This window comes from Hemiscyllium ocellatum, chromosome 15 (assembly GCF_020745735.1).
Source record: "Hemiscyllium ocellatum isolate sHemOce1 chromosome 15, sHemOce1.pat.X.cur, whole genome shotgun sequence".
Lineage (NCBI taxonomy): Eukaryota > Metazoa > Chordata > Chondrichthyes > Orectolobiformes > Hemiscylliidae > Hemiscyllium > Hemiscyllium ocellatum.
In genome coordinates this window covers 33,100,389-33,172,477 of record NC_083415.1, presented here as the reverse complement: position 1 = coordinate 33,172,477, position 72,089 = coordinate 33,100,389, and the positions used below count along the sequence as shown (strand labels likewise).

At 41.1% G+C, this 72,089-nt stretch overlaps 1 protein-coding gene across 1 annotated transcript; it reads right to left on the bottom strand.

Moving 5' to 3' along the window:
* Positions 1-23,809: 23,809 nt before the first annotated feature.
* On the bottom strand, positions 23,810-46,994 carry wu:fa11c10 (protein FAM110B). Its single transcript, XM_060836036.1, has 2 exons — positions 46,800-46,994; positions 23,810-25,828 (listed from the first exon to the last, which is right to left on the bottom strand). The coding sequence occupies exon 2, from the start codon at positions 25,627-25,629 to the stop codon at positions 24,637-24,639; it is 993 nt and encodes a 330-aa protein (XP_060692019.1). The 5' UTR covers positions 25,630-25,828; positions 46,800-46,994; the 3' UTR covers positions 23,810-24,636.
* Positions 46,995-72,089: the final 25,095 nt, after the last annotated feature.

Sequence of the window (72,089 nt, the reverse complement as noted above, 5' to 3'; positions counted from 1 at the left end):
GAACCAATTTGTCATTCTCTTATCAAAACCCTTCAAGATTGTCAACACTTTGGTCAAATTTCTTCTCAATCTTCTCTAGTGTAAGGAAAAGAATTGTATTCTTTGGTCTCTCCACATAGTTGAAGTGCCTCAGCATGGTAAAACTGCAAAGCTTTTGTCCACTCTCTTTAAGGCTTTGACATTTTATTTAATATGCTGCCCAGAAATGAATGAAATAATCCAATTAGAAACTGATCTGTGTAATCAGTGTTTTGAAAAGGTTTAAAAACATAGTATCATTGCTTTTACATTCTATGTCTCTACTGATAAAGTCAAGGATCCCAGATTTTTCAGTAGACCTTCTCAACTTGTCCTCCACCTTAAAGATTTGTATCTAGACATTAGTAGCTCTCTCTGTTCCTGCATCCCTTTAACATCATACATCATAATGTTTCATTATTTCTTGTTTTCATTGTTTCTCCCAAAATGTTTGACTCCTCATTTCTCTAATTTAAATTTAATCTAACATCTTTTTGGTCATTTCAGCAACCTGAAACTGTAACTGAAAACTGTTACTAACATTTATGTGTTTTCCAACTTTTGTGACTTCTGTAAATTCTGAATTTATTTCCTATGTAACCAGGTAGAGGTCATAGATTTATCTCAGAAACAGTTGTGGTTCTAACACAGACCTCTGGGCTTTACACTCCCTTCATTCTGAAAACAACTGCAAATTGTTATTTTGTGCATTTTGCTCCTTAATAAATTATATACTAAAAACACTTTAATGCCATGGCCTTCAATTTTGTGAACAAATCTATTAAACAGTGATTTATCAAACACCTTCTGGAAGTCCATATGTCCATGTTCATTATACTAGCCTCTTCAATTATCAATAAGTACATAACCATCAGTGGTTTTGCTGTACATATAAACTGGAAAAACCATATTTACAGTAACAACCCTGAGAAACAAGTTAGCTTGATGGCTGTCATGGTGGAAATGTTAAAATCAACCACACATTATCCCACATTCCATTCCATCTGTCATGATCATGTTCGTTCGTAAGCCTATTAAAATTCTCCAGAAGCCACTTTACATCTTCTTCACAACACACAATCCCACCTAGTTATGTATCATCTGCAAATTTGGAAATATAGCCTGCCAACATGAGAATGGCACACTTATTCCTACTCTTTGTTTTGGATTGTTAGCCAATTTTGAATCCATGCCAGTACATTACCTCTTTTCCCATGTGCTTGAAATTTCTAACCATAGAGTCATAGAGTCATGAAAACAAACCTAAAAGGATGATTTAAAGCTAAGCTAAGCTCTGTTGCATTATTAATTAAAGAAAAGACTATCAAACACTGAAGACCAGGAATTAAAACAAACAGTCAAGTCAACCTATAAGTGTGATGGAGAATAAAGTATTTGGTATTTATTGAGATAGATTGGATTTTATCTTACTGGATGTTTTGAAATTTTTCAAATTGTGTTATATGTGAGTAGCTTGGTTTGTTCTGTTGTATAATTTTTAAAAAAGAACTGCATATACTAGAAATCATAAACAAAAACAGAAATTGCTGGAAAACCTATCTGTGAAGTGAAAGCAAGGTTAACATTTTAGGTTCAATGACCCACCTTCGGAACAGAAGTCTGTCTTTCCAAAGCGGTGGTAGATAGAGTTATAGAGTCATGAAGCACAGAAACAGACCCTTCTGTCCAACTCATCTATGCTGACCTAGTTTTGCAAACTAAACTGGTTCTATTTGACTGCATTTGGCCTATATCCTTCTAAATATTTCTTATTCATGTACTTATCCAAATGTCTTTCAAATGTTGTAACTGTACCTGCATTTACCACTTCTTCTGGTGGTTCATTCCACACACAAACCACCCTCTGTATGAAAACGTTGCCCCTCGGGTCCATTTTAAATCTTTCTCCTCTCAACTTAAAGTTATGCCCTCTTATTTTGAACTCTCCTACTCAAGAGAAAAGACCTTTGCTATTCACCTTATCTATGCCCCTCATGATTTTGTAAACCTCTATAAGGTCACCCGTCAACCCCCTAAGCTCAAATGAAAAAAATGTGGGACGAGACAATGAGGTCTGCAGATGCTGGAGAACAGAGTTGAGAGTGTGTTGCTGGAAAAGCACAGCAGTTCAGGCAGCATCTGAGGAGCAGGAAAATCGATGTTTCGGGCTGGAGCCCTTCATCAGAAATTAGGCTGGGAGCCTCGGGGGTTGAGAGATAAATGGGAGGTGGTGGGGCTGGGGAGAAGGTAGCTGAGAGTGCAATAGGTGGATGGAGGTGGGGGTAAAGATAGTAGATCAGAGAGGAAGGCGGAGCAGATAGGTGGGAAGGAAGTTGGACAGGTAGGACAGATCATGAGGGCGGTGCTGAGCTAAGCTACAAGGTTGGAACTGGGGTATGGTGCAGGAGGGGAAATGAGGAAACTGGTGAAGTCCACATTGATGCTCTGGGGTTGAAGGGTCCCAAGGTGGAAGCTGAGGCGTTCTTCCTCCAGGCATCGAGTAGTGAGGGAGCGGCGATGAAGGAGGCTCAGGACCTGCACGTCCTCGGCAGAGTGGGAGGGGAAATTAAAATGTTCGGCCACGGGGCAGTTGATTGGTGTGAGTGTCCCAGAGATGTTCTCTAAAGTGCTCTGCAAGAAGGCGTCAAGTCACCCCAATGTAGTGGTGACTGCTTTGGGAGCAACAGATATAATAAATGACATGTGTGGGAGTGCAAGTGAAACTTTGATGGATGTCGAAGGCCCCTTTGGGGCCTTGGACGGAGGTGAGGGAGGAGGTGTGGGCGCGGGTTTTGCAATTCCTGCGGTGGCAGGGGAAGGTTGCAGGAGGGGAAGGAGGTTTGTTAGGGGCGTGCACCTGACCAGGTAGTCGCAGAGGGAACAGTCTTTGCGGAAAGCGATAGGCATGGGGAGGGAAATATATCCCTGATGGTGAGGTTCATTTGTAGCTGGCAAAAATATCAGCGGATTATTTAATTTATGCGGAGGTTGGTGGGGTGGAAGGTGAGGACTGGGATGTTCTATCTTTGTTGCATTTGGAGCGGTCAAGTTCGAGGGCGGAGGTGCAGGACGTGGATGAGATGCATTGGAGGACATCTTCAACCACGTGGAAGGGGAAATTTTGGTCTTTAAAGAAGACCATCTGTTCTGTGGTGGAACTGGTCCTCCTGGGAGCAGATGCAGTGGAGACAGAGGAATTGGGAATACGGGATAGAATCTTTGTAGTATGTGGGGTGGAAGGAGGTGTAATCCAGGTAGCTGTGGGAGTTGGTGGCTTTGTAAAAAGTGTCAGTGTTGATTCAGTTCTCCTGGATGAAGATGGAGAGGTCTAGGAAGGGGAGGGAGGTGTCAGAGATGGTCCAGGTGTATTAAAGGTCAGGGTGGATTGTGCTGGTGAAGTTGATGAACTGTTCAACCTCCTCCTGGGAGCACGAGATAGTTCCAATGCAGTCATCAATGTACCGGAGGAAGAGGTGGAGAGTGGTGCCGGTGTAACTCCGGAAGATGGACTGTTCTACGTAGCCGACAAAGAGACAGGCATAGCTGGGGCCCATACAGATGGCCATGGCTACCCCTTTCAATTGGAGGAAGTGGGAGGATAGGAAGGAGAAATTGTTGAGGGTGAGGACCAGTTCAGCCAAACGAATAGGAGTGTCAGTGGAAGGGTACTGATGGGGATGCCAGGAGAGGAAGATACGGAGGGATTGGAGGCCCTGGTCATGGTGGATGGAGATGTAGAGGGATTGGATATCCATGGTGAAGATGAGGCATTGGGGGCTGAGGAAACAGAAGTCTTGGAGGAGGTGAAGGACATGGGTGGTGTCTTGAACTTAAGTGAGGAGTTCCTGAACTGGGAGGATAGGACAGTATCGAGGTAAGTGAGATGAATTCGGTATGGCAGGCACAGGCTGAGAAAATGGGTCAGCTGGGGTAGTCAGGCTTGTGGATCTTGGGTAAGAGGTAAAATCGGGTGGTGCAGGGTTCCCAAACTATGAGGTTGGAAGCTGTGGGTGGGAGATCCCCTGAGGTGATGAGGTTGTTTATGGTCTGGGAAATGATGGTTTGGTGATGGGGGGTGGGGTCATGATGGAGGGGGCAGTAGGAGGAGGTGTCTTTGAGTTGGCACCTGGCTTCAGAGGTGTAGAGGTCCATGCGCCAAACTACCACTGCACCCCCTTTATCCGCAGGTTTAATGGAGAGGTTGGGATTGGAGCGGAGGGAGTGGGTGGCTGCGCATTGTGACAGCGAGAGGTTGGAGTGGGTGAGGCGGTTGGACAGGTTGAGGCAGTTGATGTCCCGGCAGCAATTTCAAATGAAGAGGTCAACAGCAGGTAACAGGCCAGCACGGATTGTCCAGGGGGATGAGGTGTATTGGAGTTGGGAGAAGGGGTCCTTGGTGGGAAAACGGGTGTAATCTGGGATCGTAGAGGGATAAAGGTAAGGCCTTTACTGAGGACTAAATGATCATCGACAGTGAGGGGGAGGTCTGGGAGTGGTTAGCACTGCTGCCTCACAGCACCAGCGACCCAGGTTCCATTCCAGCCTTGGGTGACTGTGTGGAGTTTGCACATTCTCCCCGTGTCTGCGTGGGTTTCCTCCGGGTGCTCCAGTTTCCTCCCACAGTCCAAAGGTGTGCTGGTCAGGTGAATTGGCCATGTTAAATTGCCCAGAGTGTTAGGTGCATTTGTCAGAGGGAATTGGGTCTGGGTGGGTTTCTCTTCAGAGGGTTGGTATGGACTTGTTGGGCCGAAGGGCCTGTTTCCACACTGTAGGTAATCTAATCAAATTTAAAAATCTAATCTGAAAAAATTGCAGGGATGGGATCTAGAATCCGGAATGGGGTGGGAATTCGAGGTAGGATTGGAGCTAGGATAATCTGGGACCATAGAGGGATAAAGGGATAAAGCCTATCCAGCTTCTCCTTATAACTCAAACCCTCCAGTTCTGGTAACATCCTTGTAAATCTTTTCTGCACCCTCTCCAATTTAATAATATCTTTTTTATAGCAAGATGACCAGAAATCGACTCAGTACGCCAAAAATGGCCTCACAACCAGAACATGACAATGATTTGAGCAATGAAGGCAAGCATGGCAAATGCCTTCTTTACCACCCTGTATTCACCTGAACTCCTAAATCCCTCTGTTTGATAACACTTTGCAGGGCCCTACAAGTCCTTATTTGTCTTACTGAAATGTAGCACCTCGACTTATCCAAATTAAACTCCATCTGCCACTCCTTGGCTTATTATCCCAATTGAACAATATCCCTTTGTAATCTTGGATAACCTTCTTCACTGTCCCCTATATCTCCAATTTTGGTGTCATCAGCCTGGCAGCTAATATCTGTATTATTCCTGATGGCGGGCTCCGGCCCGAAACATTGATTTTCCTGCTCCTCCGATGTTGCCTGACCTGCTGTGTTTTTCCAGCAACACACTCTCAACTCTAACCTCCAGCATCTGCAGACCTCACTGTCTTCTAATATCTCTAAATTCTCCATTTTAGCAGGCAAGAGCTGTAAATAAATGAAGCTCGACTGGGGAGCAATTGCTTGCTTTACCTGATGAAATATTTAATTACTGTCGATAAGAGTCAGCTTGATACAAGTTGAAAAAAGCTTTTGTTTCAGTCCATTGAAAAATAATTGCTCTAAAACTAAACTAAATCATCTGCTATCATGTCTGTTTTGATTACAAAATTAATCAGAAGGGAAATCATGTTAGCAGAGCTCACATATATGATTTGATCCTTCTGCACTATATGGAAAGTCATGGACACTTCCAGCATCCCTGGTACCCTGTATGCAGGAAATGTTTCCTAATGCTACTGCTGATCAACTACATTTCAGAGTTAGAGCGATGGTTGGACTTACTATAGAGCATCTGTAATGTTAAGATTGTTCCATACAGCATGTTCAATGAAGTGGTCACACTGCAGGTAAAGACTTAACAGTGAGAAAGACGACAGTTCCCCACCTGGCAGAGTAGAGAAATTCAGGTAATGCAGGAGTTCCCTGTGGTCATCCTCCGCTCTAACAGATGTACCATTGTGGATGTAAGTTTGCTTGCTGAGCTGGAAGGTTTGTTTTAGAGTCATAGAGTCATAGAGATGTACAGCATGGAAACAGACCTTTCGGTCCAACCTGTCTATGCCGACCAGATATCCTAACCCAATCTCGTCCCACCTGCAAGCACCCGGCCCATATCCCTCCAAACCCTTCCTATTCATATACTCATCCAAATGCCTCTTAAATGTTGCAGTTTGTACCAGCCTCCACCACATCCTCTGGCAGCTTATTCCATATACGTACCACCCTCTGCGTGAAAACGTTGCCCCTTATGTCTTTTTTTTATCTTTCCCCTCTCACCCTAAACCTATACCCACTAGTTCAGGACTCCCCGATCCCAGGGAAAAGACTATGTCTATTTATCCTATCCATGCCCCTCATAATTTTGTAAACCTCTAAAAGATCACCCCTCAGCCTCCAACGCTCCAGGGAAAACAGCCCCAACCTGTTCATCCTCTCCCTATAGCTCAAATCCTCCAACCATGGCAACATCCTTGACACGCTTTTCTGAACCCTTTCAAGTTTCACAACATCTTTCCGATAGGAAGGAGACCAGAATTGCACACAATATTCTAACAGTTGCCTAACTAATGTCCTGTACAGCCGCAACATGACCTCCCAACTCCTGTACTCAGTACTCTAACCAATAAGGGAAAACATACCAAACACCTTCTTCTCTATCCTATCTACCTGCGACTCCACTTTCAAGGAGCTATGAACTTGCACTCCAAGGTCTCTTTGTTCAGCAACACTCCCTAGGACCTTACCATGAAGTGTATAAGTCCTGCTAAGATTTGCTTTCTCAAAATGCAGCACCTCACATTTATCTGGACTAAACTCCATCTGCCATTTCTCAGCGCATTGGCCCATCTGGTAAAGATCCTGTTGTAATCTCAGGTAACCCTCTTCACTGTCCACTACACCTCCAATTTAGGTGTCATCTGCAAACTTACTAACTGTACCTCTTATGCTCGCATCCAAATCATTTCTGCAAAAGACAAAAAGTAGAGGACCCAGCACTAGTCCTTATGGCACTCCACTGGTCACAGGCCTCCAGTCTGAAAAAGAAACCCTCCACCACCACCCTCTGTCTTCTACCTTTGAGCCAGTTCTGTATCCAAATGGCTAGTTCTCCCTGTATTCCATGAGATCTAACCTTGCTAATCAGGCTCCCATGGGAATCTTGTCGAATGCCTTACTGAAGTCCATATGGATCACATCTACTGCTCTGCCCTCATCAATCTTCTTTGTTACTTCTTCAAAAAACTCAATCAAGTTTGTGAGACATGTTTTGCCACGCAAAAAGCCATGTTGACTATCCCGAATCAGTCCTTGCCTTTCCAAATACATGTACATCCTGTCCCTCAGGATTCCTTCCAACAACTTGCCCACCACTAAGGTCAGACTCACTGATCTAGAGTTCCCTGGCTTGTCTTTACCGCCCTTCTTAAACAATGGCACCACGTTTGCCAACCTCCAGTCTTCCGGCACCTCACTGTGACTATCGGTTATCCAAATATCTCAGCAAGAGGGCCAGCAATCACTTCTCTAGCTTCCCACAGAGTTCTCGGGTACACCTGATCAGGTCCTGGGGATTTATCCACCTTTAACCATTTCATGACATCCAGCACTTCCTCCTCTGTAATCTGCTATCACCATACTAGGTGACATCATCAGCGAGCTTCCAGTGAAGCACTGGTGGTATGTTCCGTTTTCTATTTATGTGTTTAGGTTTCCTTAGGTGGGTGATCTCACTCCTGTTCTTTTTCTCAGGGGATTGTAAATGGGGTCTAACTTGACGTGTTTATTAATAGAGTTCTGGTTGGAATGCCATCTTCAAGGAATTCTCGTGCATGTCTCTGTTTGACTTGTTCTAGGATGGATGTGTTGTCCCAGTCAAAGTGTTGTCCTTCCTTATCTGTATGTAAAGAAACTAGTGAGATTGGCTCATGTCTTTTTGTGGCTAGTTGATGTTTATGAATCCTGGTGGCTAGTTTTCTGCCTGTTTGTCCAATGTTCTATTTCCAGAGAAGGAATTTATGAAATGTTACATGGATTGACTACCCTCATTGATTGCCTTATTTTGGAAGTAGAACCAGTCTGACTCAAGGTTGGGATACAGACAGACTCTAACCTCACACCTTTAATGCATTGACTGAGCTGAGATGTTACTTTTTTTTATAAAACCTTAAGTTATCTCAAGAATGTGATTTGAAAGAAGTTCTGTGATTTACATATTAATGAACCAAAACCTGCAACCCATTCTAAATTGATGAAAGACTTAACTGCAATCTAGGTTGTTCAATATACCGTATCAATTGCATGCATGACTCTGGAATCTTTTGCTATAAATTTTGTGTCTTATGGTCCTGTTGGACTGTAACCTTGTGTGATTTTTAACTTTGTCCACCCCAGTCCAACACCCGTACCTTCACATCATTTTTAAGAGATAGCAGCCAAAGTCTATAGTATCCTGGGTCATGAGAGGGGTGGAAGAAGAATAGCAGTGGTATCGTGATAGGGGATTCAATAGTAAAGGAAACAGACTGACTCTGTTATAGTGTGTTGCCTCCCTGGAATTGTGGCATTCTGAAGTTTGAGGGTGAATAGCTAATGATACATATCAGTAGCGACAATATGGATTAAAAAAAGTTTAAATCCTACAATCAGAATATAGGGAGTTAGGACATAAATGATGCATGCAAAAATGCTACAAATGTAACCGTCAGTGAGTTTAATTTACATATTGATTAAACAACCAAACTAACAATGGTCTTATGGAGCAGGATTTCCTGCAGTGTGCATAGGAGTTTTTTAGACCAATACTTTGAAGAAACAGCCAGAGACCAGGCTATTCTAGATTGTACTGAGCAATGAGAAATGATTAATTAACAATCTTGTTGTGTGGGGTCCCTTACAGTAGACCAACCGTGGTACGACATTTTTTTTTCATTTAGATGGAGAGTGAGGTAGTTAAATCTGAAACTAGGGTCTTGAATCTAAATAAATGGAATTAGGAAGGTATGAGGCATGACTGGCAAGGATGGGTTGGGGATGGGTTGGGAACAACGATTCATATTTAAAGCATATGTGTGTGTGTGAATAATGACAATTATTTGTTTCTGGCTGGTGCAAAATAAAGGAGGAAAGTTTACTCAACCATGGTTAACAAAATAAATTAGATAGGAGACACTTAAAACTGCCCAGTAAAGCTGTATTTCGGATTCATAAACAGAAATTGCTGGAGAAACTCAGCAGGTCTGGCAGTATGTGTGGGGAGAAAACACAAGTTAACATTTCCAGTCCGGTGACTCTTTATCAGAACAGTGGATTGGGAACATTTCAAAATTCAGTAAAAGAGGAAAATGTATTTGATCAAGAGGGGAAAAATAGAGTTTGAAAGTAAAATTGCAGGGAAGATAGAAATTGACTGTAAAAGCTTCTATATTAATGGTCATCTTCCAAAGTTCTGTAGTCTCTGGAGCAGATCCTGTAAATTGGACAATGATAAATATAGCCTCACTATTAAAAAGGGAGAGACATGAAAAAAAACAGACTATTTAGCCTAACACCAACAATGAGGAAAATATTAGCATCTACCCCAGGTTATTGAGGGGGGCAAGGGAGGCGATTGCTGGGGCCTTGACCAAGATCCTCATTAGCCACTGGAAAGATCCCACAGGACTGGCTATATCCACCAAACTATAGTTTTCTGGATTACCCTTATTTCCCTTCTTGAATAGATGAAGAACATTAGTTTGGTGAGTCATTACATCAGTGGTTGGGAATCTATTGGAGAGAATTCTTCAGGATAAAATTAACACACATTTGGAAAATTGGCCTAATTAGGGGCAGTCAGCATGGCTTTGTGTGGGGCAGGTCATGTCTTATTAACTTGATTGAATTTTTCAAGGAGGTGACAAAGATGATCAATGAGAGTAGAGCAGCGGATGTTATCTACATGGATTTTAGTAAGGCTTTCGACAAGGTCCCTCATGCTAGGCTCATCCAAAAGATTAAGATGTAAAGGATCCACTGTGACTTGGCTGTGTGAATTCAGAATTAGCTTGCTATAGGAGATAGTGGTGGAAGAATGTTTTTCAGGCAAGAGGTCTGTGACTGGTGGTGTTCCACAAGGACTCCAGAGGTGGCACGGTGGCTTAGTGGTTAGCACTGCTATTTCTCAGTGCCAGGGACCCAGGTTGAATTCCCGCCTCGGGCAACTGTTTGTGTGGAGTTTGCACATTCTCCCCTTGTCTGCGTGGGTTTCCTCCGGATACTTCAGTTTCCTCCCACACTCCAAAGATGTGCAGGTTAGGTGAATTGGCCATGCTAAATTGCCTGTAGTGTCAGGTGCATTAGTCAGGGGTAAATATAGGGTAGCAGAATGGGTCCGGGTGGATTACGCTTTGGAGGGTTGGTGTGGAGTTGTTGGGCCGAAGGGCGTGTTTCCATACTGTAATCTGATTTAATGATATAAATGGCTTGAATGAAAATGTAGATTGATAGGTTAATATGGGTTTGCAGACGAAACAGAGATTAGTGGAATTGTGGATAGTGTAGAAGATTGTCAAAGAATACAGTGGGATGTATAATCAGTTACAGATATGAGTGGAGAAATGTAAGGTGCTGCACTTTGGGAGATGAAATATTAAGTAAAAGTATACCATTAATGGCAGGATGTGCAGAGGTATCTTGGGGTTCAAGTCCATTATTCCCTGAAAGTGGCCACACAACTAGATAGGGTGCCTTTATTGGTCAGGAGATTTTGTACAAGAGTCAGCAAGTAATGTTGCAACTTTATAAGACTTTGGTTAGGCCAAACCTAAATGCATTCAATTCAGGACGCCACATTGCAGGAAGGATGTGGAGGCCTCGGAGAAGATGCAGAAGACGTTTACCAAGATGTGCTTAGATTAGAGGATACGAGCAATAAGGAGAGGCTAAAAAAACTCAGGTTATTTTCTCTGGAGTGGGGGAGGATGAGGGGAGACCTGATAGCAATTTATAAAATTATGAGATGCAAATAAAGGGTTGAAGATTAGAATCATTTTCCCAGAGTTGTCTAAAACTAGGGTGCATGCATTTAAAGTGAAGGGGGGTAAGTTCAAAGAAGATGTGTGGGGCAAATCTTTTACACAGAGAGTGGTAGGTGTCTGGAACACACTGCCAGCAGTGGTGGTAGAGGCATTTATGCGACTTTTAGATAAGCACATGAGTATGCAAGGAATGGAGGGATATGAACCAAGGGCAGGCAGGATGGATTGGTTTAATTTGGCATCATGTTTGGCACAACATCTTGGGTCGAAGGGCTGAACAGTTCTATGTTCTATATTCTATTGTAATCAATATGATAACAGAATATTTGAAAAGTATCAATAAAATTGGGCAAAGCCAATACAGATTTATCAAAGGTCAGTGTTGGGCATCATATGCCTGAAACTTTTCTGCTTCCTTGGGAGCTGAAGGATTCCAACTCAAACCTTAAGAGATCATCCTGCAGCCAATCCATCCCAGATACAGATGCTGTTGCATGTAAGGAAAAGGCAACAGAGTGAGGAAACTAGCTAAGCTCTGTTGTTAGTTTACAAACAAAAGAAATACAGATCCATGTAGAACTGAAGGTCGCATTGCTGTTAGACACAATGACATAGAAGCTGAAAGATGGAAACTTCACAGTGGGAATGAGAAGTAGGATTGAAACATTGAGTCTCTTGTGATTTGGTTCTTGCTAACAAAGTAGAGATGTTTGTCAAAGCAATCATGTAAGTTAAGCATATATAGAGCCATAGAGTGGCATAGATTACAGCAATCTAGATTGGAGGATGGATGCATAAAATACAGTTGAAGGTTATAGCTCATGATGATGATTATACAGTAATATCTGCTAGGGATGTGCATGAAAACATCAAGTGAACTGCACTGCATAGCAGACACGATTAGGAAAGATTTCATTGGATGAACTGATTTTGTAAGAGGCAGAAATAGCAAAATCTGATCTACACACAATTGCTAGCAGGTTGTAAGATGAAGGCAGTGGGACCTTGTTTTTTTGTGAGAAGAAGGAGAAGGAGAAAGGTCGGCAAGGTTCCTCGTGGAGAATAACTGGTGTTCCTCATGGCCGAAATGAAAATTAAAATTAACACAACATGCCTGCGCCTCTTCTGACCCATAATGTAGCTGCTAGATGTGTGAACAAAGAACAAAGAAAATTTACAGCCCAGGAACAGGGCCTTCGGCCCTCTAAGCCTGAGCCGATCCAAATCTAATGTCTAAACCTGTAGCCCAATTCCTAAGCATCTGTATCCCTCTGCTCCCCAACTACTCATGCATCTGTCCAGACACATCTTAAATGAATCTACCGTGCCTGCCTCTGCTATCTCTGCTGGCAACACATTCCAGACACCTCACACCCTCTGTGTAAAGTACTTGCCATTTGTATCCCCTTTAAACTTTTCATCCCTCATCTTGAAAGCGTGACCCCTTGTTATTGAATCCTTCACCCCAGGAAAAAGCTTATCTCTATCCACCATGTCTATACCTTTCATGATTTTGTAGACCACAATTAGGTACCCCCTCATTCTCATTTTTTCTAATGAAAACAAACCTAACCTACTCAACCTCTCTTCATTGCTAGCACCTTCCATACCAGGCAATATCCTCATAAACCTTCTCTACACCCTCTCCAAAGTGTCCACATCCTTTTGGTAATGTGGCGACCAGTACTGTATACTATTATAAATGTGGCCAAACCAATGTTGTGTACAATTTTAATATGACTTGCCAGCTCTTTTACTCAATACCCTGTCCAATAAAGGCAAACATACTATATGCCTTCTTGACCACTCTATTGCTGTGCAGCAACCTTCAGGGTACAATGGACCTGCACTCCCAGGTTTCTCTGCCCATCAACATTTCCCAAGCTCTTCCGTTTACAGTATAATTTGCTCTAGAATTAGACTTCCCAAAATGAATCACCTCACATTTCTCTTCCCTCTTCCACTTTTCCGCCCAAATCTCCAGTCTATCTATATTCTCCTGTATTCTTTGACAGTCCCTTATGCTTTCTGCTACTCCACCAATCTTCGTGTCATCTGCAAACTTGCTGATCATACCAACAGTGTCCTCTTCCAAATCATTTATGTATATCACAAACAACAGTGGCCCCAGCTCTGATCCCTGTGGAACACCACTGGTCACCTTTCTCCATTTTGAGAAACTCCCTTCAACTACTACTCTTTGTCTCCTGTTGTTCAACCAGTTCTTTATCCACCTAGCTAGAACACCTGAGCACCATGTGACTTCACTTTCTCTATAAGTTTACCATGGGGAACCTTGTCAAACACCACTAAAGTCCATGTATATGACACCTACAGCCCTTCCTTCATCTATCAACTCGGTCACTTCCTCAAAGAACTCTATTAAGTTGGTAAGGCACAATCTCCCCCGCACAAAGCCATGTTGCCTATCACTGATAAGCCCATTCTTTTCTAAATATAAATAGATTTTATCCCTCAGTACCTTCTCCAGAAACTTTCCCACCACCAACGTCAGGCTCACTGGTCTGTAGGAATATCTTTTTAACCCTTCTTGTACAGGGGGACAACATGAGAACCCTCCAGTCCTCGGACACCTCACCTGTATTTAAGGATGCCACAAAGATATCTGTCAGGACCCCAGCTATTTCCTCTCTCGCTTCCTTCAGCAACCTGGGATAGATCCCATCTGGTCCTGGGGATTTGTCCACCTTAATAACCATTAGCCTACTCAACACATCTTCCCTACTTATGTCAATGTGATCCAGACTAATCAAACTCTACTTTTAATCTCAACATTCATCATGTCCCTCTCCTCAGTGAACACGATGTGTGGTCTGATGATGAAGGCAACACACCTCCTCAATTTAAACCTCCAACTAGATTTGAATTTATAGGATAGATATGCATGTTTAAGAAGAGTTTCACTGCTTCCTTGTGGGTGATTTTTGTTATATATTCATTTCTGGGATCTGGGCATTGCTGGTTGGCAGCATTTATTGCCTGTCCCTAGTTGCCTTTGAAAAGGTGGTGACCAGCAGATTCTTGAACCACTGCAGTCTACCTGTTGTGGGTTGACCCATAATACCAGTAGGAACAGAATTCCAGGATTTTGACCCAGTGAGGGTAAAGGAATGGCAATATATTTCCAAGTTAGGATACTGAGTGGCTTGGAGGGGAATGAGAAAATGGTGGTGTTCCCATGTATCTGCTGCCCTTGTCCTATATGGAAGTGATCGCGGATTTGGAAGGTGCTGTCTGAGGATATGATTATATTCCCTACAGTATGGAAACAGGCCCTTTGGCCCAACAAGTCTACACTGAACCTCTGAAGCAAAACCCACCCAGACCCATTCCCCTACCCCATATTTACCCCTGACTAATGCATCTAACACTATTGGCAATTTAGCATGACCAATTTACCTGTCTCTTACTGGAGGTGGCTATAGTCTGGTACTTCTGTGGCACAAATGTTACTTGCTACTTGTCAGCCCAAGCCTGGATATTGCTCAGACTTTGTTGCATTTGGACATGGACTGCTTCAGTATCTGAGGAGTATCTGGTGTCCTGATTGCTTGCTAAAAGGAGCAGGTTAAGATCAGAACAGACCAGGGAGGCACCCTCCTCAGATGGGGTAAATACCTTGCCTTACTGTAATTGATCCCCAGTCCAATTTGCACCAGGCAGAAGGAGTTAAACTTGAGGCTAAAGGTCACTGTTGTGTAGCTGCCTTCAGGAGGATTTTGATATGAGCTCAGCAATGTTGCAAACTGTGGAAAGATTTTAAATCAATGAGATTACAGCAGTTGAGTTTCCAGATGAAAAGGGGACTGGGTAATTCAAAAGAAAAATTCAGAAAGAGATGATTTAGGGACATTATGATTGAATGTCAAAAAGCTTGACTCCATCCAGGACAAAGCAGTTGACTTGATTGGCATCACTTTTGACATCACTGGTATAAGTCAATTTAATGACAAATGTTGGGGTTGAAAATGAGAGAATAAGACCAGAGAGAGAGAGAGAGATTATAATAAAAGGCATGGGGAGTCTAAAAATAGTTGATACTGCAATTGTGGTTTTAAATAAAAAGATTAAAAGGAGACAAGTTACTAGGGGAAAAGATATAGAAGTTGGTCCAAGTTTTGTTCAATAGGGATATTTTCTCATTCAAAGTTGATGGAAGCAAATGCCAAAAATGCTGATATGCATATAAATCTGAAATGAAAATATACTTAAAAGCACTCAGCAGGGCTGAATGTTAGTCATTTGGATTAACAAACTCCAACAGACTTGGAAGAGGTTTGAAATTTAGCAGTTTATAAGCAAGTAAGAAGTGAGATAGGAGTAGGTAGAAAAGGGGGAACAGGAACATTTTTAACAAGATGGAGAACAGGGGTGATTTATGTCCAAAAGCAATTGATTGTGTAATGAAAAATCAAGCAATAGTGGAAAGGGTCAAAACAAATTGTAAATCCAAGAGCAGCATTTGCTGTCTAAGAGAGCACAATGGTTATGATCTAAAGTTGTTGAATTTTGTGCTTCAGCCTGAAGGTTGCGATGTACCTCATTGAAAGATGAGCTGCTATTCCCTAAGGCAAAAATGATGGAAGTGTATCATGTGTTTGGAGTTGCTTCTGAGGGACTAAAGGATGAAATTCGGCCTTTGGTGTTGTCAGACCTTTCAGTCCGAAAAGTGTAAACTCTAAGAATGGTTAAAAAAAGAAATTGCCAAATGGTGTTTCTTGATGAGGTAGCTAGAATTTAGAGATAGAGTGAGCAGATGGTGGCCAGTTAAGATCTAGGAATTATTTAGAGATTCTGGTTCTTGCTATCTAAATGAAAGAAAGTTTGCCCTTCATTAAATTGATTGGTGAGACAAAGGTGATGTTGAATTGAGGACTATAATAGTTGCAGTATAAAGGTTGAATACAAGCAGCTGAAGAGGTACAAGAGGTGATATTTTAAATACAATCTGCTACAGTATCATGAAAGCATGCTTTATGGATAATTGAAACTGAGGAGCAGATTAGCTCACAGGGCCAAAGGGCATTTGTCTCGTCAAATATAGGACCTCAAACTTTAGAGGAAACCTGCAAATATGTGACTACTGATAACAACCACCTTCATGCATCCAAACAACAGATCAAAATAGTCTATTGTTTAAAAATCCAGTCAGAAAGATGCAAAATAGGGTGGATATATTTAGTTTGCAAAGACACATTTTTTGTGTTGCATTTGTGTTTGTATTTTTGATTATACAATTAAGACAAAAGTTCATTATAAATAAGCTATGGATAATTTTTGTTGCATTTTACTGTACATTTGGGCTTTAATGAATCAAATGTATTATGGTGTGAATGGTCTCTGAATGTTCTCGCTGCTGAGAACCCCAAGAATTCTTTATCACACTTGGAGTAGTGTGTTCAGTTATGGTTACCTTACTTAAGGAAGGTATGCTTCCATAGAGGAAGTGGAGTGATAGTTTTAATTCCTGACATGGCAGAATCCTATGAAGAGAGATAGAGGAGACTGGGACTGTCTTTACTGAAGTTTAAAATAAATGAATGATAATCTCTTTGATTTTTTTGGAAGGGCAAGATAGGTTGGATGCAGAAAGGATTTTTCCTCAAGCTGGGGTATCTCAAACTAGGGGACACAATCTCAGCTCTGTTAGACTGAGTTGAGGAGAAATGTGTTACTGAGAGGATGGTTAATCTTTTGAATTCCCTGTCCCCAACTGCACGTGGAAGTTCAATCTTTGAATATTTTCAAGACTTAGGCATTACTTTAGCTCTGCTGTTCTTATCTGCCTCGTCCCATTTTCCAGATATTATTTCAGACTGGGCAATAACTGTCCTACTCATCGTCTCAGCTGTTGGCACATCAGCAATAACTTGTTTCACACAGCACCTTTCAAACCAACATTTACCAGTGAACCGCAAAAGGAAGGATAATAGCAAATAATCAAAAACATAGTCAGAGTGTGAGGTTTTAACGAGCCTATTAAACAAGAAAAGAGGGGTAGAGAGAGAAAAGCTAAAAGGAAGGAACCTCAGAAATCAGAACTCAGGCAGTTGAAGGCATAGTCAGCAATGGGTTGAGTGGCTAAAATTGCACGTATGCAAGAGACTAAAATCAGAAGAGTATTGATAATACAAAGGGTTGTAGAGTTGGAGGTTATTAGAGACAGATGAGGCCATTGAAGAATTTGAAAATGAGGATCAGAATTTTGGAGTAAGGATATTGTTAACTAAAAGTCATTGCAGATCATAAAGCAAAGAGATGATGGAGGAACAGGATTTGCTCATTAGCTAAAGTTTACAGTAGATAGAACATGGGAGGCTGCCAAAGAAGATATTGCAAACCTAGAAGCAACAATGCTGTGGATGAGGGTTATAACAGGAGATGAGTTGACACAGTTTAAAATTGCTCAGTATTACTGAGGTGGAAATAAGTGGTCTTAATGATAGCGGGGCCTCCTGATGAAGGACTTTTGCCCGAAACGTCGATTTTACTGCTCCTCGGATGCTGACTGAACTGCTGTGTTCTTCCAGCACCACTAATCCAGAACCTGTGATCAATAAGTTATCCTGAGGTCAAATATGACTTTAGGTTAGTGAAGTTTCTTCTGATTCAGCCTCAGACAGTTGTCTGTGAGAAGGTTGGGCACCGGGGAATAGAACTTGTGACAGGAATCAAAGAGGGTCAATTCAATCTTTCCATTACTTAGTTGGAGAATGTTTCTTTTGTTCTAGTTCTAAGTATTAGACAAGTAGTCTAACAGTATAGAGACAATGGAAGCTTTTACAGAAATGATTGTGATGTGTAGCTGGGTATCATCAGCATATTAAGGAAACTGAAACTATTCAGATGATCTTACTAAGAGAAAAAAATTTAAGTAAACACATTTAAAATATATAATTCAGTGATTCTATTTTCTTCTGGTTGTTAATATCCAGAGTTGTTAAACTGTGAGCAAACTACACTAGTTACCTACTTGCTTTACTTTTCTAGCCTTATTGACAATCTGAAACACATAGGAGTAATGAGGAATACTTAAGTAATCATAGTGAACAAAACATCTTCATTAGGGCAGTTATGTATCTTTGATTAACAAGGCTAATAAAAGAAAATTGGATATTTTACTGCTAATCATATATTAAAGAAAGAAATTTCTATTCTGAAGCTAAAAGTAAAATCAGAATAAACACAACCAGCAGTTACTTTCAACAGTAATAATTGTTGAATAATTGCTAGTTATGTCCAGCTATGGGGATGCACATTAGTTATTCAGTGTGAGGACAGTGAAAGTTAAACAATTAAACAATAAGACAAAGGAGCATGATTAGACTAGGTTACTTAGTGTGGAAACAGGCCCTTCAGCCCAACAAGTCCACATCAACCCTCTGAAGAGCAACCCACCCAGACCCATTCCCCTACATTTACCCCTTCACCTAACACTACAGGCAATTTAGCATGAGCAATTCACCTAACCTGCACATTTTTGGACTGTGGGAGGAAACCAGAGCACCCAGAGGAAACCCACACAGACATAGGTAGAATGTGCAAACTCCACACAGATAGATGCCTGAGATGAGAATCGAACCCAGATCTCTGGCGCTGAGAGGCAGCAGTGCTAACCATTGTGCCAACGTGCTGTATGTGAAAAAATGATATTATTGTACTTGTATTAGTTTTCCTGACTCTCACAATCTGTTACAAACTGCAGTGAATGACATTGGTTGAAGCTTGAATTGTCAGGATTTTCTTTCTTGTTGAACAGTCATAGACTCATAGAGATGCACAGCATGGAAACAAACCTTTTAATCCGACTTGTCCATGCCAACCAGATATCCTAAATTAATCTAGTCCCATTTGCCAGCATTTGGCCCATATTCCCCTGAATGCTGCCTTTTCATACACCCATCCAGATGCCTTTTAAATGTTGTAATTGTACCAGCCTCCATTACTTCTCTGGCTGCTTATTCCATACACGCACCACCCTCTGTGAAAAAGTTGCCCCTTTGGTCACTTGTAAATCTTCCCCCTCTCACATTAAACCTATGCCATCTAATTTTGGACTCTGCTACCCTGGGGGAAAGAACTTGGCTATTCAAATTATCTATATCCCTCATGGCTTTATAAACTTCTATGCAATCACCTTCAGCCTCCAATGCTCTCGGGGAAATAGCTCCAGCCTGTCAGCCTCTCCCTATAGCTCAAACCCTCCAATCCTGGCAGCATCCTTGCAAATCTTTTTGGAGCCCTGTCAAGTTATACAGCATCCTTACTTCCACTCCTATTTCTTACGGTCTTGTCCTTCATTTAGCAGGGAGACCAGAATTGAATACAATATTCCAAAAGTCCTGTAAAGTCTCATCATGACCTCTCAACTCCTATGGGCCAAATGCTGACAAATGGGAGTAGATTAGGTTGGGATGTTGGTGTGGACAAGTTCCATCAAAGGTTCTGTTTCTGTGCTGTGTAACTCTATGACCCTGTCAGTGTGTGTGTCATGAGTTAGAAGGTTGTGGATTTAACAACCAGAGACTTGTATACATGATCCAGCCTGAAACTTCAGTGCAATACTGAGAAATTGCTGCATGGATAAAAGTACTTTATTTTGGAGGAGGCACTAGACGTATTAGCGCAAGTGTTTAAAAAAAAAGACCTAGGCACTATTTAAAATGTTGGGTGTTCTCCTGGTCTCCTAGCACTTATTGTGTTGTTGCTATTGTTAATATTGCTGGATATATACTTGTTATTGGATCTTCTGATAATTGCAACAATGTTTGCACTTCTAAAGCGCTTAGTCAGTTGTGAAGCACTTTGAAACATCTTGATGTTATGGAACCTGCTATATAAACATTTGTTCTTTTTGTAACCTCATTCTCAGGCAGGTGAATAGAATTAAGCAAACAGTTGCCAGAACTAGGTTAAATCTTATATACCTATCTATATGCAATTCATCTTTGCATTACCCTGATTTGGGCATTACTGGAAAGGGCACTATCTATTGACAATCCCTAGTTGCCTAGAGAAGGTAGTGATAAACCTTTTTCAATAACTGAGTGCTTGGTGGGCAATTGAAGGACAGTCATGGAACAAACATGTCAGTGTCAAACTGAAAAACAATTAATTATATTTGAATCATATTTTCCATGACTATCAGACATCCCCAAAGAGTCTTACAGCCACTGAAGTACTTCTGAAGTGTGGTCACTGTTGTAACAAAGGAAATGCAGCCGCCAATTTGCATACAGCAAACTTCCACAAACAGCAATGTGGTAATAACCACACAATCTGATTTTGTGATGTTTATTGATAGATAAATATTAGTCAGGATACCAGGGTTAACTCCTGTATTTTCTCTTTAAAATAGTGACTTAAGTCATTTATATCCAGTTCAACAAGTAGACACAAGTCTCACTCTCTTGTTTCATTTGAAAGACAATAGTTCTGATTGTGTAGTACACCCTCAGTCTTGCAATGGAATGCCAGTCTGGATTTTGTGCTCAAACCCTGGATGGAAGCTTTAACCCAGAACCTTCTAATTTCAAGGCATGGATGCTACCAATTGACCCACAGCTCCTACTCCCTGGATTCACTGACAGGCCAGACTGGGTAAGAACAAGTTTGCTAAACTAAAAAGACATTAATGAACTGGCTTGGTTTCAACAACAGTCCAACTGCTTCATGCCATTTTTGCTGACACCAGATTTTCAATTCCAGATTTTGCAAACAGAATTCAAATTTGCAAATTGTCACTGTAGGGTGCACAATTCTTGTACTCTGGATTATTAATCCTGTTCTTTTTGCACATCAAAACAGATACTTAGGGTATAATTTTTATGACCAAGGAAGGTGGTTTGATTGGATAATTTCCAACTTGGCAGACCACTTTCACTTAAATGATCCTGTTAGTCACAAATTTTGTGGGTCAGGTTTGAATTAAACTTGCCAAGCCTGGGAGCGGACCTTGAGTGGCCACAAGGGTGCATGCATGCCATGATAGGCTGGTTAGAAGGCTTGCCTCAGTTACCTAGAAATTAGTCCATATTTTAAAAGCTTATAGGCCCTACCCCTTGCCTTTCCACTCTCTCTCCAAGGTACCCCCTTGCCTGCCACCCAGCCCAAGGACATTGGTAAGGCCTCTTTTGGAGTACTGTGCGCATTTCTAATCACTTTGCTATAGGTAAGATATTATTAAATTGGAGAGGGTTCAGAAAATGTTGCTGGGAATATACAGTTTGAGTTATATAAATAAGACAGATGGGCTGGGACTTCTTTCACTGGAATGTTGGAGGTTCACGGGTGACTTTATAGAGATTTGATAAAATCATGAGATGAATAGCAATGGTCTTTTCCCTAGGGTGAGGGGGTTCAAAACTCAGGGGCATATTTTTAAGATGGTGGGGAAAGCTTTAAAAAGGATGAGGGGCAACATTTTTTTTAAACCAGAGAGTGCGGAATAAACTGCCAGATGAAGTGGTGGATGCAGGTACAGTTACAACATTTAAAACACATTTGGATAAGTATATGAATAGGAAAGGTTTGGATGGATATGGGCCAAATACAGATAATGAGAGTAGAGGCTAGTTTGGGAAAATGGTCTGCATGGACTAGAGTAATAGAGACAGACAGCATGGAAACACAGACTCTTGGACCAAAGTATGTGTTTCCACGTTATATGACTCTATTACTCTATTGCTTATGCTCTCTATTTAAGTTGTTATTCTTTCTACACCAACTCAACCTCCAAACTAACTCCAATTTCTGTCCACACCCCACCTTTATCATGCTCCCTCCCACACCACTGCCACATGCACTCAGCCAGTATCCACCACTGGCAGATCTCAGAAGACATGTGGAAATTGAAAAAAATTAAACAGTCTAATACAGCTCTCAATCATTAAGATTCAACAGTCAGAAAAACACCCATTTGGGAAACCAATTTAAAGTTTAAAAAAAATTCAAGTAGTTACTATCTTAGATAAACAAATTTCTAGTAATACTTCACATGAATGACAACTAATCTTTAAATTTCCAATCAGTAAGAATTCAGAAACTTCTGCAGGGATAATTGTACACTTTGAAACTTAGCCAAATATTCATAATATTATTATGAAATTTCAGGAGTTTACTGTACCTTTGAGAGAGAGAAAATACTGCTCTGAACTGAGAGATTATAAGAACCTGCATATACAACTGGATGGCAGTTTTGAGTGTACTGAAAAATTGAAAATAAGTAACATTTGGTTGTGAAATGGATACCTGAGTTTTGGTTGCTGAATTGACAACAATTCAAATTTAACCAAACAGTTTAAATTATGCCTTGGATACTAAAACCCAATTGTTCTGCCAACATCGAACCAATGAGACCATTGATGTTGAGGGGTATAAAATGCGGTCATTTTGAAAATTGATCAGACAGCAACTGCCACATAGAAAGAAACTACTGGAGAGCTAATTGTCCATCTAACATCTTGCTCTCAAAGAAACTAGAAAACACTATCTATCAAAAGGTACCTTTTCATGTGAAACATACAGCAAAAAGAAAGAAGATGACCCAGGGGATCAGTAGCAGGAGAAATGAAGACAGCAGAGAAGACTGACACTGTGTGATGTTGAGTTTAAGCTAACGTAATTTTAAAAAGTGTCTTATTGGAACAGCATGTAGTTATAGAGTTGGAGTCAGAGAGTAGGCAGTTAAGAGAAGGGGGGGCTTAGATCTGTGAATATTTTTTGTTTATTGTTCACTTTTAGAATAAGAAAATAGATTGATGATTATTTTCTTTATAGAATGGAACTTAGGTGTTCTCTGTTACTCATATTTTAACAGATTATGAGGTGAGGTGAGGTGAGCTTTTCTGGGTGTTTGGTTTAATTAACAGAAAAGGTTTGCTTCCATATCATTATAATACCCTTGGGAAATGTCAAGAAAGACTATCGTCTTTGAGACTTCAGGATTTCTTTTCCCCCTCACTATGTCAAACAGCCTCTCAATCAAAGCAGTCCAACTAAGTTCTGAAGAAGGGTCACTGGATCTGAAATGTTAACTACAATTTCTCTCCACAGATGTTGCCAGACCTGCTGAGTTTTTCTAGCAACTTCTGTTTTTTTTCCAACTAAGTATTTTATTGATTCTCACTGATCGCTTGATTTTCATGATTAAAAAGCAGGGAATTAAAAATTCAGACCATGACATTTAAATAGGTATCATCCACATTTCAAAAACATTTAAATCTACTCCATCAATTAATGACTTTCATATTCCAATTTAAGTCCCTTGGACTGGCCAAAATGGAGTCTGTTTGGACTCAATTATTTTAAATGGGTCCGCTCACACAGACAGAAAATTTGTGTGTAATCACACCCTGCTTCTTCCTGATAAAAATTGGATCTGTCAGAAATGGCATTGGGACTTCCACATTTAGGTTTACCTGACCTGTTTTAAAAGATCCAAACAGTCTTTCTTACTCTGCCAAGATCCAGCCCTTTGAAATCAGACAGTTTATTAAGCATTAATAAATACACTGTATTTACTTACTGCTCAGTATAAAATTGCCTTGATTTGGAAGGCTGAATTTAGACAAAGTGTTTAAAATGGAAACACCCAATTTCCTTTGCAAGAAATTCAAATATACTCAAAAATGAAACTGAAAATATTGAACACTGAAACCCACATTTATTGACAGTTAATTTAAAACAGTAGCAAAATATCAAATTGCAGTCTTTAAATATATACAAAATTCACAAAGATACAGAAATAACAAAACCAACCTCTCACGTGGGATGTATGTACATAGCAGATTGTTACCAGTAAGGTATCTGTAGTGTAGCCTTTATTCTTGATAACATACTACAGAAAGGAAAATAACATTCCACTGCCTGGAAACTGAAGTTCAGCAAAGTCTGTCTGAAAAAAGGATGATGTAACATTTGGGGTAGACAATTTCATTTGAATTAAGACTTTGTACCCAAGGCTTAAACTAAAATGCACCTGCTACATATTTCAAACATGTGCTATTTTACTTACTACTCTTAAGCTTTTTTTAAAAAACTTACCAAATAGAAGTAGATATGAACATATTCTTTGAGTAATTTTGCCTAGCTTAACTAGTTAAAAAAAGCTGGTGCAAAAAAACGTGGTCCTCGTTTTTGGTTTAGTGGTAGATTCAGTCACATATTTAATGGAAGATCTCCTGTGTGTTTTTGAACTAAATTACATCAATTGTCCATTTCTATTCAGTTAATATTCAGCAAGCTGCAACATACTGTATTACAATTTGAAGTTTTCAATGTGTTGAGTCTTTATTTTCACAGTTTAAACTCTCCAAATAAAACTGGCCAGCCCTTTACAATATATTATACCACTAAATACAGTAGGTGGCAGTAATAAGTAGTTTAAATTTCAATGTCTCCATGAAATTATTGAGTTGAGTTCATCATCAAAGGCAAGATCGTGGAATTTTAGGCTCTGTTCCTTCTCTGTTGTCCCAGGACCTCCTCCGTTATACCGGTGACACTCTCTGAGATTCCTTGGCTTCCTTGCAACTGTACAACCACTTAATGACCCTGGCATTGCGTTCAATGATGGAGATGCCATATGGGGTGCGCTCGTTCGCCCTCTCCTCAATCACATTGCTGTATTGGGAACGGTTGTACTCAGAGCTGAGGTTGCTGGCGCTGTACAACTTCAGGGATACGATATCAGAGCTGGCTCGGGCCAAGCACTCCCCTATCTCCATCCTCTCCAGTTCCTCTGGGTCCAGGCCGCAGTAGTTGAAGAATCGCTCCAAGTTGGCACTAACCCGGGAATAGCGGTCGCTCAGGTCCGACTTGGAACGGTGCAGGGAGAGCTGTGACCAAGCAGCCGCTTCGGGGTAGGCTTTCCTCGGCGAGCCCCTGGAGCTGGTGGTGGAGGAAAGCCTGGACCTGACCGCGGAGGGACACGGTGCCCTGCAGCCGGCCCTGCTGACACTGGGGCGGACGTCCACCCTCCTGACGGCGGCATTGTGAGGCGGCACCAACACGCCGCTGGAGTGCAGCTCAGCCGCCAGCCTCTCCCCGGGCTCGGCGGCTCCGCACCGCTGCAGCTTACCGGGGCTACACTCGCTGGGCCGTTCCGCCGGATCGGGCTGGCTCCCTGGCGCGTTTGGACTCTCATAAATGAGGTTTCTCAGAGTCTCTAAATTGAGGGCTCCCCTCCAATCTGCGTTCTCGGTCCTGCGGAGTCCAGCACTCGGAGCTTTCCTGGGACTGTGAAGGTTCCTCCTCATGGCAGGAGACAGCACCGGTTCACTCGCTTTCACTGGCTCCTGGCGAGTACTCGCGACCTTTTGGCTCTTCACGTATTTTAATTTATCAGCCTCCAGCCGCTCTACCGCACTCGGCTTCTTGCTGCTGCTCTCCATCTGCTTCCGAAAATAATCCGGTCCCTTGTTCAGGATGCGGAAAGGCATCGCCGAGGTGAAGGTGGGAGGTCCAGACACTTGTTTCAGCATTCTCACTGTCGGTCACCAGAGACTGGGGCTCAGTATTCACAATGTGTTCAGGGTTTATTGGAGTTTATCAGGGTCGGGCTCCCATGCACTACGGGCAGTGAAAAATCCCAATGTAATTTCACCAGGTCGAATCCCTGGCAGAATTCCCCAGGTTTATCTTGCTTCCTGTTTACACAGTCTTGTGAACGTCTCCACTATTCTGAAAGACAATGAAAAATAAGATGAACTTTAAATTTCCGAACCACCCCCAACCATTGGCTGAACCAAACCCGTTTTAACTTTACACTAACTCCAAAGAACCTGCGCCTTTTGATCACGTTATCCTGGTGTCACCTAGTCAATGTCACAGATTTCTCGATAAGTATACTTCATGTAATAACCTGTTCCACGACTTAAAGTGTTAAATATCTAAACGTGTCGGCAGTTGCAGAGGACCTCTAACTGATTCAGTGCAGCTTAAACTTGCCCGAGGCTGCTTTTCCCCCAAGTAGATCCCCCAGGAAGTTGGCCAATACTCACCAGGCACACGGAGTGACTGAAAATAAGCAAGAGCAGGGAGGTCAGTGAGCAGCCCTTTGTAACACTGACAGGGCAGTTACTTTGGCAATACAAGCCCCGATGGAAAATTGGCAGAACGAAGTAACGAGGTGGCAAAAGTGCTCATACATTATCCACGCAGACCCCGTTTCTGATGCGAAAACAAATTCTGACTGCAATACTTTCCACTGAAAACCTTCACCCGACACAGCTGATGAAATCTCCGGGGGTTTCCCAGTGAAAGACAGAGGCGAGAAAATAAAAACGTTTGCAGGCCAATTAACGCAAAAGAAAGAGCTTATATTGTTAAAGAGCTCACAACCTCAGAATGTTCTAAAACACTTTACGACCAATGAAATAGTTATTTTTGAAGTACAGAGTCTGTGGTAATGTAGGAAGCACCTCACTGAATTTGCACCAAGACAAATTACCATCGGTAAATTAATTATCTGGTTATGGAGTAGCAGATACCGGGCAGGTTAACTCGCCAAACCATCCTGTAGTTTTTCCAAAATTGGAAAATTTAACAGATATCCAGGAGGATAGATAGGGCCTTAGTTTACCGTGTTATCCAACAGATGGCATCTTTGACTATGTCCTGTTTCTTACAGAGAGTGGGTTAAAAAAAACTGTGGGGTGAGGCTGCCATCATTAATCTTGAGAAGGCATTTTGTCTGAATCAAAAGAATCCATGTCATCAACGTTTAAGCATTGGAGATATTGGGTCAATGAAGGATTCAAAACATTGCACTGTTCACTTCTTCTCGAAACATAAATCAGTTGGATTCTCCTCCGCAGAGAAGAATCAATTTATCAAGGATCAAGTGTACCATCATAATCGGGTGTTGTTCATGCCCTACCTCCACATGACTATTGTGCTTTTTCTTTCTGCTGTGTACAAGTGAGGGGCATGGGATTGGGCAGGGCGGAGGCAGTGGCTCTGCCCCTGTTTTTTTTTCCACCTGTTAGTTTGCTAGTTGCATCCCAGGACACTGTGTGGTTGATGAAAGCTGGCCCCAAGTTCTCTCAATGTAAGCTGAGGGCCTTATTGCTCTTTGATTACAGAATTTGTGCCTTTTACAGATTAACTTTGCTACAATTTTTTTTACAAAAACATAATTGTTATAAGTCAGTATGCATTTTTAACTGAGCTGAAACTGTACTCACTGTATTGAGGTCAGCCTGGTGGACCTTAGAATATGAATTGCCTGATTGCGGCTGTGAATCTGATAGAGATAAACAGGAGTGTCAGAGGTTCTGTTCACTGAGAGATGGCTCTGAGGGAGTTGGATCAGTGTCAAGGACACTCCTGTTGTGTCAGGGAGGGGGCTGACTCTGTGCTGGCTGGGTTACAGTCAGTGTGTTACTGTTGCTGTTGGTTTCTGCTTTTTTTGGGGGGGGAACCTGATTCTTGAACTGGCTGAATTATTTGGCCAGCGCAGCAGGTCAGGCAGCATCCAAGGAACAGGAGATTCGACATTTCGGGCATAAGCCCCTCTTCAGGAATGAGGAAAGTGTGTCCAGCCGGCTAAGATAAATGGTAGGGAGGAGGGACTTGGGAGAGGGGCGTTGGAGATGCCATGGGTGGAAAGAGGTCAAGATGAGGGTGATAGGCCGGAGTGGGGTGGGGGCAGAGAGGTCAGGAAGAAGATTGCAGGTTAGGAAGGCGGTGCTGAGTTTGAGGGATTTGACTGAGACAAGGGGGGGAGGGGAAATGAGGAAACTGGAGAAATCTGAGTTCAGATCCCTCTAAATCCCTCGAACTCAGCACCACTTCCTAACCTGCAATCTTCTTCCTGACCTCTCTGCCCCCACCCCACTCCGGCCTATCACCCTCACCTTGACCTCCTTCCACCTATCGCATCTCCAACGCCCCTCCCTCAAGTCCCTCCTCCCTACCTTTCATCTTAACCTGCTGGACACACTTTCCTCATTCCTGAAGAAGGGCTTATGCCCGAAATGTCGAATCTCCTGTTCCTTGGATGCTGTCTGACCTGCTGTGCTCTTCTAGCAACACATTTTCAACTCTGATCTCCAGCATCTGCAGACCTCACTTTCTCCCTGAATTATTTGGCCAGTTTGTTAACTGGTATTTCTTTAATAAGAGCTGACTTCTAAACTCCTGATCCACACAATGTGTTTCAGGTGTGACTTGGTTCTCATTAGAGGATTATTGTTTCACTGGCTGGTTACAGCCTGTGTGTTACTCTTTTTTATTTTTACTTTTGAGAAAAGGACAATGTTAATTTTGTGGTAGGGTTTAGCCCTTGGACTCTAGTTTCCTTTGTTTTTTGTATGTGTCTTCACTGTTTTTGGTGTTTGGACTGAGCCCTTATGAAAGACATACATTTTACCAGAGGAACTGCTCCTGTGGGGAGGCCTAGACCTGGGACCAGGCCTCTGAAGATTGAACACCTGTGCATGTGCTGGGAAGTGAGCACTTGCTGTATCCTGTGTTTGGGAGAAGACCTTTCTTTCAGGAGTGGACCAAACCCCTGGGAGTTAACTGCATCTGTACAATGTACTGTGTTCCTGTGAGTGGGCCTGGTTTTCCAAGGCTGGGCCAGGATTCTATGGAGACTGAATGCCTGTATGCTGTGCATTTGCTGCCTTTGGGAATGGACTCTGCAATTTGGAGCGGACTCCACTTCTGACAATGCATACTGTAAACTGGAGTGGACTTTGTTCCTGCGAATGGACTCTATATTTTTGAAAACACTATATCTGGACTCTGTGTGTACCAGAAAGGACTCTGTGTTTTTTGATAATTAACTGATGTTTGTTGGGTCTATCACTTGCACTGTCTTGTTTGTCCCTGGGTCTGGCAGGCCTTACTGTGAGCTGGGGAGCTCATGGGTTGTCCTAAAAGCTGTCATTCCAAGAGCTGGAGGGTGAGCAGGCCATCCTGTGAACCTGAAGGTTGGTAGGCTATCACGAAAGCCAGATGGTGGGTAGGCCGTTCTGAGCGCTGTCGTCTCAAGAAAGGGTGATCGGGATGGGCTGTCCTAGAGGTGGTCAGAAGGCGTGTCAGAAAAGCCAAGAGCTAGAAGGCGCGTAGTGGCAGGCTGACATCTGGAAGGCTTGTGGGCTACCCTACACGCTGTCTTCCCAGGGGAAAGGAACGGGCTGTCCTAGAGGTGGCTGGAAGGTGTGTTTGGGTAGCCCACTGGCTGGATGGCGCATCGGGGTGGGTGAGAGCCCAATGGGTACGAAGGAGCAGACAGAGAGCTAGAAGGCGGGTAGCCGACCTCAGCGCTGTTACCCCGGGCAGGTACCGGGGCGGGCTGCCCCAGGGGTGGTCGAAAGGTGCTGAGGGTGGTTAGTGAAGCCGGAAGGTGGATAGGCCATCCTGACCGCTGTCACCCCGGGCGGGTACCGGGGCAGGTTGCCCCAGAGGTGGTTGAAAGGTGTCAGGGCGGACTGAGAACCGGAAGGGGCATGGGGTGGACCGAGTGGTCAGAAGGTGAGAGGGTCAGAGGCTTGCTGGGTCTGTATTGTCTGCATTTTCCGATGTAACTGGATTGTTTCATGTACAAATGTCATTGATGTCTTTTCATGTTTGAAACTGGGATTTGAGGTTTGTCCTCATTTCCCGGAAAACTGGTTAAATGGTATGGAATGGGGCATGGCTTTGCTGCTCCTTTCCCTTGTAAAATTGCTGTTGTGTACAGCTGTAAATGTTAACTGTTTTTCTGTAAACTCTTTTGTAGTTATTTGATAAAATAAATAAAAAACAGGAGTGTCAGAGGTTCTGCTCACTCTGAGACATGTCTCTGAGGGAGTTGGATCAGTGTCAAGGACACTCCTGTTGTGTCAGGGAGGGGGCTGACTCTGTGCTGGCTGGGTTACAGTCAGTGTGTTACTGTTGCTGTTGGTTTCTGCTTATTTTTTTTTGGGGGGGGGGGGTACCTGATTCCTGAACTGGCTGAATTATTAAACTGTATTGTTTAATAAAATAATAAAAAAAAGGAGTGTCAGAGGTTTTTTGTGAGATGGTTCTGAGGGAGCTGGATCAGTATCAGGGACTTTCCGTTAGTGTCAGGGAGGGGACTGACTCTGAGTGGGCTGCCCACATTCAATGCGTACTGAAGCTGTTGGTTTGTGTTTTTGGGGAATCTGATTCCTAAACTGTCTGAACCATATAGCCAGTTTGTTAACTTTAAAAAATTACCTTCTTTCTCTTTTCCCCCCACACTATCGCTGAACAGCAGTAGTGCTGGTATTCCTTTTTATTGAGGACTGACTTCTAAACTGGCTGATTTGAACTGTCAATGTGTTACAGGTGTAATTCAGCTCTCATTAAGTAACTGTTATTTCAGTCATAGAGGCATATAGTACAGAAACCCACCTTCAGCCCGCGTTATCCATACCAATGAGGTTTCCAAAACTGAACTGATCCTATATGCTTGCATTTGGCCTGTATCCTTCTAAATCTTTCCCATCTATATACCTGTCCAAATGCCTTTAAAATGCTGTAATTGTACTAACCTCTAACAATTCATCTGGCAGTTTGTTCCATATGCACACCCAACCTGTGTGAAAAGGCTCCCCCTCGGATACCTTTTAAATTTTTCCCTCTCATCTGAAACCTATGACCTCTAATTCCCCTACCCTGAAAAGACATTTGCTGTTCACGTTATCTCTGTCCTTATGATTTTATAAACCTGTATCACCCCTTTGCCTCTACTTACAACTCAAGCCCTCCAGTCTTGGAAACATGCTTGTAAATTTGTTTTGCACCCTCTCCAATTTGATAACATTCTTTCTGTAGCATGGCAACAAGAATTGTACACACCACTCTAAATGTGGGCTTACCAATGCCTTGTACAGTTGTAATGTGACCTCCCAACTCCTGTACTCCATTTCGCTGGCTGGTTACAGTTTGTGTGTTACTCTTTCACTAGGAGAAAAGAACGATGTTGATTTTGTGGCAAGGCATAGCCCTTGCATTCTGGTTTTTGTTGTTTTTCTGCATGTTTTCTCTTTTTTGGTGTTTAGACTGGAGTCCCTGTGAGAAAAAAATACATCTTTCCAGATGAGCTGGCCCTATATGGGTACGCCTGGTCCTTTATGGGTGACTAGGCTTCTGTAAAGACTGAACACCTGTGTGTGTGCCGGGTAGGTGAGCAACTGCTGCTTTCAGACAGGGACTCTGCCTTCGTACTGGAAACCAAATGGTGAGGATTGTCAATTGTTAATGTATGTGGATTTTGTAACCATGTTTGAGTGCAGGCTAGAGTGGGCTAGTCAGTAAGTGGGCTGGTCAGGAACTGGAGGATCGGTGACTGGCCTGGAGTGAAACCAGGCTGGGGAGGCATCTGTTACTCCACAGGGTGGCTGGGGGCGAGGCAGCCGATAGCGTGCTCATAGGAAAACTGGTCAGGGGAGGGTCAGCTAGTACGCGGGCTGGCTGGGGGGCCAGAGGATCAATGACCAGCCTGGAGGAAAGCAGGCCGAGAGGAGCCTGTCAGTATGTATGGCAGGGGGTACCAGGAAGCCGATAGCGGCCCATCAGTAGGCCGACTGGGAGACGACCGGTCAGTCTACAGGGAGACTGGGAGCCAGACAGCTGGTGGCTGGTCCATCAGAATGCTGGCCAGGGGAAAGGATCTGTCATTATGTGGGCAGCTGGATGCTAGAAGGAAAGCAGGTCAGGTTTGGTTGGTTATATGTGGGGTGACTAGGAGCCAGTGGCAGGCGATTGTGCCTGAAAAAAGTGGGCTGGGGAAGGTCAGTCAGTACGTAGGGTGGCTGGAGACTGGAAGGCCAATAACCAGCTTGTAAGGAAGCGGCCTGGGGTAGTCCGGTCAGTACACGATGTGACTGGGAGCTGGGTGGTCGACGACCAGCCTGGAGGAAAGCAAACCTGAGGAGGGTCGGTCAGTACACAGGGCAGCCAGGGACCAGAAGGCCAATCACTGTTCTCCAGGAAGGCTAGCCAAGGATGGTCTCATTTAGTATGTTGTGTGAGCTGGTGTTAGTTGTCTTTTCTTTAAGCTGTATTGGGTCTGTGTTCTATGCGCACTCTCATTTGATTATACTGTCTTGTCTGTGTTTGTTAGTTATCTTTGACTGAAAGTGGAACTTGAGGGTTGTCCTCATCTCCCTGAAAACTGTTTGAACGATGGGGTTTGGCTTTGCTGCTTTTTCCCCTGTATATAGTATTTTTTTTTGCGAACTGCTACTTTGTTTATTAACTGTTTAATAAAATAAGCAGGAGGATCTGTCACTCAGCTGGCTCTGAGGGAACTGCGTCAGCGTCAAGGACTCTCCATTTGTCAGAGAGGAGACTGACTCTGAGCAGGCTGGTCACACAGCAATGTGTACTGCTGCTGTTGGTTTGTTTTTTGGGGACAACCTGATTCCTGAACTGGCTGATCTACACAGTCGGTTTGTTAACTGGCATTCCTTTTTAACTGAGGACTGATTTCTAAACTGCCTGATGTACAGTTGTGTATTTCAGTTCTCATTAGGGAACTGTTTCACTAGCTGGTTACAGCCTGTGTGTTCACTCTTTTCTTTTGAGAAAAGGATTGTGCTGATTTTTGTGGCAGGGCTTAGCCCTTGCACTTTGGTTTTTTTTTCCTCATGTTTTCACTTTTGGTGTTTAGGCTGGACCCCTGTGAGAAAGTGCACCTTTCCAGATGAGCTGTTCTTGTGGATATGCCTGGCCCTTTCAGTTGACAAGGCCTCAGTAAAGACTGAACACCTGTGTGTGTGCGTGTGCTGGGAGGTGAGCATTTGCTGCATCCTGGACTTTGCCTGTGGGAGTTGACTCTGCCTTTGGGAGTGGACCAAACCCCTATGAATTAACTACACCTTTACAATGTACTGAATTCCTGTGAGTGAGCCCGGTTCTGTTGATAAACCAGGTCTCTATGGTGACTGAACACCTGTGTGTGTGCTGTGGGGGTGTGTATTTGCTGCCTTTGGTTGTGGACTCTCTTTGACAATGCATTCTGCATCCTGGAGTGGACTCAATTCCTGGGAATGGACTCAGCATTTAAGAGAACTGTTTATGATAACTGACTCTGTGGAACAGAAAGGACTGTTTGTTGGTAATTGACTGTCTTGTTGCTTGTTGGGTTTATCACCTGTGTCCCTGGGTCTAGCAGGGCTCACTGAGCTGGAAGACTCATTGCTCATCCTGAAAGCTGTCACCCTGACAGTCAGAAGGTGGGTAGGCTGTCCTGTAAACCAGAAGGTGAGTAGGCTGTTCTGAGTGCTGTCATCCTGAGAAGGGGTAATCGGGATGGACTGTCCTAGAAGTGGTTGAAAGGTGTCAGAGTGGCCGAGAGCCAGAAGTTACTTTAGGACAGGCTAAGATCTGGAAGGCTTGTGGGCTTCCATACATCCATTGTCCCAGGGAGAGGGTTGGGCTGTTCTAGAGGTGGCTGAAAAGTGTGTCAGGGCAGTCCACAGGTTGGATGGTGCAATGGGATGGGTGAGAGCCAGATGGTGTGTAGAGGTGGACTGAGCCGGAAGGCAGTTAGGCCTTTGTCAGTGATGTCACCCCATGTAGGTATCGGGGTGGGCTGTCCGAGAGGTGGTCGGAAGGTGTGAGAGGGCAGTTAGGGAAGTTGGAACGTGGGTAGGCCGTCCTGATCACTGTTGTCTGGGAGGGGGGTGGGATTGGGGAAGCATGACAAGCTGTCCGAGAGGTTGTCTGAAAGGGCGTGGGGTAGACTGAGAGCTGGAAGTGGCATGGGATGGACTGCCTTTGAGTGGCCGGAAGGTGGGAGGGACAGGTGGGTTGCCGGGATGCCTGTGCTATGTGCACTCTTATTGTTCAGTTTATCGGACTGTCTGTGATTGTGTCTATTGTTTTGAAATAAGGTGGGATTTGAGGTTTGTTGTTTCCCTGTGAAAGGGTTGCACGGTGGAGTTTGGAATCTGGCTTTGCCGCCCCTTTCCCCTGAAAATTGCTGTTTCTTGTAAACTGCTGTTCATTGTTAACTGGTCTTGTAATTTTGTACTGGTTAATAAAATAATAAGATAAATTGAAAAAGAAACAGTTGTGAAATGTTCTGTTCACTGAGAGCTCCAGTGTTAAGGACTCTCTATACGTAAATAAAAAGTGACTTGGTGATGGGGTACCGGTCTTTGTGGACTAATTTCAGTGGCAACAAGAGTGGGATTAATGATGTAACCATGCAAAGTTACCTAACTGAAGCCCAAATGGACTTCAAACAGGCACTGCAACTGGCTTTATCATGGGAAAATGTGGCAAGTGGAGCATATGAGTTGTTAGGTATTCAAATGGAAGTGGATACTTGCCAGGCTGCCTGAGCATGGGAAACACCACTGGAGTGAAGGCAGTTGCATAATTTCACTCAGGATGTCTAGAGTCATCGAACTGAACAGCATGGAAACAGACCTTTCAGTCCAACTCGTCCACGCAGACCAGATATCCTAAATTAAACTAGTCTCAGTTGCCAGCATTTGGCCCATATTCCTCTGAACCCTTCCTATTCATACACTTAGAATGAACTCTGATGTCCAGAGATACTTGAAACTAAATGGGAGGCAGTCAGCTGTGTAAATTTACTGCTTGTTATTTTGCCTCCTATGTGGTACCTTCTGTCTCTTCCTCCTTTTTAAAAAGTGCTGTTGTTTTGATCTCTTTTTCTCAAAAGTTCCAAAACAATGTAAAAGCTTATAAAACAGGAATTGTTCCAGAAATGAGAATCAGCTCAAATTGAAAATACTTCAACAGTAGCTCTCACAGCCACATTTTTTTTCCCCCGTTTTCCATCTTGGATTATCCAGAATCCTTATTTGACTCTGAACAGAGAATGTTTAGTCAGCCCACTGCAAAACTCCAAAACTAAACCAAGCCTTGGCGAAACAATTAAAGCTTTCTTCATGATCCAGACCAGCAAGTCATTGTAGTTGCCACCGGTATGTGGACTCAAGACAGCAAAAGAATCCCCACTAGATCTAAATGGAGTAAGAGAACTCAGGCTGGTATCCAGGTGAGTGCACACCCTGGAAGGTTCGCATACATCTGGTTTGGAACAGTCAATTTGCTTAGCAACATCCAAATCAGAACCAAAATAAATATCTGGTTAAATGGTCACCTGGCGGTTGATACTGGTGTAGCTGTTACTGTGATCACAGAACCAGTTTTTAACAAAATTCACTCTGGACTCCAACCTTAGCACAAGATCTCAGCTAGTCTGAGAGCCTATATTGGGAAACCTTTATAGATTAAGTGCATGACATTGATTCCAGTCTCTAACAAGAAGTACTGATTGCATCAAAAAAGGCTTGGGCCTGAGCTAGAAGGGGCAAAACTGGTTGAGGAAAGATTCAACTAGATTGGCTCAACATTTTTGATTAGAAAACGGCTACCTGAGTGAATTCCTAATTAAAAACCGTGAAGTTAATCAGGAAGGTCTAGGGATATCATAAAAGCCAAGGCCATCTTGCATTTTGACCAGGAACAATTCCATGATTCTGCAGGATCTGTGCAAAGCTATTTCCCAAACAGGCAAAAGTAAAGGCTGGAAAGTGAAGGAATCATCAAACCCGTCCAGTTTGCGGAATAGGCAGCACTGGCCATACCAAATGTGAAGCCCAATGGATTAATTCATCTCTGTGGGGACTTTAAGCCCTAATGATGAAGGGCTTATACCTGAAATGTCGACTCTCCTGCTCCTCGGATGCTGCCTGACCTGCTGTGCTTTTCTGGCACCACACTCAATTCTGATCTCCAGCATTTGCAGTCCTCACTTTCTACTAGGGATTTTAAACAAATGGTAAACCACTTAACAGCTGGATAAGTATCCAATACCTTACATTGAGGATTTATACTCAAAGCAGGCAGGTGGGTTGTCCATAACAAAGCTGGACATGAGCCATACGTACTTGCAATTGCAGTTAGATAAAGATTCCCGGAATTGTGCTAAAATTAATACCCATCAAGGTTTGTACCAATGTGAGACTACCATTTATGGTATCGTTAGCATGTGCTATGAAGAACATTTTACAAGATCTACACCGAGTCGCCATTTACCTAGATGTGCTCGTAACAGGGAAGACCAATGAGGAGTACTCAAAGAACTTGCATAGTCCTTGAACATTTCTCTCTAGCGATTGTATGCCTTAAGGAAAAATGGGTGTTCCAGGCACCCCAAGTGACCTACTTGGGCTACAAAGTCAACAAGACTGGGTTGAAAGATAAAGCAAGGATGATCAAATGTGCCCTGACTCCCAAGCCTGCACCACAGCTTTGTTCTTTCCTTGGGCTGGTGAATTATTACAGCAAGCTCATACATCACCTGGCTTCCAGCCAGGCACCTTTCTATCAACTCTTAAAGGGTCAGCCTTGGAAATGGTCACATAGCCAAAGCATACTTTGCAGGGAAGTGAAAAAAAACAGCTATTGTTGTCTTAGGTGTTCGCACACAATGATTCCAAGTGAGATTTGGTATTGACAGGTGATGCCACTCTGTACTGTATCAGGGTAGTATGAGCTCAAAAGGTGGCCCAATGAAGAGGAACACCCAGTAGCATATGCATCCAGGACTTTGGCTAATGCAAAGCATAAATACGCCCAGATAGAGAATGAAGGTTTGGTGGTCTTATTTGGAGTTATAATATGGTCACAGTATAGGATATCATATTACAGGGAGAAGACTCTGCACTAGGTTAAATCTGATTTCCCCAGACCTGGCTAGGAGGGTGAAATGATATCAGGAACTCCAACATCAGACACAAGACTCCACTAAATGAGATAGACAGAGAATGAAGTTAGGTGTAGGAAACATGGGAATATCCTGTATTTGTAAGAGGCATGGTCAACGTGAGGTCGGGTCTAGTGAAGGTCCTGAACAAGCACACAAAGCTGCAAACTCAAACAGTGCAGAAGCAAAACATGCCTAGCTCTTCCATTGCCTTTCCAACTGTTCTAGAACCTGTGGGTTCTCCCTTTTCTGTCAAACTTTGGAGATACCTCTGAATCTGAGGGGGACACGGCAGATGTCGCCACCTTGATGCCTTTGCTGTCTGAAGAGGAGAATGAATTTTGTCCAAGGTGCTCCGGATGCAAGAGGTGAGCTACTGTGTGTTATATGCTGTCCCAGGAGGAGCTACAAAAAAAAGTAAAAAGTCTATGTCCTTGGACTCAGAGGGAGAGGGGTGTAGTGATTGTAATGAAGTCTGCCAGGTGCACCTCACAGAATATGAGTTCCCTGACTTGGGCTGTTGATCTGGTCCAGAGAGTCCTGGTTGACAGATATAAACAGAAGAATCAGTTGTCCTGTTCAAACAGAGCTGGCTTTGAGGAAGCTGGATCAGTGTCAAGGGCTCTCTATGGGTCAAAGAAGGGTGACTTGGTGATGGGATGCTGTTATTTCAGAAACCATTTAGCATTGGTATGAAGACATGTTTACCAAATTTCCTTCAAAGAAATTGGTGGTACATTAATAAATTAATGTCAAACCTAAAATGTTCCTTTTTATTATTAGCTTTGCATGTCCTTGCAAAATCAAAATGATTTAAGACTGGAGCACATATTGAATGTACCAGGACACTCTTCTATACCTTTAAAGTCACATTATGTGTATGCTGGATGCTATGGAAATAGGCAAGTCAGGACAAAACCAATTAGTTGCAGTCAGCTGAAATTAAATAATGATCTCTAAATGAAACATTCAACAAAAGAAACCTAGAATCTCTGCCCAATGTAAGACTTACAATAACAAGTGTGATGATATGAATATTGCAGTCTTTCAATAAGAGACAGAAATAAAAAGACAGAGAAAGAGAGACAATGCCAAAGGTATAAAGTCAAAGAGACAACAAACAGACTACTGTCCCCCACCCCCAACGTTGATCCCACCCTGACAGTGCTGCAGAATCCAGGATTATGAAATATAGCCCTCAGGAGAATGAATCAATCTAAGTAATTGAATTGAGTTCTTGCACATTGCTATTTTATATATTCTTGGTTTAATTTGAAGTAATATTTTGGGTTTTCCTACTTCATTGCTTAGTTGAACAGAAAAATCCATGGCAACTTGAAGTTTCAGATTAGAAAGCAGGTAAATTTAGTATATATACTAAAAATTAAGTACATATATTTAAAGTGAGACAAGCAAGCACATAAAATAATACTTTCACTCTGTCTTGGTACATATGATGATAATAATAAAATCAAATCAAAAATTAGGCAATTATAGGTCTAATAACCAAAGACAATATAAACCAATGATGTTTTAAAAAGAATTTAGCAGAATTTAGGGTCTTTAGGGTCGTAGTTATGTAGCGTTACCAAAAAAACCTTGCATTTATCTTATACCTTTTACTTTCTCCAAACTTTGTAAAGCCAAATGAATACTTTTAAGGTGTAGACAATTTGCATACAGCAATTAAATCAATGATGCAGTTTGGGTGTTGGTCGACAGATAAATATTGGCCAGGTCACAAAGGGACCTCCTCCACTTACTTTCAAATAATGTTACAGAATCTTTTATGTCCACATAAGGTGGCCTTACAGTCACCTGAAAAACAGGACCTCTGACATTAGTGCAGTATTGGGTAAGTACAGCAATGTGCCAGGCTAAATCTTATGTTCAAACCTATGGAATGGGACTCAAACTAGTAACCTTCTGATTTAGCAGCAAGAGTACTGATCCCTGAACCAAAACAGACAGCTTAATGAAAAACAACAACCATGAATTAGACAGGTCAATATATTCTCCATATATCCTCCACTTCTTTGAGAATACTATGGAAGAAAATCACTGAGTTTCTCAGGGATATGTCCTCACCCAACCATCTTAGTCAACTTCGCTCATGACCTTCTGTTCCTGACCTTAAGATACCAGGACTGTTTATTGATTCTTCTAGTGCTCAACCCCATCTACAACATTTCCAATACAAAGCAAGTCATAAGAGTCTACAGCAGGACTTGCATAACATCCATGCTTGGAAAGAGAAGTGGCAGGTAACATCCATGTCAGAAAAGTGATTAAATGATTATTGTGAACATAGGAAGTTAATCATCTTGAAATTGCTGTGATCCCTATTTATGGTACCCCCAGACAAGACAGAGTCCTAGATGAAATGGCTTGATAAATCATGCTTTTCTCCCTAATTTTAGTTGATATGTTGGTCATACTCAGCTGCAGAGTTTCTTTAGTAAACAGGTGCATTACAAAAAGTAAAAACAAGAATAAGAAAAAAAAACAATCTAAAAATAGAACAAAATTTATTTGCTCTCAAATTGCACATCAAAACAAAGACTCACCTTATTTCCTGACATCATTCTTTACAGAGAAAAAATCTGGAGAAATTACTTCTGTCTGTCAAACCTTTAAATTCAACTTAACCAATTCTCCCTGGTTCTCTCCAGTATGCTGTGAAATCTTCTTACATGAATACTCACAAATTAGAGCTTAGATTTTCTCAGCTTCTGATGGCCTGCAGATTACTAACAAGCTCTCATGGTTTGCAAGGTGTACAAACTTAACATTTATACTGAGGTAACTGTGCTTTTCCTGAACTAAACTATATTCCTTTCTCGGAGGAAAACTGTACTCCCTTCCAACTCCCGTCAGGTCTCCTCCAAACTGCCTAAAATTTTTGAATTCAGGGTTTTGTCAGTTTCTTGATTATCTTGAACCAAAAACAAGCTTCCATGCTTACCCCACCTGTCAAAAAACCATCACAATAAAAACAATCTCCCATTAAAATGTCACATGGATTGACTGTCTGCAGGTTGTGTACTTGTTTGAGCAAAATAGAATGTATCTGCAAATACCATTTGGCAAATGCAAATTCGCCCTATAGACTTGTGAGTGAATGGCTGATAGCCAAGTTTGATACCCATGAGGATGGCCTCGTCCAGGACCTTGGTTCATGTCATACTGTACTCACACACAAGCACACACCCACCCCAGATTCACATTGGTGTGCACACCTCTCACAGGCTTACACTAGGTCACACTCACACACTGTAGCAAGCATGCATACACTCACTCTTTCTCTCTCTCACATGCATGCACACACAAGTCTATAGGCTGAATTTGCGTTTGCCGAATTGTATTTGCAGATACATTCGATTTTGCTCAAAAAAACACACAATCTGCAGGCAGTCAATCCATGTGAGATTTCATAACTTCTTACCTTGGAAATAGAACCAGTCTGACTCAAGATTGGAATACAGACAGACTCTAACCTCATGCTTTAATACATTGTCTGAGCCAAGATGTCATTTTTTTCTAAAATCTTACATTATCACGAGAATGTGATTTAAAAGTAGTTTGGGAATTTACATATTAATGAATTGAACTCTGCAATCCATTCTAAAACATCAAAGACTTCAAGCAAATCTAGGTTTATTCCATATATCATACCAGTTGCATGACACTGTGATCTTGTGCTGTAAATTCAGTGTCTTATGATCCTGTCCCACTAGCTACCTGAAGGAGCAGCACTCCCGAAAGCTAGTATTTCCAAATAAACCCAATGGACTATAACCTGTTGAGTGACATTCTAATTTTAAAGTTATCTTTTTTGCTGTGAACTTATCTATCAGAGGATAGCTATTTTGATTCAACCTACAAATGGCTTTAATTATTAGAAATACCTTCATTAAACCCTGACACATTAGGGAATATGAGCCTAACCTCTCCAATTTGTCTTCATAATTCAGACTAATTCAATTTACATATTACTGTTCTCAGTTAGACCATTTAAACATTTTTAGAATCTAAAACAGGTCATGCAATGAATCTGACATGATTTCATTGCTTCAAATCAATCCTAACAATGGCATTTCATAAACGATTGAGGAAAAAAATAGTTGATTCGGAAAGGGAATATGTTAATGACTGTATCTTCAGTTTGAGGATCGATCATGAAACAAATATTGAAGTTGCAAACATGCAAGATATCTTTGATCCTTGAATCAAGTGAGCACAAGATAAAAACAAAAGATCATGAAAGAGAAGAGATAAAGTAATCCTGCACTGAACATAAATTCTAAATTCTGTCTCAATAAAAAGACAATTATTACTTTGATGAAACAGTATGTTACAACATAAATATAATGAATGTATAACAAAGTCAGCCAGGTGGATCTCATAGCTTAGGAGTTCCATGATTAGGGTTGTTAATCTGTTCCAATGAGGTGACAGCTAAGAGCAGGAGTATCTTGTGTCTTTCACTGTGTCTCACAGATGCACACACATAACATGGGTGCTGGGGAAAAAATAAGCACTACCGCAGTTAGGCGGTAGTGTGGGGGAAAGAAAAAAATATAACAGGAGTGTTAGAGGTTCTGTTCGCTCTGAGAGCTGGCTCTGAGGGAGGTTGATAAATGTCAAGTACTATGTATATGTAAATAAAGGGTGACTGGGTGATGGGATACCAGCCTCTGTGGAGTTATTTCAAATTAGAGTGATAAATGCCAGACTTAAAATGTAATTTAGAATATTGAAGCCATGTTGCTCTGGATGTACACAGTAATTTCTTCTTATTCTTTTGTAAGATGTGAGCATTGTCAGTGCTTACTGTACGTCAAAAAAAAAGAGCAGGAGTATCTTGTGTCTTTCACTGTGTCCCACACCTGCACACACACAACATGGGTGTTGGGGGAAAAATAAGCACTACCGCAGTTAGGCGGTAGTGTGTGGGTAAATGGGGAAAAAAAAGAGCAGGAGTATTAGACATTCTGTTCACTCAGATTTAGCTCTAAGGGAGCTGGGTCAGCATCAAGGACTCTCTATGTGTAAATAAAGGGTGACTTGGTGGGATACCAGCCTCTGGAGTTATTTCAATAAGTTAGCAAATTCATTCTTATTTAAATACTATTATTCAAATAATACATATTCCAATTAATTTTCTTCAAACAGCTGTAAACTAAGTTTCTAATATCACAGTCACTTATTTCAGGTGCAGCCTGATCCAGTAATGCCTTAGTTCACTGTTACACTACAACATACAAAATGTTTATTTGCAGAAGAGGTAAAATATTTTACAATGCTCACACCACATCAAATCAATAATATTTTCATTGATTCACAGGTCTTCAATGTAGTGTGAGATCAGGGAATTCATTTTAATATTTTATCTATTTCGTGAGTATATTTAAAAAGTACACAAATATGAATTGCAAAAAGCCAAAGAATGGACATTTTGTTCAATCCTAAATCTAGGTATACATGTTACTAGTGAGGGCTCTTGTTAAGCAGTGGTAATGTCCCTACCACTGGGCCAGAAGGCTTGAATTCAGTTACACCTGCTCCAGTTGTATGCCCTAACATATCTGAACAGATCAATTAAAAATATCTGCATGTGGTAAGGTGCCAATTGTCATAACTGAGTGAATGCATATTTGCAATAAATTCCTCAGTCATATCAAATAGGACATTCACTGAGTCCTTTGAGAAAATGAACTATTTTGTATGCATCAAGAATGAGGAATGTATGAAACTTTTTCACAAAGTATGTTGAGAAAGCATTTCTGCAAAGACTCAAACCCATTTAAAGGTAAAACAGCAGCCCTCATAAATGCACTGATTAAGGACATAGACGAGAGTCGACATAATTGGGTGCGGTAGGGTTCACAAAACATACAACAGCTTGCTGCTAGTCCATTTTCCAAAAAGACTTACTCACTCGCCCTGCACCAGTATGAGATCATCATCCACCACATCCCTGACCTGACGTACAAATAAGCTGAACTGTTCCAGAAATCATACAATTTTCAGACTTTTAAAACTGGTGAGCTGTAGTGGAGCAGTGGGTAATTATAAATGTTATGTTCAAAAATGAAAATGGTTCTGTTATAGTTAACAGGCAGAGCACGAAATTAACAAAAATTAAACATTCCATTCATTTATGATCTTTGAGGAAACAATTCATTTTAATTAATATCTTATAGTTCATGAACACAGACAGCAACTCCTTCATTGTTTTATCTACTTTTTCAAAGAAATTTTATACAATACAATTCACTTCCATCTTGTGATCCAGATAAGTTAACCATGCAGTATTCCCTATTGCTGCATACACTTAAATTCTAATACCTTATTTTATACATTTCTAGGTCTCCGTACAGACATTTATTTGCAATATTTTTCCTTTAATATAATTTACTTTAGTTCAAAGAATCTCCCCAGTATGGAAGTGGGCCAATCAGCCCATCGAGTCCACTCTGACCCTCGGAAGAGCATCCCAGCCAGCCCCACTCCCTAGTCCTATCCCTGTTATCCTTGCATTTCCCATGACTAATCTACCTAACCTACAAATCCCCAGACACTATGGCCAGTCCACCTAACCTGCACATGTCAGGACTGTGGGAGGAAACTAAAGCACCTGAAGAAAATCCATGCAGACATGGGAAGAATATGCAAACTCCATACAGACAGTCACCCAAGGGTGGCATCAAAGCCAGGTCCCTTACTCAGAGTTTAGAGAAAATATAAACAATAAAAAAGGAATGATTTCTTCTGTAAAAATAAAGCTCATTCAAATAATGGGCAACAGTGCTAACCACTGAGCCACCATGCAAGTACACAATCTACCACCTTAAATATTATCTCCCTCCACCATTAGCATACAATGGCAGCTGTCTGAATGATCTACAATATACATTGCAGCAATTCACCAAGCTTTCTTTAACAAAGCCTTTCAAATTCCTTACTTCTAACCTAAAAGGACAAGGACATGGAGCACCACTACTTCCAAGTCCCCTGCTAGCACACCACCCTTATTTAGAACAATATCACCATTCTTACACTGATCATTGGTCAAAATCCTGAAACTTCTTTTTTTAAACAGCATCAGGGCTTATCTGCACCACATGGACTGCAGCTTAGTGTTCACCCCCAATTACTCAAAAAGAATTAGGAACGGGCTAAATGTTGTTGTGCGTAACATGTATTATTGGGATGTACACATTATTAAAATGTATGCAGTTCTATAACCCTATTCCTTTCAATTTCCATGCAAAGGCTTTACAAGAAGACTGATCAAGAAGATAAGAACTCACTGGATCCAGAGCAATTTGGTAAATTGGATCAAAAATTGGCTTACTGACAGGAGGCCAAGGGTAATTGAGTCATAAAAATGTACAGCACAGAAACAGACCCTTCGGTCTGATTCATCCATGTTGACCAGATATCCCAACCTAATCTAGTCCCATTTGTCAGCACTTGGCCAATATCCCTCTAAACCCTTGCTATTCATAGACCCATCCAGATGCCTTTTAAATATTGCAATTGTACCAGCCTTCACCACTTCCTCTGGCAGCTCATTCCATACACACACCACCCTCTTCATTGTTTTGTACCTAGAAGCATGTGTCCAGAGGCATACTGCAGGATCTGTTGCTGGGTCCCTTGCTGTTTGTAGTGTATGTAAATGATCTATACATGAATATAGGAGGTTACAACAGTAGATTCGTAGATGGCAAGCTCGTTGTGTGGTAAATAGCGAGGAAGAATATCTTGTACTACAGGACAATATAGAAGGGCAGATCAGATGAGCAAAACATTGGCAGGTGGTGGTTTAATCCTGAAAGCAGGAGACAACAGCTTCACTTCACTTGGAGGTCGCCACTGATGATGTTACCTAGCCAGGTAATGAAACGTCTGGATATCAAACCTACAGCTCAGCGAGCAAATCTACACCCTAAACCTTAATCCTGATAATTGTGAAGGGTGACATTTTGGTGGGAGTAACAAGCAGAGGAGTACATGATGAATGGTAGGACCAAAGGTAGTACTGAGGATCCTCAGTGTGTATGTATAGATCCTTGAAGGCAACAGAACAAGTTATTGGGTGGTTGAGGAGGCACATGGGGTACTTGCCTTTATTAGTCAAGACATTGAAGTGTAGGGAGAATATGATGGGAGCTGTAAAAAACACTTATTAGGCCACTGCTGGAGTATTGTGTGCAGTTCCAATAGCCACACTACAGTGAAGGTATAACTGATCTGAAGAGCCTACTGGGAAGATTCACCTGGATCTTCATGGGCTGGAGCAATTCAGCGACAAAGAGAGAATACACAGACTGGGGTGTAGAGCAAAGGAGGCTGAGGGGAGACCCGTTTGAACTCTACAAATTATGAGAGGCACAAATAGATAGGAAGGAATGTTTCTCCTTAGTTGGGAGGGGAGGGTCATTAACTGAGGACACTGATGCAAGGTAAAAGGGGTAGAAAGTTTAGCAGCAGTTTAAAAGGAAAACGTTTTCACCCACAGGGTTGGGGGGGAGGGGGTTCTGGAAATCACTACCTGAAAGGATAGTGGAGGCAGGAACTACATTTAAGAAATGTTTAGATAGATACTTGTCAATCAAAAGCCTCTGGGTCAAGTGTTGGAAAATGAGATTTGAGTAGCTAGATGCTTGATGACCAACATGGAAACAAAGTAATACTCTATTATTAGAAGTTCATTTATAGAATGAAATTCCAGTAAATAACTTGGAATAGACCTGTTTTGAAACTTGATGGGTCTAAGGCTTTGTTTTAAATGGCAAATTACTGAAAGTGTCCAGCACAAACTGCCTTTTAAAAGATAAGTTGAAATGTTCTAACATGGACTGCGAGGGAAACATAAGACTAAGTCTGAATTTATAATGTCTTTTATGATCTATGGACACGCTAAATTCATTTTACAGTCAATTAAATAAATGTTGCTTTAACTTATAGCAACTTAAGATAAAGCTACTATAGTCCTACCAGACCAAATGTCTGCTCTCATTTAACCTGAGGATCACCATGAGACTCCTTCACGATAACCTCAGCTGGAACAGGAATTGAAATGTAGTGGTTGGCACCAGTCTGCATCAAAAACTGGCAGTCCAGCTGACAGCTAACGGACCCCTTTCTGTTCTAACATGGAGAGTAGGGCATCCAATTTACACACTAACATCCCATACACTGCAAAGGGATAACCAACAAAAAATGCTACACAATTGCCCAAAGGATTGTCAGGACATATTGGCCGAAAACACATTGGAAGGAGTCAACCTTGGTTTGGTGTTTCATCGAAAGACCGTACTTCCAATAATGTAGCTCTCCCCCAGTAGTGTGCAGTACTGAAGTGCCAGACTGGATTATGTGTGCGAAGTCCCTAGATTTCGTTACTCTTCACTGAAGAACTAGCCATTTAGATCAACTTTACTTGCGTGAGCAGCTGTCTGAGGGAAATATTGTATCTGCGCAGTGGATACAGTGAAATTCCGAATGCATTTCTAAAGAAGGCGTTTTTCGATCGCCATACATCCTATACACGGAAGCAAACGGTCTGACTGAGAGCAGTCGGGATGGTTGTTCTTGCAGTTAAATAGCCTCACTGCTCCCTTCAACAACAACAAAAAAGCCTCCCACACAAACGGTACGTAAATAGGCTCCTATACTCATTGTCCATAAATAATCTCTTATGTAGAAAGGGTACGATCTGAGTGTGAAACCAAAGGGCCTGTGGATACACCCTATTCACTTTCCACATGATATTACTCGTGGTAGAACTGATCAGAAAAAAAGAGAAATACAAATTCAGTATAAAATTAAACACTTTGTTGTAAAAGTTTTATTTTGAATCGTTAACTTACCTTTCACACTGGAATATAAAGCTATCAACATGAAAAAAAAACCCTTATATACGTAACTTACCTGCAAAAAAAGACTCCTCTTTTCTTCAGGGCTACGGAGCTCAGTGATCGTGGAGATGATTGTACAACTTCAGCCGAGGGATCTCTGTGGTAAATCTGAAAGTGTAAACTCCAGATTGCCTCACCCTCACCAATCACTTACTCAGCCTGCCACCTTGTCTGGACTGGTTTCATTTGCACCCGTCTGACAAAGAACTCATTTCCTGTAATTCTGTGGGCGGGGCAGCTACCCAATACAACATTAACTCTTTCAAGCTCACATCCTCCCAGCCTTCAAGGTTTGAATATGCAGTGTTAAACAATAGCGAGAGTTACATTGGGACTTTACGTTTTCCCCAGTAAAGCCCTGATACCCCAAAGAGAAAGGAAATGCATTGTCGATGGTGTGAGTGCTACACGTTGGGATTGAGCGACATTACATCCCAGGGTGAGGAACCCAAAAGCTCTAACCTCTTTAGCTTCTCATCCGCTCCTTCTACGTTATTCTGATTTTCCCTCATTCACTTCATCCATCAGAGCTTTACAGGACTGATCTCCTTTGTGCACTGAATCAGCGTTTGATGCAATCTTCCCTGTCACCTCCACCCACACAGCCCTCCGCCTTGTTCCCATTACATTTCAAATTGGTGAGGTAGATCTCTGAAAAAAAATACTTGTCTAAATAACCAGATTTATCCGGTAAGATTTTTATTTGGACAACAACACATGTTTCAGGCAGAGCGATTTAACAATATGCAGATGTATGTATCGCACTACTTGTTTTTATTGTTGAGTTTTAATGCTATGGAACTGACATGAACAACATATTCCCAAATACAGGGTCCGCTCACCGAGAACGAGTTGCTCATGTCAGATGTATCTTTACCTGGTGCCAGGTTGGAGAGAAGTTGGTTTCTTAAAAGACCTCAGCTGTTCTCTCGAAGCCATACACTCGTGTAAAGCACCTCAATAATTACCTATTGTATTGAGTGAGATATTAGCACATTTGAAAAGGCAGCAAATTAGGTCAACAAGAAAAGATTGAGATGACTTAAATACGCCTCGGAAACGCCAGCTGGAGTCGGTGCGTTGAGGTCTTGTTCGGTTATTTTAGTAAATGTCTAGGTTGAATGGTGATCCACAGAAGCAGGTTTGTGGCTCTGCTTTCACAACAGGTGGGTGTCGCCAAGCCGGTTCCGCAGAGCTCACTCATCCCTTCCTCATTATGGAGAGGACCGAAAAGGATGTGCTTGAGGCTGATGATCTAAATGCAAATTGTGAAATACAGAACAAACACGGCAACGCTACAAAAGCAAAGCACTGCCACACTGCACCTGAATATTCGGCACTCAAATGGAAGCCACAGGCAAGGTAACGTCAGAGCTCTCCCAGACTATCGCTTTGTGGGGTCGACCATTACTTCTTAAAATAGAACTGAGGGTGGATACATTAGGCTGTGGAAAAGCAATTCAATCTACTTATTGAATTGCTTCCAAATGTACATTGTTACAGAGCAGTAAATTGCATTTACACAGTTACAACTGCCATTAGAGATATGAAGAATCTGACCATCATTTATTCGTGACAATATTTTTTATTGTTCAGCACAACTGCTCATCTCCATGGCCTCGGCCCCAATAAAACACTTTCTTCCTCAGCCTAATATTTCCTTTGGTGTAGTATCCATTTTTGTTTCCTTAATTCCAAAAGAAACCCGTCAGTGAATCAGACAACTGTTTTAATCGTCCATCAGGAGTCCTCTACAAAGTATATCAAATACCATGGGCCCTTGTACTTTGCAAAACTGACTACGATGCTAGGATAACCCTGGATAACAAAGATAATCACTGGCTCATTTTTTCCATTGTCAGCTAATTGCAGCTGGTCTCTAATGCAGAGTAACCTCAATAGAGTGGGTCCAATTCCCACACCAGCCTTGATTAGTGAAGGATTGTCCTTCTCAAACTCCTCCCTTGCCTGAGGCAAGGTGACTTTTAGGTTAAACCACGACTAGTCATTTCTCTCTAATGACAGAGCAGCTCTATGGTTTGGTAAAATTGTAGCAACTTTACCTTTTACCACATCTACTTCATGTCAAAGGGGTTTTAAACAATTATGTAATGAAGAATTGAGTGTTTACACATCCTCCAGATCTAAAAATGCACAGAGAAGAAGGTACATCAAAAATGCCTTATAATAAATGTCTGAAAATTACTGGGATTTATGATTATTGTATGAATACCTACTGTTATTTTAATGAAGAGCTTAACATTCTTTGAACAAGTACGTAATATCTTAATGAAAATGGTACAGAAATTTGATCTAAACCAGCAACTTACATATACAGTAATAACATTGTTCACAGGCAAAATTTGAATCAGTAAACTTTAAAGAGTTAATCAGAGACCATGTACAGACTGATAAATCCAAACAGAATGTAAACAATGTTGTGCTGTAGGGCAAGAGTAATGCAGCTTGATTCACCAACCTATTCATCTGAAACATGATCTCAATACCATTTGTTTTTTTTCGTTTCATTCAAGGTTTTAATGACTACGCAAACACATCCAAGCAATGTAAATTGGAAGAATTACGTTCTTTGTGTCTTTCTGTGCAAAGCAAATCTTCCTGGGAAGTGCCTGTTTGAATAAAGCAAACCTTGCTGAAAAATGTATAAACGTTACAGGGCCTTGATGTCGATTTGTGGTGGCATGTTGACTCTACCAACTTTAAACAGGCTGGTACATGAAGTTTGTACACCAAAATGACACAGCTGTTAAATGACTCCTAACCACTGATTAAAAAGATACTGAAAAAAAATACATTCCTCCCTAAAGTTTTATCATGCAGAATCTTGTGCTTTTCATTGTACTTAGCTTGGAGGCAGGAAGGAATCTTAATTGGGCTGGATCGTGGTTTACCTTAATCCTGGTAACTTCCTGCCTTCTCCAGAATTTCAGGAAGGTCCAGGTTTGATATTTCCACCTGCTGCCAATTAAGGACCTGGTGTGGCCAGCTAACCTATCTTCTACATCATGATCCACGGTGTTCTTTGAGTTCCGGTTGAGTACACTTTCTGTACCCACGTTGCCTCCTCTGTGGCGCTGCTATGTGCAAGAATTGGTGGTCTCTTGTTAGGCAGGATGTCCGCCCCTGGGAACCCAACACTACAGGCAGGCCTGCTAGGGGCATTGTCACTGCTTGATTGGCTCCAGCTAGCATGCAAGTCCTCCAATGCCTGAAGAAAATTTCACCCATTGTTTTAATCCTCACTTCGTTTCTGCAATGCAACTTCTCATTCTCAGAAAACTCAACCTGTACTTGAACCTGTTTTGCCCCATTTCATGCCCATCACCTCTACATTACCCTTCACATTAATGTCTCTACCTGTGTATACAACTGTATTCTGGATCACATCATTATCAACATAATATAATTTTCAGATCTTGATCACTGCCTCACCCTTTAATCCTGCACAGATCCTTTTGTCTATGGCCTGCTCCCAACCTGATCAAAAGGAAGAGAATTAACTAGCTCACTATTGCGATGTTCACCATATATCTGGACAATTCCGAATGCTGCTTTACAATTGGTTTTGACATCCACACTTCCACCAGTTCCAGAGTTTTTCTGCCTATTAGGGATGCCACATACCACTGCAGACATAAATCTGTGACTGAGCACACAGTACACACATTGTTCAACAAGCTCCATCTCTTGATCTTGCTTGATCATCTCAATAAGGACTAACACTTCACTTATATAGCTTCACATATCCACTTTTGTATAATGTGAGGCAAGATCAATTTCAAGCTCTTTTGTCTGTCACTACGGTCTCCTTTCCCAAAATCTTTGTCCTTAATCCCAATTTGAAGAGCTCATGGACTTCTCTGTCTGTAAAATGTGGTACTTTGATTTTTAATACTGTTTCCTCTCTCTCTAAAATTACATGACATGCTTCTGTTAAGTCAGTCCCGTTCCTCTCTCTGTAGTTATTTTTATATTTCACAAACTGCATTGAATTAAACTTTTCTATGAAGTTTACCAGTTATTTACTTGGTTATCTTTTTATTTCAATTCCTAGCTATCAAGTTCCTTTTTTGCCCCAGATTTGACAACATTGCCATTTTCTGGATCAATACAATTCTTACAAAATTATCATCACTAGTTCTAGAAAGAAGCATAACTTGGACTGCTATAACCTTCAAAATTAATGCCCATGTCCAATCTGCCTGTCACTCTATGATCATTGAGCAAGTTATCCCATCAGGTTTATCTGTTCAATTCATCAAATTCTTTTAATTTTTTTCCACTTTCTGTGGTCTCACAACAAGCATTAAAGTAATCAAAAACATCTTGAGTGGTGACAGCTGTAGTTAAAGTTTTCCTTGACTGAATTATTGTTATCACCACTTCTTCTCAATGACATCTTCCCGACATTGTCCTCTTTGTGCACATTCATATCTTTGTCAATGCAACCACCACATCACCTCTGAAGGAATTTCCTCCTGAGCCCAGAGATAAAAATGTAAAAGATGAATGGGAATAAGCAGACATCAAATTTATATAGCTGTTGAATAGCACACAACATCAAAAGTTCCTTGGTACTTTGAAACCTTTTGTTTAACATTTTGCCCATAGCAGGGGAAATGCAACTGTATAGGTTTGTGTTCATGTTAGAGCTTACAGGGGTTTATAGCACAGAAGAAGATTATAACATCCCACAGAGGAGGTTAGTGAACAAAATTAAAGTACATGGGATTAGGGGTGCTACTAGTGTAGCATAAAAGTTGGTTAGCATGCAGAAAATAATACAATATGGGTCATTCTCAGATTGATAGGGAAGGGTCAGTATTTGCACCCCAGCTGTTCAGAATTTATATTTATATTATAATTTTTTCCCAGTTTGCAGAAGTTGCAAAACTTGATGGGAATGTGAGTTATGAAAAAATATTCAGAGAGGCTTCAGGGAGAGTTGCATGGAAAATAGAAGAGGTTAAGTGTGAGGTCATCCATTTTGTAGGATCAATGAAGGTGAAGACTACTTTTTGAATGGTGAGAGATTATAAAGTCTTGATGTCCACAGGGACGTGGATGTCCTTTTTTAGAAGTCACTGAAAACTAGCATGCAGTTTAGAAAACAAATGGTATGTTATCCTTTACCATAAAATCATTTGAGTGCAATGTATCTGCTACCCTTGATCTTGGAGGTTCAGAAGGTGCTATCTTAGGAGGCTTAGTGAATTTCTGCTGTGCATCTTGTAGATATTACACACTCCTGGTGCGAAGGAAGTTGATATTTGTGCATGTGGAACCAACCAAGTGAGTTGCTTTGTCCTGGATGTATCAAGATTATTGAGTGTTACTGGAGTTGCACCCATTCAAGCAAATGGAAAGTTTTCTATCATATTTCTGACTTGTGCCTTATAGATGGTGGGCAGACATTGTGCAAGCATGGTGAATATCCCCACTTCTGATCTTATGATTGAGGGAAGATCATTGATGAAGCAGTTGAAGATAGTTGGGTCTGGGACACTACCTTGACAGATTTTGGCAGAGATGTCCTGGATCTGAGATGGCTGACTTCCAACAACCTCCCCAAAACCATCTTCATTTTTGCCAGTAGAAAGATTTCAGATTCTCATTGATTCCAGTTTTGCTAGGGCTACTTGATGCCCTACACAATCCAATTTGGCCTTGATATCACTTCACATCTAGAATGGTTTGTTTGTCCATGTTTGAATCAAGGTTGTGTTTGATGTCAGGAGGTGAGGGCTTTGGCAGAACCCAAACTGGGCGTCACTGAGCAGGTTATTGCTGAGCAGCTGCAGCTTGATTGTACTATCACTGATGCCTTCCATCACCTTATTGATAATTGAGAATAGACTGATGAGGCAGTAAATAGATAAGCTAAATCTGTCCTGCTTTTGGTGTAAAGGACATAGCTGGGCACATTTTTGCATTATGAATTAGACAAGAATTTTGCAGTTGTGTTTGAAGAACTTGGCTAGGGGTACAGCCAGTTCAGGAACATATGTCGTCAGTATTCTTGCCAGAATGGTTTCAGGGCACATAGCCTTTGGATACTAGATAGTCAGAGTGGTCAGTTAGCTCAGTCAGCTGGAATAAAAACAGGTAGTGCTGGATCAATTCTATGCATTTAGCAACATTTGAGGGGAGAAAAACAGTTAATGGTGTGTGCGCAATATGAATCTTCATGTGGGATTCAAAATGTTAACTTTGCTTCTCTCTCCACAGCTTCTGCTGGACATGCTGAGCTTCTCCAACAACTTTGTTTTCATTTCCAATCTCCATTATCTGTAATATTTTGTTCACTTTTCAGTTGGCTGGATGGTTGGCGGGGGTAATGGTGGGGGGTAAGGTTTGCAATGTGGAGTGATACCAACAATGTGGATTCATTTCTGTGGCTGTGGTCACCATCTCCACCTTGCTTCTCTTCTGAGGTCTGGCCACCTTCAGCTAACCTCACCAAAAGTTAATTCTCTCAAACAAGAAAGCACTCTCTGGTACAATGGGACTTTCATTTCATTGACTCTCTCTACTTGGACTCACAAAACAATTTTCATAATATTGGTGGTGCAAAGTTCATAAAAGCTCCAGTTAATAATTTAGCTTTGCAAAAAATAAGGTCTTGTGAGTGAAATAGGTCTGTCCACTTGTTGGCTATAGAGAGAATTTATGAAACAAAAACATCTGTGTTATCAGTTCCACCTCACACCTGGTGTTTGAATTACTGGAATTGACTGAACAAGACTGAATCATTCAGCAACTGTTACTACAACATAAAGGCAAAAGAATGCCAATTCTTTCAATGGTACTTTCAAAGTCTTGCCTGTAAATTCAAGGTTAATGAACTTTAACACTGATTTTAATAATCATTGAAAAAAAGAACCTAACATAGAATGCATAAGGTCTACATTCCTCTTAACAAAAATGCATCACACCGAACCTATACCCAGCGGATAATGCATGTCCATTCCTCCATTGCAACTGGATCACTGTTGTTTTCTTTCCTTCCTGAAATCTACAGACATTTATTTAATCTGCAGATGTTACCCCACAAATATTTTAATTATCCTCCATATGCAGTTGTTTTAATTGTTTTCGGTCAATTAAAATACAACCAATTCATTATCATATACAATTATATACTGTTTTGCAGGTCATTGTGAGGCGTTTGCTCAAAAACCAAATATAAGCTTTCTAAACTGTCCTCACCACCTACCTTGTAACCAGGTTTAGTAAGTTATAGCTTTTTGTTTGCGAATGACATGGATGCAAAACCAGTAGCTCTTCTTTTTAATTGTGCTTTTCCAAAAAAAATTGTGGACGTTATGGCAGATATTATCCATCCCGAAAAGAAGAGAACTTTCACAAATATTAGTCTGGACAAGTCTGGAAATGCTGTGGCTATTATTTATTTTGTTCACAGCACATTTTCAAGGCCTAAATGCCGTTATTTAGTCAATAATCGTAAAATCCTAACATTACCTCTTTGGTCTTGCACAATATCATTTTAGTTACAAACTTCAGCACCGTATTAATCGTAAAACTGTTTTGCCAAATTCTTGTGCCTGACTTCACTAAATTAATTTCATTAACCATACAGCAAGTGCAATAATAGATTTCATTTTTATAATTGCAAGTACAATAGTATTGTACTGAAAATTATGCTTAAATTATTACAAATTTTTCATGAGTGCAATGAAAGACAGTGGTTTACCTGTTAAATAGGTTCAATAAGGAAGTTGTTTGTATCATAGAATTAAGTGTTTTCAATCTGGATCCACTATGTTTTAATATCATTTTATCTGTGATAAATTTTGAAAACCATTCTTAACACATATTGTCTTGTGCCATTAATTTTCCATTTTGAAAAGACAACTCGATGCCCAAGTACAATCACAGCATGTGCTAACATATGTTATGTCATATGCCTCATGAAAATTTAAACAGCTTTATTGCATTCACCATGTAACTGTCTCTGAAAGAGTACCTTCTCTGCCTGTCAGCTGATTTGCCATAGGCTTGCTCATTGGGTTGGAGGTCAAGATTTAGGCTGTGCATTGCATGACCATTGACTGCTGATGCCCTGGCAGATGGAGATTTACGGATGTCATTGTAATTATAAACCAGAGAGTTACCTTTTGTCTGTTGACAGCTGCAGTTTAATACATGTTGATAATGGTACTCTCAAACTCAGTCTGTACTCTGGCTCGTGTCTGGCTTATTTCCAGACTGCCAGCTGCCATGAAAGCTCTCACCAAAAAGCTGCAATATGTTTAGCAATGCAGAATTTTAGAGCTGAGACAGACCAGACACTCTAGCCTTTGGGTCACAGCACACGTGCCAGACCTTTTGTTTGTACATGACTTGATTTGCAAAGGTTCATGCCCATTGAGACTATTCATGTGTCTGCCTTTTCACTAGAGAACTCTGTTTTATAATGAGATTGCGCATTACTCATAATGTTGAACTGATGTAGACCAGTCTCACCATTTTCTACAATAACTGATTAATTACTATACCATTTGAATTTTAAGCAACTGATAGCAGAACTTTAGTTTATTACCGTGATGAGTTCGAAAGGTTTTTTTAGCAAATTCAAATCAATATATTATGCATGTTTGGTGTTTAATTAATCTATATATTCAAGCAGATAAACTATAAAATAATAATAAAGCCAAGAAATACTTTCATACGGTACAACTACTGAGACTATCAATTAATTATTTTCACGTGTATCTTAAAAAAAAATTAAAGCTGTCAAAACTGGGACTTTTCTGGTCTCTTTTGTACAACTATTCCCTCTATACGTTTATAGCTCTCATGGCTATAATTGTTGATCCTGTTTCTGTCCTCACCTGAAATACACATAGCTTCTGTGCTATTGTGTGGGGAATCTCTGGCCTGTGTGGGTAAGTACCTAACCAGGTAATACATTTACCCATTAAATAATCAAAGAATTTTGTACATTAACTTAAATCAAATTGAAAACTGATGTCCCTAAAGTTTGAGATGTAATTTGTCAATTTATAATTTTTGTTTTGATGGTGAATAGGTAATGTTGTTGAAAAGCAATCATGGACATTCACATTCAAGATTTATGTTCTTTGATGTTGCTTAAATCAAAGAGGCAATCTAAGGGGAGAATGCAACCAACACTGTAATGTTTTTCTGATGATGTTTTTAAAACCAATTTCACAAATCCATAGGGAACAAGCCACTTTATTTTATTAATACAACATGATTACTGCTATCAGTAAAGTTTTGTAGCTTTTGCTTTACAGTTTGCAATTTATGAAACTTGGAGATGGGCCAGGTTATGTCACAATAGTCTTTTTCAATCTTGCTACATCTTAGACAGTTTGGTGTTGGTGTTCTTTTCAATCTTCTGCAGGTATTTCTTTGCTGTTATTTATAAGATATATGCTTAATTTTGGCAAGTTCAGGTTTTTAATCATTTTGGTACAACCTTTGATGGCTGTGTAGTTTCAGTCCACCAGCAGTGCAATAAAATTTAGGCCACCTAAAAGGATGTTCAGTTGGTATCACAGTAACTATAACTCTATCAAGTTAGAGTTCACATTCACTTTGCAGGCCTACCTTTAAATAGATCTCAAAACAATATAATTATATCAGTAAGTAAGCTTTAGGGACATTCACTTATCAATTCTATCACAGTGTCTAATTTGCGGGGACAGCTTGTTTTCATGAATGTAGATTTTAAAAATGTATTTCCCTGAATGTAAAGTCAGAAGAATGAGGGCACAGGCTGCTGCTACACAGCTCCGACCTCAATTGCTACCATTCTACCAACCCTACCAATGAACACTGTTCTTTCAATGGCAGCCAGCTACCCTCAAGCATCATAATTATCTGATACTTTTACCTCTACATCCATTACTATTACATGTGGCCGCCAAACAACACGACCTGATTTTCAAATATTGAGGACTGCTGTGATGCTAATGACCATGTGATCATGGATCACACAATGGTCATCACTCCTGACCTGAAATGAGGGCTAAGATCCAATATTGAGAGAATCTTGGTCCTCACAATTCAGACATGGGATTTCTTCTTGGATGTCTATCTTAATAAATAGTAGATTCATTGGGAAAAATAGATTTACCATGAATATTCCATTTAGAATGTGCAAATATGAAGCCATAGATATCAATATTATGAATATTTCCTCTTGTAATGCTTCTCATGTGGTTTGGATCAGTACAGTTGCAATGAATTCCAGCTGTGCTGCACAAAGCCAATTAATAGTAAGCTATAAGAAAGGGGGAAAAGCACAATGGTTAAATCAGCAGTAATGTAATAGACTGCAAATTAATAATAAAATGTTACCTAATAAACTCAACATTGTATTTCTTCTACAGACATCACTTGCAGATATAAACTTTCTTTCCTCTCTTTTATCCTTTGGCTTCTAATGTTTCTTTTTCCCTTTTCTTAGAACAGAAGTCTGCAATTGGTACTGCATAACCAAGTTTGATGTGTTTTTTGAACAATAAAATTTGTCAGGAAACCTTTAAGCATTTTTGCTCTGTTACATCAAAACTCAAGTATTCAAGTAAAATTGATGAAATTCAAGTATTTCATCACATTATTCTCTTCACATTAGCATGGGGAGCAAAATGTAGATGAAGTTACAGATGGGGTAGAAGGAAATGATCAAATGATTTTGAGAGAAGAAGCACCAGGCATTTATTTCATTAACTACTATATTGTTTTTGAAAAGTACAGATGAAATTATTTCAAGAGATATTCAAACAAATTTGACTTTCACAAGCTTTAATACATTGCTTTTCCTATCTTTCCCTCCTTGCCTCAACTGAATGGATATTTACAGATATAATTTAATTCAGCAATTGATTCCTAAGAAATAGAGTTAGAAATAGAATAGCAATTGTGCAAAGTAAAATTGTTTTTAGAAATTTTGATTGGTCAGTTTTCTGGGATGCATAGTTACAAATCCTATTGGACAAAGCCAGTCAATGAAAAATTTCACGTCAGTGTAATAACATAAATGCAGATTTAAAACCAATCAATATACCTGCACAAAAGCATTAAAATATTAATGTGCTTCTTTGAAGTGATCCACAATTTGGAACATCTTAATATGTTTTTGCTAAGTTTAGACGTTCACCAATATTTTATTCAGCAAAGGGTTAAATGTATCCTTTGTTTTAGAACAACAGTAACAGCTGTGTTGATAATGAGGAGGGGCAGTTTCAAAGCTTCTCGATATTCCTCCAGCTTTGCAGTTGGCATGCACCTTAATGATTAATGCAAATATAATGGAACAAAAGGCACTTTTTGCTTGCATGCTCATTATCACCCTTTGTGATGCTGTCCCATATTTCAGTTTCTCCGAAACATGGCATTAGACTTGCAGATCCACTTTTGCCAGCTTTTCTGTTTTTTTAATGTACATGCATAGTCACTTCACTATGGAAAGAAACTATCTATCAATTTGCTTCGGAAATAAAAAGATCACCAAATGCAATTTCTCTAATTTAATCATATTTATATCCTTGTGGATTGTGCCTGCAGGGCTGTGAAGAAAGGTGGAGAGGAGGCAAGTTATATATTTTGGCTATAACTACAAAGTTGCCAGATTAGATCAGATCTGTCGCAACAATATTAGAGGAGAAGTGGATCATTGAATTTCATAGATTAATGTAATGCAAAAAGTATTCAGTTTGGTAATAATTTTGAGGTCTTTAATATACAGTTAATGGCTTGGAAGGAATCTCTTCACAATGAAAAAAACACTTGATTCAACTTGCAAACAGCACATAAAATGTGAGTTAAATTGTCGTCCCTTGATTTTAAACACTTGCAGAAATTCACAGCTTTAGGTTGTTTCTGGAAGATTAAGTACATTAAAACACACTAAAAAAAATGCTTGTCTAATACAAAAGTGCCAATCAAAAAATGACTGTATATAGTTAAATGTCCCTTTAACTTCTGTCAGCTGTATTCTGTGGACAAACAGGCTGTTGACTTGGCTGAAAAGCAATAATAACAGGCAATGGCAGATCATGACGCACAAATCAAGATTTGTGGGTCATGAAAAATGGGACAAACATTGAGGTAAAATGCTATCAGGGCTTGGAATGGCATGTCATTAAAAAGCAGGAGGTGAAGATGAAATTGTAGGCCTTTGCCCTGACAGTGAATATTTGGTTATGTTCCTGGAGAAATGGACATGACATCAGCAAAAGTATGGGAAAAAGCGAGGATTGCAGATGCTGGAAATCAGAGTCGAGAGTGTGGTGCTGGAAAAGCATAGCAGGTCAGGCAGCATCCGAGGAGAAGGAGAATCAATGTTTTGAGCATAAGCTCTTCATCAGGAAAAGTACACCCAACTTAAGAAGATCCAAGGTAGCAATTGAAAATGACTATGGGAAAAGTATAGGCTACCATTTCGAATAAGATACAGATGATTGAATTGATCAAATATCTTCTACAGATGACAGATAAAAACAATGCTGAAGATAGCTGAAGAAGAAGCCCAAAATATAACCATATCAATGGTGCAACTGGTGACCCTTGATTAATTAGCCATTGACAATCAAATGAACACAACTACCTCTCAAATATATGAGTAAGGCACTCTACAGCTAATTGAAATAAAGTGTTCACAAAGCTTTTTAGATCAGGCTCCATTATCTAAGCTTTTTGAGGTAGGCTGCATTGAGACAATGTAAGAAGTTATTTTGTTACTTGCTCATCTTGGAGGAATAGCATGAATGTCCTTGCAGAGTATTAAGCTGGTGCTGTTATATATGGTTTTAATCAACTAGGCAGGGTTATGGGAACCAGGATACAAAATTAGAAAAGAAAACAAGGTGCACAAAACAAAGAGTCGGATGACATTAAATTAAGGTATTAACTATGGTGAAAATAAGAAGTAAGGCAAGAATGTCAAATTAAAGTTTTTGGGTTGTGCATGTAAATTCACTGAACATGGCAAATAGTTTGATTAGTGTGGCTGTGGATCAGTAAACTGCCATGGTGGTGTAGTCTTTGCCTCCAGTATAGCATTTATACTGGCTGCTGTAGTGCTGATGCTGGCTCATGTAACCTATGAACCAGATGTAGATAACGTGGTATTGAAAGATTGAACAAATATTTAAAAGCTCCTAATATATTCAAATTTTACCAACACAAGCAGTTAAATATATGGGTTAATATGGGAATAAAGTGGCAACCTGGTTCTGAAATTGGCTGAGTGACAGGAAACAGATTGAAATTTGTTTTTCAGACTGGAAAAAGGTGTACAGCAGGTTTTGCCAGGGTTGGTATGGAACACCACTGATTCTCTTGATTCCATGTTAATGACATAAATTTGGGGCATGCTGGACACAATTTCAAAAGTTACAGATCACACAAAATATAGAATTAATTTAAATGGTGAGACAATAGTGATAAATTTACTGAGGACATAGACAAGTGGAGTGAGAAGGCAAATGGCAGAAGAAACTAAATGCAGAGAAGTTTGAAATGACACATTCCGATGGGAGAATAATGTAAAATAATTCATGCAAAACTAAACATCGTGCAGGAGGAGAGGGACCTGGAGTTACCTGCGCGCATGGTTGAATGTGGCAAGACAGATTGAAAAAGTGGCCAATAATATATAGAATCTTGGGCATTATAAACAGAGACAGAAGGTACAAAAATAAATAAGCAATGATGAACTGTCATAAAGCACTGGTTCAGCCTCAACTAGTGTATTGTGCCCAATTTGGCCATTACTAATCACATCACACAGTGTGTATACGTATTAGAGGGGGCACAGACCAGATAAATGAGAATGGTTCCAGGGATGCGGAGTTCAGTTGCAATGGATAGACTGGGGAATCTGAGGCTGTTCTCTTTAGAGAAGATAAATCAAGATGAAATTGATAGAAGTGTTCAAAATCATGAGTGGCCCTGACAGAGCCCATAGAGAGATATGGTTCTGTTGGCAGAAAGATGAAAAAACAGGGGACGGTAATTTACGATTATTGGCAGAAGGTTCAAAGGCAACATGAGCTTATGATTACAAGGCAGAGCCTAAATGCAAAGGAGGCAAAGCCAATCATGGCTTTCTAAAAGAAATTGGATATCTTTCCAAACAGGAAAGAAAGTGCAGGGTTATAGGTAAAGGGCAGGGTAGTGGAATCAGCTGATTTGTTCTTGCAGATACCTGGCACAGAAACAAAAGAGTGAATGGCCACGTTCTGTGCTGTAACCATTCTATGACTCTGTAATACTGATTTGATAATCTGCATGCTATTGGAAAATCTATTTACTAGTTTTTAAAATTCCACCTACTCTATTGATCATTGCACACATTTAAAGCTAAATGAAGTTGAATTGAATTGTTTCTTGAATGGAATGGGTAAACTAGTTTGATTGCATGTCTGCACAAAACCAGGAAATGTTGTGCTTTAAGACAACAACACCACCTGTTTATCACATTCCACATGTAGGTGCATTGAATGTTTTTTCTTTATCATTAATGTGAAGGAAAGCTTGGCTCTTACAGGTATATTGAAGCAAATGTTACTGACACTTTTATTGTGGGGAAAATCACCAGCCTTGGAGTCAGAGTCGGGGTTCAACGACAGAGTTTAATGTACAAGGAAATATTGGAGCTCCGGGGAGAGAAAGACACCAACAGCATAGTGGTCAGCTGCAATTTTTCTCTCCATCCGGAGCAGTTGTCAAGAAAGTTTTATACATTTTTAAATAATAGGTCAGTGATGAGGTTATTTTCTCTGTAACATGGTTTGTTTATGGTCAACATTGAAAAATCGTTAATAGTTTCGTGTAGTCATTGTCAGTTCCAGCACAGCCTTTGTTAATTTCAGCGCCATCGTTGTCAGTTTCAGCGCAGACATTATCAGTTTCAATGTCTACACAGAAGTCCATTGCTGTATTAATGGCTGCTAATTGCTCTTCCTGAGAAGGATGCTTACTGCAGCCCTGGCTATTATCACTCTGTATTGAGTCCGTATCAAGCTGTTAGCATTTGTAGCAAAGGTTCTCGCTGGACCCAGACATTTCAGCGGGCAATGTACGCTACTCATGTGTATTCTCTCCCCCAACCACCTTAAACTAATCAACTAAGTTGTGTGTGCATTGTGCTGGCATTCTGGTGGTCCCAGGCAGTGTTTGTATTTGCTCTGCCGTCTCTCTCCATATTGTGTTCCAGCAGCCATCTTATGTGTCGAGTGGCCAACTAATGGCTCAGCGGCCATCTTGTGTGTCCGTGTGCCTAGTGTCACCCTACCTCATGCCATCTCCCACTTCGCTTTTAATAAACCAGTATTTTGGAATCGATAGAATGCCTTGAGCTAAGCTGTTCCCATCCATGTATGACACAGACATCTACTCGACAATATGGAAAATTGTCTACAAAAACTGGATGAATACAATGGAGCCAGTAAAATAATGGAAGGTGCTCTCAATCATGCTATCAAGCAGCACTTCCAGAGCAGTAGCTTATTCTGGGTTCTGCCATGGCTACCTGACACCAGTCCTCATTTAAATCTCAAGAGTTGAGCCACAAAAAGTGAGGTGAAAGTGACTGCCTTGACATCCAGGCTGTGTTTGACCTTGTCGGATCAAGGAACCTGTGAAATTGAAGTAAATGGGAATTGGAGCAATCTTTCCATTGGTTGATGTTCAATGTAGCACAAAAGATGATTCTGGCTGTTGCCAGATATCACTGCTGAAGCTGCTCAGGCTACTAAGCTAGACCCAACCATCTTCAACTGCTTGATCAATGACTTTATCTCCATCATAATTTCAGAAATAGAAATGATTATTGATGATTAAACAGCATTCAGTTACTATGATGCATTACCAATGCACCAAAGTATCCATAGAATATTTTACTTTTACTTGTAAAATATGTTGTTTTTAAAAAGAGGACTACTAAAGAAGAATGGTTGATTTAAATTCAGTGCCTGTCTGGCAAAGTCTTGTGTGAAACCCATGGATCATAGCATGTATAGGTGTCAGGAATATGTTAAACAGGGAGACACTTAACAAAAAGGGATAATGGGGGGGCTGACTATCTCTCCCCTCTCAGCAGAAAGCCACCTATTGACAATATGTCAGTTTTACCGTTTCAGGATTACACAGAAAAAGGCATTAAAAAGCCAGTCTTAACTTACTGTATACTATCCTGTTTGCAAGTGCTAGCATACTATGAAGATCACAGTCGAAGAATTAATCTCCAGTTATTGCTGTGTTGCAGGACCAGACCCTTTATCACTCTGAGTACCACAAACCACTTAAAGAAAAGAGATCAGGACAAAAGACATTCAATCCGCTTACAAACCAACAATCACAGAAAAGACTGTTCAACTCCCACTGTCAAAGCTATCATTAACCTGCAGTGCAATGGCTGCAATGTTAAACTATTCACTCTTTGCAAACAATTCAGGGACTGATCCATCTGTCTTTTTTTTCAAGAATGACCTATTGGACACATCTCTTATTTCTAATCTGTGTGTATGGGTGTTATGCTACTAATTCATCTTGCATTTAGTAATTAAGAAACTCACTCTTTGTGTGTTAATTCAAGAAAACCTGGCTAACTTAGTTCCTTTGAAAATATCGGTTCATTTGGGTCTGGGGGAAATGCACCCACAAGAGCGTCATTTTAGACTTGGGTTTAGATTGTAACCAACTGAGATAATGGGTGAATAAGAGGAGCTAGTTCATCCCTGGGAACAATTGGGTATTTTGTCTTGAACTGTAACTAATTGAGGATACACAGAGACCCCAGAATCCTACTCATTGATTACAGCTCAGCCTTCAACACTATTATCCCCTGAAGACTGTTTACTAAACTTAGTGATCTTGGATTAAGCTCCATTCTCGACAACTGGATCCTCAGTTTCCTGACCCACAGGCCACAACCAGTGAAGATTGGGGATAATATTTCATCCTCACTAACACTCAACACTAGAGTATCCAGGGATGCATACTCAGCCCCCTACTGTAGTCACTGTATACCCATGACTGTGTCGCCAAATACCAGACTAATGCCATTTACAAGTTCGCTGATGACACCACCAGAATCTCAGATGGCAACAAAGACTACAGACAGGAGGTGGAAGACTTGGACAAATGGTGCATGGAGAACAATCTAGATCTCAATGCCAGCAAAACCAAGGAACTCATTATTGACTTTTGGCAGGATCTTACTCATGCCCCCCTACACATTAACAGCACAAAAGTGGAAGGAGTGGAGCGAGTCAAGCTCATGGGAGTGGTCATCCATAACAAGCTTTCTTGGACTCTTGGACGCACTGGTTACAAAGGCCGAACAATGTCTCTTCTTCCTCAGGCAGTTGAGGAAATTTGGCATGACGGCGTATATCTTTGCCAATTTTTATAAGTGCGCCATCGAGAACATTCTTTCTGGATGTATCACTACCTGGTATGGCAATTGTACCATTCAAGATCGGAGATGGTTACAGAGAGTGGTGAACTCGGCCCGGACAATCACAAAGGCCAATCTCCCATCTACAGAATCCATCTACCAGGCCCGCTGTCAAGGAAAGGCCACCAGAATTCTCAAAGATCCATCCCACACTGGCAATGTTTTTCTACAACCTTTACCAGCGGGGAGAAGGTACAGAAACATGGACACACGCATCAGCCAGTTTCAAAACAGTTTCTCCTCTACTGTTGTTAGAATACTGAATGGACTCACAAACTCTTAACATTCACCTGTACCTGTGTTTTTATTTTTGCTGCTGTTTGTCTATTATTTATTTATCTATGCTACTTAATGCTGTGATCTGCCTGTATTGCTTGCAAGACACTGCCTTGGTACACGTGACAATAAATTCAATTCAATTCAGAGAAAGTTTGGTCATAACAGTACCAGTCACAACTTCCGATATAGTCAAGCAGTTTATTTCCCCATGCAGCAAGACCTGGACAACATTCAAGCTTGGGCTGCTAATTGGGAAATAATATCTGCATCACAAAAGTACCAGATGATGAGTCCCCAAAAGAGACAAACTAACCATCCCTCATCCAATCATTCAATCTGACATTTAATGCATTACCATCTCAGAATTCCTCACTCCCAAAATTCTGTTCGTAACCCTTAACTAGAAGCTGAAGTAGACTGGTCATATCAATTCTGGAAATTTTTTTATCCTCCTTTCGGCAAATTTGGCATTGGGAGAGGGCATTTAATTGGAGTTTGAGGTGGTGGTGAGGATCACCAATCGATTAAGTGCAGTGTGGGCAACACTTTGGCTCAGTGGTCAGCACTGCCATTGCACTGTGCCAGATATTAGGGTTCAATTCTACTCTTGGTTTCCTCCCACAGTCCAAAGATGTGTAGGTTAGGGAGATTGGCCCTACACACTGTCCAAGGATTGGCAGGCTAGATGGATTAGCTATGGGAATTGAGGGGGATAATGTATGGGGAGGAGGGGCTGGGTCCGAGTGGGATGCCCTTCAGAGGGTCAGTAAAAACTCGATGTGCTGAATGGCCTCTATTTGCATTGTAAGGATTTTGTGTTTGCAACTGTCCAATGCACCTGGCAACTGATGATAGACTAATTGCTAACTTTAAATCTGAGATTGCTATCTTGATATCAATCAAGTTTCTTGCGATCCAAAGATTTTCAGGGACATGGGGCAAAGATATTTATATGCAAATTTAAATGTATACATATTAGGTCAGAGATCAACCATGATATCGAAGATGGCTGAAAATGTTTGAAGAGTTAAATGATTTGCTATTCTTATGTCCAATGTTGTAGTACCATCATTTGCCAATAGATGGCAGGATTGTATTACAGTTCAGTAATTTAGAATTTTCAGTATCTCCTCAAAAATAGAAGTGCTGCTGGAGATTTTGACAGTTACTGTATTTGCATTGATTAGGAATTATTACAAAGTTCATTTATTTAAAAAAAGACATCATGGTCACAATTGCTGAGATGAGCAGGAAAATGCTGACAATTAGAGCACTGCTGCCTCACATCAGGGCCCCAGGTTTGATTCCAGCCTTGGGCGACAGTCCGATTGGAGTTTGCACATTCTCCCTGTGTCTGTGTGGGTCCCCTCCGGGTCCCATAGTCCAAAGATGTCCAGGTCAGGTGAATTGGCCATGTGAAATTATCCATAGTGTTAGGTGCATTAGTCAGAGGGAAATGGATGAGTTACACTTTGGAGGGTCGGTGTGGACTCATTGGGCCAAAGAGCCTGTTTCCACACTGTAGGGAATCTAATCTAATATATTGGTTTTTTTTCAGATCACAGAATTACAGCATTGTTAGGGTGTAGAATGCCATTTGGCTATTATGTCTGTACTAGCACTCTGAACCTGTTTACCTATTGCCAACCTGGTGACTTTTCCCACTAATCTGCAATTGTTTCTATTTAAATGATCATCCCCTGCCCTCTTGAATCCCTTGGTTGAACCTATCTTCACCACACTTCCAGTCAGTGCACTCCATATTCTAACTACTCACTCTGTGATAAAGATGTTTCTCATCTCATATTCACCTCTTTTGCTAAAGATGTTTCTCACCTCATATTCACCTCTTTTGCAAAACACTTCAAACCCATGCCTCCTAGTTGGCCATGAGTTTAAGAGTGAGAACAGTTTTTACCCTTCCATTCTGTCCAAGCCTGTCATGTTTTCAAAAAACTTTTTTTTGAGCCAAATTTCCTCTTAGCCTTGTTTCTCTCAAATATCCTTGCAGGGAGGTTTGCTAGTGCCACTTAGGAGGGTCTAAGCTAGTGTGGCAGGGAGCTGGAAACAGATGGTCAACATATGCGGCAGTTGAAGAGAAGATAGACATTAAATCAAATAAGTCTAAAGGGAAGAATGGGCTGGGCCAGATTAATGAACATAACAGGCCTGAGGGTCTGAAGTGTATTTGTTTCAATGCAAGGAGAGTAACAAGTAAGGCAGAGCTTGGAGCCTCAATAACTATGATGTAGCCATTACAGAAACCTGGTTGAGGGAAGGGTCAGTCTGGCAGATCAACATTCCAGGGTTTAGATGTTTCAGGCTTGATAGGGTGTAAAAGGGGTAGGGATTAAGGAGAATGTCACAAGTGCACTAAGAGGGCTCATCCAGTGAGGCAATATGGGTAAAGCTCAGGAATAAGAAAGGTGCAATCACAATGCTAGAGTTACACTAGCCAGCAGGAGATAGAGAATCAGGTATGCAGGCAGATCATGGAAAGAGGTAAAACAACCGGGTAGATGTAGTGGGTGATTTTAACTTCCCCAATGTTGACTGGGACTATCTTAGTTCCTGGGCTTGGGTGGGCAGAATTTGTTTGGTGCATCCAGGAGATTTTCTTAAAACTAAATGTAGATAGTCCAACTAGAACTATCACCAGGTGATCCAAGTTTCAAGAGGGAAGAGTCTTGGGAACGGTGATCAAATTTCATACATTTCAAGATAGTTATGGATAAGGATAAGAGTAGTCCTTGGATGAAAGTGCTAAATTGGGGAAAGGCTAATTACAACAGTATTAGACAGAAACCAGAGAAATTAGATTGGGGCAGCTATTTGAGAATAAAACCACATCTGATGTGTATGAGTCTTTTAAAGACCAGTTGATCAGAATTCAGGACCAGCACGCTTTTGTGAGGATGAAAGATAAGGAAGGAACAATTTAGGAACCCCAGTAACAAGAAATATTGAAAGTTTGTTCAAAAAGAGAGAAGGAAACATATGTATAAGATTTAGGAACATTAAATCATATCAGGCCATTGAGGAATATAAAGATAGCAGGAAAAAATCTTAAAGAAGGAATCACAAAGCCTGAAAGGAGTCCTGAAATGTCATTGGTAAATAGAAATAAGGAGAATTCCCACAGCATTTTCTATGTATAATAGGAGCAAGAGGGTAGTTAGGGAAAGGGTAAGTCCACTCAAGGACAAAGGAAGAAATTTATGTATGCAGCCAAAAGAAATGGGTGAAGTACTTAATAAATATTTTACTTCGGAATTCAGCAAAGAGATGGACATAGATGATGGTAAGATTAGGGAGGGGTATGTTAATATTCTAAGGCATGACAATCTTAAGACATTGGATAGGTATATACTGCAGGGAAAGAGGTATAACTGGGGAAAAGGAAATTATGATGGCTTAGGCAAGATTTAGGTTGCATAGGATGGTGAAGGAAACTGCAAGGGATGGACACATTTGAAATGTGGAGCTTATTCAAGGAACAGCTACTGTGGGTCCTTGATAAGTATGCATCTATCAGACAGGGAGGTATTTGTCAAGAGAGAGAGCTATGATTTGCTAAAGAAGTTGAAGCTCTTGTCAAGAGGAAGAAGAAGGCTAATGTGAGGATGAGGCTTGACGGCTCAGTTAGAGGATGTGAGAGTTTTAAGTTAGCCAGAAAAGATCTAAACAGAGGGGTAAGAAGAGCCAGGAGGGGACATAAGAAGTTGTTGGTGGATAGGATCAATGAAAGCCCTAAGGCCTTCTATAGATATATCAGGAATAAAAGAATGATTTAAGTAAGATTAGGGCCAATCAAAGATATTTGTGGGAAGTTGTGTTGGAATCTGAGGACATAGAGGAAGCACTTAATGAAGACTTTTCATCAGTATTCACATTGGAAAAGGACAATGTTAGTGAGAATGCGGAGATACAGGCTACAAGATCAGATGGGATTATAGTTGACAAAGAGGAGGTTTTAGCAATTTTGGAAGATCTGAAAATAGATAAGACTCCGGGCAAGATGGGATTTATCCTTGGATTCTCTGGGAAGCCAGAGAGGAGATTGCAGAGCCTTTAGCTTTGATCTTTATGTTATCATTGTCGACAGGAGTAGTGCCGGAAGACTGGAGGATAGCAAATGTTGTTTCCTTGTTTAAGAAGGGGAGTCGGGACAACCCGGGTAATTATTGATCAGTGAGCCTTACTTTGATTGTGGGTAGGGGGTTGGAAAAGATAACAAGAGACAGGATTTATAATAATCTGGAAAGGAATAATTTGACTAGGGAATGTCAACATGGTTTTGTGAAGGGTAGATCATGTCTTACTAACCTTATTGAGTTCTTTGATAAGGTGAAAAAACAGGTGTATGAAGGTAAAGCGGTTGATGTGGTGTGTATGGACTTCAGTAAGGCATCTGATAAGGTCCCACATGATAGGCTATTGCACAAAATATGGAGTTTCGGGATTGAAGGTGATTTAATGGTTTGGATCAGTAATTGGCTAGCTGAAAGAAGACAGAGGGTGGTGGCTGATGGGAAATGTTCATCCTGGAGTTCAGTTACCAGTGGTATGCCACAAGGACCTGTTTTGGGGCCACTGTTGTTTGTCACTTTGATAAATGATCTGGGTGTGGGCATAGAAGGATGGATTAGTAAATTTGTGGATGACAGTCAGGTAGGCAAAGTTGTGGGTAGTGCCAAAGGATGTTATGGGTTAGAGAGAGACATAGATAAGATGCAGAGCTGGGCTACAAAGTAGTAAATGGAGTTTAATGTGGAAAAGTGTGAAGTAGTTCACTTCGAAAGAAGTAACTTGGCTAATGCTAAAATTCTTTGCAGTGTAGATAAGCAGAGAGATCTCGGTGTCAAGGTGCATTAATCCCTGAAAGTTGCCACCCAGGTTGATTTAGTTGTTAAGAAGGCATATGGTGTGTTGGCATTTATTGGTAGGGGGATTGAGTTTCAGAGCCACAAGGTCATGCTTCAGCTGTACAAAACACTGGTAAGGCAGCACCTGGAGTATTGCATACAGTTCTGGTCACCACATCATATGAACGATGTAAAGTTTTGGAAAGGGTTTAGAGATTTACTGGGATGTTGCCTGGTATGGAAGGAAGGTCTTACAAGGAATGGCTGAGGGAACTGAGGCTGTTTGCATTGGAGAGAAGGTTGAGAGGTGACTTAATTGGGACATATATGATCATCAAAGGATTAGATAGGATCAACAGTGAAGGTTCTCCTTGGACGGTGAAGGTTAACGTGAGGGGACCTTGCTTTAAATTGAGGGGTGATAGATTTAGGACAGATATCCAGAGTAGTTTCTTTACTCAGAGAGTAGTAAAGGCATGAAACGGCCTGCCTGCAACAGTGGTAGACTCGCCGATGTTAAGGGCATTTAAATGGGCATTGGACATACATATGAATAATAATGGAATGATGTAGGTTAGATGGGCATCAGATTAATTCCACAGGTTGGTGCAACGTTGAGGGCTGAAGGGCCTGTAAGGTGCTATAACATTCTATGTTCCATGTAAGTTGGAGGGGGTGTTGGGGTCTTGATAAAACCTTATGCAGTTAAGTCCCCAGGGCCTGATGGATCTTTCCCAGGAGACAGGGAAAAGAATGCTGGAGCCTTGACAGAGATCTTTGTATCTTCTTTAGCCACAGGTAAGTTCCGAGAAGACTGAGAAATCCAATGTTGCTCCCATGTTTAAGAAAGTCAACAAGGAGGGGATCGTAGATGACAGTTATCTGAGTAAATCTGCCTTGCTGAGCTCTGCATCCACCCCAAGCAGTAGTGATATTTTTATCACCCCAACCCCCGGTTGTGAAATCATTTAAATTCATTTGCAGTGCAGCCTTGATTATCTGAGCGAGATGGGAGAGGGGTCCGGGTGGCCGGAAACAAGCGGTAATCCAGGAATCAATTATCCAGCAATTCTCCTCTCGATTATCTGGCTATGCTCACTGTAATGCCATTTAACTGATAACTGAATGTTGAATCCTTGTAGGGAATCTAATTTAAACAGAATGCTGGGTTGCCTTGTGCCGTTTTTGCAGGTTGTGCTGAAGATGAATATGGTTGGCTTATTTTCCATAAGGACCTGCTGCGCTTTTCCAGCAACACATTTTCAGCTTATTACCCATAAGGCCCTAATTCATGGTGAGGAATGTGGTATTTTGAATGTCTATTCTCCTCCGGCCCAATTCCTTAAATCTTTGGCTGATGATTTTAAGCTGATGGCCTTTGCGTCGTGGCATATTATTATTGGGGGGGGGACTTTAATTGCCTTATGGATCCTGTGCTAGATAGAATGCCCAAAAGCTCCCCAAAGCTTTCTCCACAGTTTAAACAGCTGGGTGATCTATGTGTGGATCCAGGGTTGGTAGACATTTGGAGACACCTCTACTTCAGGGACTTTGTTCTTTTCTAATCCTCATAAGTGCCATACAACGATTGTTTTTTCCTAACTTCCACGGCTCTTCTAGATTCGGTGGTACCTTGTTCAATTGGGAATATTGCCATCTCTGATCACACAGCAGTATATTTAGTGTTTGAGATTAAGGGTAATGCAATGAGCACACGGTACTGATGAATGGATCTCTTCATCCTCAAGGACACCAAATTCATTGAGTACTTTCCTAGGAAATTTGAAGCATTTTTGGCCACCAACTCGGGTACAGCTAGTCATCTGTCCAATCGCTGGGAGACTGTTAAGGCCTATGCTAGAGGAATAACTACCTCATACTCGGCCAGTCAGAAGCGACGGAAGGGAGAGCAGCAGTGTCTGCTCGAAGCATGATTGAAGGCAGCTGAGCTGGCATATTACAGTAGACCATCAGTGACTAAACTGCAGTGGATCACAGTCCTTCAATCCACCTTAAACTCCATGCTTACACACACACAACCAGGAAGGAACTTTCCGTTGCGAAGCAAAAGTTGTTTGAGCTTAGTGATAGGTCGGGTAAATATTTGGCATATCTGGTTAGGAAGAAGAATGCCTCCCAATCTATTGCTCCTATTAGGGATGGAAATATGACTCTTGTAAGGCTATAAAGATCAATACAACATTTTGGAGGTTCTATTCTGAACAGTATCAGGATGAATGTTGTGAGGATAGATGAGATAAAATGGAGCATTTTAAGGAACTTGGATCTTCTGGGGGTGTCCACTGAGCAGGCATCTCTCCTTAGTGCTCCATTAACAGCACAAGAGGTACAAGAGATGGCGAGACAACTTCAAAGTGGGAAGGCACCCAGCCCTGATGGTCTTCCCAGTGAGATTTATAAAGAATTTGTAAACACACTGTCAGGACTGATGGAAGACATGTATAACTATTATATAGTTGTGATTGCCTCCCACCATCCTTGAGAGAGGCTAATATCTCTATTTATCCTCAAGAAAGTGAAGGTCCGAAGGACTGTGCTTCTTATAGACCTATCTCACTCTTAAATTCTGATTATAAAATTTTATCAAAGACTTTGGCATTGAGGTTGGAAGGGGTGTTGTTCTCTATTGTTAAAGGAGATCAGAGGGGCTTTACAAAAG

Coding starts and splice junctions, on each gene's coding strand:
- wu:fa11c10 (XM_060836036.1), bottom strand. CDS start 25,629: ATGCTGAAACAAGTGTCTGGACCTCCCACCTTCACCTCGGCGATGCCT.